Source organism: Anolis sagrei, chromosome 1, assembly GCF_037176765.1.
Source record: "Anolis sagrei isolate rAnoSag1 chromosome 1, rAnoSag1.mat, whole genome shotgun sequence".
Classification (NCBI taxonomy): domain Eukaryota; kingdom Metazoa; phylum Chordata; class Lepidosauria; order Squamata; family Dactyloidae; genus Anolis; species Anolis sagrei.
The window spans coordinates 107,387,986-107,440,873 of NC_090021.1; the positions used below are offsets into that span (position 1 = coordinate 107,387,986).

The window sequence follows — 52,888 nt, forward strand, 5'->3', positions numbered from 1 at the left end:
GATTTGCAGGTATGTGTGTGTTTTAAAGGCTCTTTTAAGTGTACTTACTATATTATAATCTTTTTTTTACCTCAGTCCACACCGTATTATTTAATTTAATTTATTTTTTGTATTCACTTTATTTTAAATTGTTCAAAGGATATGATTCTTAGCTGCCTTGAGCTCCGCCGGGGAGAAACGTGGGATAGAAATAGAGTAAATACATATGATTGACTTGGGAATGATCTAAGGCAGGCAATGCATAAGGAGTCAGGATATGCATTTTATTTTAATGCAACACTCTCTTGTTTTTTATGAGCATTATACAAAAAAGAAATTTTGCATATAAAATGGTTATTCCTTCTGCGATTTGGAAGAACACCCACACTTTTCATTTTCAATACTACAGCTTTATGACACCAGCAGGACTGTACTGAAAACAATCATATACCTGAGTTAACCATTAAATATAACATCATACTATATTGCTACAATAGGAAGACTTTTACAGTAATGAAGTTGTAATTTTTTAAAATGTCTCTGGTGCCTATGTAGCCAAAGTAATCAGTTGAATGAATGCTACTAAATCGGATCTGATGGAGGTCAGAATGGAAATCTATTCAACACACGTGAACTATGCTACCTTGTTTATATCTAAAATTTAAATTTTACATAGTAGCAAAAATAAATACAATTTCAAAGCAAAATATAAAATTATCTCCCTCAAAAGGTGGGAATTCAAGTAATTGAAAAGAATACAGTATTCATGCATAACACTTTCCTCCAAGAATTCCAATTTTAAAAAATACTATATTAGTGAAGTGAGCAAAATGGAGTCCTGATGTTGTAATTTTTTTAGGCTGTAAAACAATGTATTTCTTTACTGGCGTGTCCAAGATCTTGCAAAAACCTGAAATGAAAACAAATAACATGAATAGCTACTGGTTGAGAAGAAGAAAGTTATTATTATGCAGCAAGCTCTAAAATGGAATAGTTGGTTTGTGCCACAAAGCTATCAAGTATTAATTGTTAACATCACATTAGCCCCCAAATTAAACAGTATTGAACTAAGTCTCCCAGAGTCTCAGTCTTTAAAATGTATAAGAATAAATGCATTTTCCAAGTCTTTTTCTGTGCAGCTAGTTTGCCATATTCCACACATATAGCTGGAGTACTTTGTAAATATATATTTATAATAAACACAATTCAAACCACTTCATTCACACTTTATTCTAATTCAAACTTCATTTGCCCTGAGGGAGAGTTATAGACTAAAGTCAAAGTAAAGGTAAAGGTTTCCCCTCGAGATGAAGTCTAGTCGTTTCTGACTCCGGGGGGGGGGGGGGGGGGGGGTTGGTGCTCATCTCCATTTCTAAGCCAAAGAGCCTGCACTGTCCGTAGACACCTCCAAGGTCATGTGGATCAGCATGATTGGATGGAGTGCTGTTACCTTCCTGCCGGAACAATAATTATTGATCTACTCACATTTTCATGTTTTTGGACTGCTAGATTGGCAGAAGCTGGGGCTAACAATGGGAGCTCACTCCGCTCCCTGGATTTGAACTGCTGACCTTTCAGTCAGCAAGTTCAGCAGCTCAGCGGTTTAACCCACTGCACCACCGGGGACTGAAGTCTACATATATTCCCTTCTTGCTCATCTGTTCTCAGACACTGAAGCCTCTTGTTTTCCTAGCTTAGTGCACACCAGTCATTATTCATCACACTCAAGAGTATCAGGTCTGAATGTTAGTGTCTAGGTTGATACAGTCCAATAGAAATGTATATGCCACTTGCCCAACATTTTGATGACAGAAAAAATAAGCATGATAGTCTGCTTTCAACTTCAAAGGATATCATATGACAAGCCATTATTTCTCCCTTTCACTTACTGTATTCCTTGTTCCACGAAAGCTAATGGACCACAGATGCATATTAATATTTTAGAATCACATTTACTTCTTTTCACAAACTGGGAAAGGAGAGAGGAAGAAATTCTTCCTTGTTTGCCTAGCCAACTTTCCTTTGGCTCCGAAAGAACAAACTGAATGTCAAACCTGAGAGAAAGAGAGAGGTTAAGATGCAGATTGGCATTTCTCTTTTTGTCGTTTCTACCATCGTCTATTAGAATACATTTTTCTGAGTTTACTCAGTTGTAAATTAAAATAGTAGACACAAGTAGAAATAAGAAAATGGAAATAGCATCCTGATCTTTTAAGGATTTATGTACTAGTACATATATATTGATCTGCAGTGCTATTTGTCTGCATAACATGGCAACAACAGGTTGTACCAAGTTGCTCTCCTTTTCCGAAAGCATCTGAGTGCCAATGAAGACAAATTACTGGAGTAAGGTAGAGCATATTTTCATTGATTTCCCCCTTCCATTGTATACAACTTCCCACACCATGTTTCAAGGGGTCCTTCCATCCAGGTTCAAGCTTCTTAATGAAGAACTAGAACATTTCCCTCTTTGCTTAATGAGCAAGACCATTTTGTATCATGGAAGATCTGGATCCAAGCTAATAAGATTAATAATGTGTTTTTTTCCTCCTGGAAGCATGAAGAGCCTGATTTCTAACATGGTCTATTAGCATAGCTAGTCACTGATTTCAGGTGCCAATAGTATCACGCACAGCATCACACGAGGTGTTAATTGACCCCTCCCCAATGTAATATATGTCACCCTCTGCAGTCTACATGGAACACATTTCTGCTCAAGAGGATAAATGAATGCAAAATCCATCCACAGAAATGAAAATACACCCAAATTGGTTGCAGAGCATTTCAGACTTCCTGGACATCAGTCTCTGGAGCAATTTTCAACAGAAAATTGTAAAGAGAAACAGATGAACCATAAATTATACAAAAACAGCAGCCCATTTGCAGTATGAAAGAGACAACAGTTTATTTGCGCACTACATTTAAGGGTTTCCTTACACATCATGTATAAATATGTGATGAGAAGTCATAGGGAGGAGGGAGTAGGCTTGTTTTCTGCTGCCTTGGAGACTAGGATGTGGAATAATGGCTTTGAATTACAGGAAAGGAGATTCCACCTGAACACAAGGAAGAACTTCCTAACTGTGAGAGCTGTTTTGCAGTGGAACTCTCTGCCCAGAGTGTGGTGGAGGCTCCATCTTTGGAGGCTTTTAAACAGAGGCTGGGTGGCCATCTGTTGGGGGTGCTTTGAATGCGATTTTCCTGCTTCTTGGCAGGGGGTTGGACTGAATGGCCCATGAGGTCTCTTCCAACTCAATGATTCTATGATCTTGCTTCAAAGAAACTGACTTCTGGGTAAGCAGAACATTCTGTTTTTCATATCTCAAAGTTACTTTATAGAGTTACTGTATATCTTTGACTATTCATTACTAATGTCTTAATTTGCATCATTCTATTTCCCATTACACTCCGATCCCATTCCAACAACTGTGTAACCACTTGTGGTGTTAATACTATGCGCCATCAATACAGTTGAACGAATGGACTGAAATCCATGCAAATTCAGGCCAAAATAAATCAGTCTCAGAAGTGGTTCAAGATTCTCTTCCTATGCCATAACAGATCAATATTCCTGGCTCTTTTCAGTAGGAAATAACGCAGCATGTTATATTCCTGAACTCCAGAAAGAGTAACAACTGATGAGTAAACAATTCCTTTATTTTATTTTATTTTAAAAAACCCTACAATTCCCAAGCTCCGCTCTTGACCATCCAAGCAAACTGGGGCCTCACTTTGGTTGAGTGCGAGGGCTAGTTGGCATCTTACCTCAGGACAATCCACCACTTATTTCAAGGGAGTCCCAAAATGCCACAGGAGAAAAAGACAGGAAATCCTATCTTGCACAGTGTGTGCCTTCACTGAGTTTGGAAAGACTGAAACTTACAGTGCCTTCAGAGTTTTCCCTGTTTTTGATATCAGAAAAATAGTTCCAATATTATGAATTGTACAAATGCTCTGAACAAGGAAAGAGACACTGAGTTGAAAGGTAACTCAATTATAGGCAAAAGCATATATTTCTTGTCAAAGTCAATGAGAAAGATAAAATGGTTCCAGCCCACCTTACCTGTCCAAATGTACCTCCCTCTATGAACCAGCTAGGAGGTTAAGATCATCCAGGGAGGCCCTGCTCTTGGTCCCACCTCCTTAGCAGGTATGACTGGTAGGGAAGGGAAACAGGGCCTTCTCAGTGGTGTCACCTTGTCTATGGAACTCCCTCCCCAATGAAAATAGATCAGCCCCTTCTCTCCTGAACTTCCGGAAAAAACTTAAGACATGGCTTTGGGACCAAGCTTTTGACAAGTAATTGGAGCAGTGCAATAAGTGATCATGAATCAATGTGACTGACAAATGGAATGACCCTGGATTATGACTTTGATGGCGTGATTTTAACTGTTGTTTAATGATTGATGTTTTGTTTGGTTTTAATTGTAATTGTTTGTTTTAATATATGTGTGTATGGCATTAAATTGCTGCCTATTGTAAGGCCACTTTGAGCCTCCTCCAGGGTGAGAAGAGCGGGGTATAAATATGAATAAATAAATAAATAAATTTCCTTGTGGTTTGCCATTACTGACAGATAGGTAGTCACACTTGTCAGCTGCATCTAATTTTATAAATGCCTAAATACTAGAGTAGAAAAGCTTTTTACATAGTCCCCTCTGTATCCCAAAATTATCAAATGTCTCTTTATCAAACTGAAATGGGACACTGGTCAGAGCAGCAAATGTAACTTTAAGTCAGATTAATAATAAATAAACAAACAGCCACAGCCAAAAAAATATGACATTGACAATTCACTGAAATAGATTGAGAGGCTAAAAGGAAGATATTTTCTTGTAGTTTCAGAACTTAATAAAGTATGGGAGTAAAAATGGAAAGTGATGTAAATGGAGAGTGGGTGTTTGAGTTTAAAACTTCATTGGCAAATTCCTTAGGCTGTTTTAAAGCTGGCCAATATTGCCCAATAATACTTATTTGCAAAGGTTTCTATAGTATCTTGCACATGCAACAAGAACACACTCCTCTTTCATCATCTTTATAAAATCTGGGAGAAAGCTGACTCTTTCTTTGAAACATGTCACTGTTTCCCCCCAAATACCCAGCAATGCTATCCACCTGACGATGGAAAGTTAGAAGGCCAAATAGCTAAGTTATGTGTTATGTCAACTGTCACCTCAGGTTCATCATATAAGAACGACGCAAACCTTCATAGATCAATTTCTGAACATCATTACCTTGCATCATTAAGGGCTAATTGCTCCAGTTGACTTCTCCAAAGTATATCATTTTCCGTTTTGTTGAAGAACATCAACTTTGCTATCCTAAAAAAATAAATTACAGCTTCAATCTTTACATTCACTACTATTAGATATATGTTGCACAAGGTCATACTGACTAATGCAGCTCCTGACACTGCTTGGAATGCATTTTAGCTGTACCAAAACACGTGTGGGAAAGACTCATACAGATGCATGATCAAGAAAAGAGTTTCAGAGAAGACATGAAGGGACGGTTCCAACTACGTGGCTCTTCATATTTGCTTGTCGCTACTTTGTTTTCGACCACCTTCACACCCTCTTTTTCATTTCAAGCAGAACCATCACATGAACCTATCGACTATTGTTTATCTTCTCCCTTTCCTGAGAGAGAAAGAGAACATTTTAGGAGTGGGCAGACCCCACCAGCTTATTTTGTTTCCCTCCAAATGACAAGAGATGGAAAAGGCTGATTCACCAACTGCATGATTATGCACAGTGTGGTAACACAAGGGGACCCAAGACAGCATGAGTGCCTACCTTTTCCAAAAGGAGATCTCACCTCCAAATTCTTTGCCCAACTAGCTTTCTGTCTAATTTATTTTCTTTATTTAATTTATTTTTAAGATTCTGCCTTTCATGTGTATCTCAAAGCAGCAAACTATGGAGTCAACAATTTAAAATATAGTATTACCCTCATATCTGTGGTAGATATGTCCCTGAGCTACTGTGAATAACAGTTAAACCTCCTGAAATGAAATACTTCATCCAGAGGCTACCACTGAGTTGCCCTGGAGGACCTAGAAAAGTTCTAGAGCAGTGGTTCTCAACCGGTGGGTCCCCAGGTGTTTTGGCCTACAACTCCCAGAAATCCCCCCAGTTTATCAGCTGTTAGGATTTCTGGGAGTTGAAGGCCAAAACATCTGGGGACCCACAGGTTGAGAACCATTGCTCTAGAGGGATCCTCTCTAGGAGTTTGCTAGCTTCTCCAGGGTGACTCTATGGTAACTTCTGGCAGAAGTATACCATAGAATCACCTGGAGGATATAGAAAATTCCTAGAGAGGACATATTTTGTCAGATAAAGATAGGTGGAACCACAGGTACAACTTCCCGTGAGTACAGGGCTTGAAAACAGTGCTAACCCATGGGCATATATAAATTGGATAAAAGTCATTGTACTGCAAAGGTTTTAACAAAAATATATATTAAGCACAATAAGAATCAGCACTAATCAGATTCCCTCTCTTTTCTGTTCCCAAAGTGGCTTGCTCCCATTTTCCACAGACCCCAATCCTCAGTCAGGCTATTTATAAGGAACAGCATTTCTTCAAGGAGAGTTCCCAAGCTATTAAGGGAAATGTCATCATAAGCACCTTTGAAATGAAATTTATTGGCTGCTAGTACTATTCCTATGTGACACCTATACAATATTTTGATCAGTAATTCAGCAGCAGCATTTTGCACAAGCTGCACTTTCTGAGGCATCTTCCCTGCCTTCTGCATTTTATGATGCTACAGACTAATGCAGTTATCTCTTTGACACCAAACACTTTTCCAGCATATCTGGACAATTCCTTAAGTAATCAGGGAAAAACCTCTTACATAGGCCCTTAAAATTAAACCCATAAGCCAAAAATGTATTGTAAGTCCCAGCTAGAGCACATCCACTAACTAAGTAGAGTTTACGTAAGAGTTTTGAGTGGGCCTACTCTAACTGGATTTAACAACTGACTTTAGCCCATACATTATCAAGATACTGATCTGCCAGTGCACATGTGGTTTGAATGGGATAAACTACCAGTTTAAAGTAGAGCTAAAATGTTCACTTGGAGTAAGAGTAGAAAATTACCTGAGAGTATTGATACTAGTCAAGGCATAGTTCAGGAGTTTAATCATTGGTGTGAATCCCGTGCCTCCTGCCAATAAAAATAGTTCTTCTACCTCTTCAGTTTGCAATGTGGTGAAGTTACCTTCAGGGTTACTCATAGAAATATACTCCCCTGAGAAGAAAAACAAATAGTACAATAAAGGATAAAGAGAAGATAATGCCATTGTTATCTTCAAATGCTCATAATTCTTCAGGACAATACTAAAAAGAGAAACTTCTTGAATAATTTGAAGCCAGATTTCTGGTTGAGCCAAATTAAGATGCCAATTAGAATGCCAATTTTTGAGCTCCTGGTGGCACAATGGGTTAAACCTTTGTGCCGGCGGGACTGCTGATCAAAAGGTTGGCGGTTCGAATCTGGAGAGTGGGGTGAGCTCCCATCCATCAACTCCAGCTTCTCATATGGGGACAAGAGAGAGGCTTCCCACAAGAATGGTGAGACATCAAATATCTGGGCATCTCCTGGACAACGTCCTTGCAGACGGCCAATTCTCTCACACCAGAAGCAACTTGCAGTTTTTCAAGTTGCTCCTAACATGAAATAAAATGTTAATGTGTTTTGAGACCATTATAAAAATTAGAAAGAGGGAAATGCATAATAAGAAGTGGCATAATGTATACAGTCATAGGATACCCTGCTTGAGGGGCAGGGGGAGCGACACTTACCTATTTGCAAAGAGTCGAGCACTGGGGTGAACAGTCCACTGGGGTATATCTTGATCATGAAAAATATGTGTGTCTTATCACTGCAAGAAGGGCTTTTGAATGTCGATACCAAGGACGATGCCACTGGTGTATATGGCTTCACTATCTCAGCATCTAAGCAAACCAAGTGGATGAAAACTGCACATTAGATATTAAAAGAGCTTTAGAAACAACTGGCATGCTAGGAGAAACCCAAGTTGATTGGTATCACTGTAAGGACCAAATTAAGCAGGGCTCTTAAGAACAAACACAGGAAACAAGGCCCCTTTCTGGTTCACGCATAGATCTGCAAAAGAGGTTCAGTTTGTAGCAACAAAGATTGTCTTGACTACTTTTTTCCTTACTGTTTTAGACTTGGAATTTCTATGGACAAAATCTGATCACTTGGGCAGGCTCCATTTAGAAATGCAGGAGATTTGGGATAGCATGTTTATCCTCCGTGGATATTTTCATGTTATTTGTGGCGGTGTGACATATAAACAGTGCTCAGTCTGATAGCTTCTAGTCTGATAGAAATATACTCCCCTGAGGCATAGGCAAATTTTGGCCCTCCAGGTGTGTTTGGACTTTAACTACCATGATTCCTGACAGCCTACCAGCTGTTAGGAACTGTGGGAGTTGAAGTTCAAAACACACGGAGGGTTAAAGTTTGCCCAAAACTGTTTTATACTCTCACCAGTGTCATCATGGTTCCCCTTAGCAGAATCAAGCACCAGACAGCAATCAGTTACCAGATCCACCCTTACCATTTTACCCATAAACCTGTCATTGGGTGATGACCACCTCCCTTCTCTTAGTAACAAACTCTTTTCATTTTGTCTGTGGTTCTGCAGCATAAAGACATCTCAAGTTAAAAAGTAAGTGGAAATTAGACATAGAAACTACTCCTACACTCTGCCTAGATCACTTCAAAAATGTAGTTTTTGAGTTTGAGAAAAGGCACAGGAGTCCACGACAATAACATGTTGGTTTCCCTATGATAAAGAATATTTTGAATCTGGTTGCCATTTCTTTGGCAAATGTATAATAATGTTAATTTTCAAACAGAAATAAATGAATTCTAGAAATTAAACATTTGAAGACTGTGAATCCTGATTGTAGGAAACATTTTGCAAAGAATTGTATTGTTGAAGGTTTTCATGGACGGAATCACTGGGTTGTTGTAGGTTTTTCTGGGTTATGTGGACATGTTCTAGAGGCATTTTCTCCTGACATTTCGCCTGCATCTATGGCAAGCATCCTCAGAGTTAGTGAGGATGATATGGCAAGCATCCTACCTCTGAGGATGCTTGCCATAGATGCAGGCGAAACGTCAGGAGAAAATGCCTCTAGAACATGGCCATATAGCCCGGAAAAACCTACAACAACCCATTTTGCAAAGAGATCATCAACTTATTTGAAATCTCTGTGTGCATGTGTGTAAACCAGAAATAAGTTTTAAAATACTTTATTTTTGAATAAACTAAACTAACTCATTGATTTAATGCACTTTTTAGAGGAATTAGAGCAGTGTTATTACCTGAAATAGTTTGTTTGAGGTAAACATGGTGTCCAACAGGGACCTGGAGATGAGTTCCTGGTGGCAATGTTAAACAGAATAGCCTGGTGTCGTGAGTGACATTTTCCTTTGACAGCAATTTGCATTTTCTGTAGCACAGACCTTAGAATACAGAAACAATATAATTAATTCAATTTTCACCCTATTCATTGATTTAAAAATGGAGAGGAACAGGTTACTTGCAGGTGCAGAAATAATCCAGGTATGAATTGAACACAAAATATTTTGTTCTGCTTCTGGTAGAAATTATTATTCCATTGCAAGAACCCACTTTTTGTGAGTGGAAAGAAAGCTTTGGATCCAAACCAATGTTGTGTAAAATCTATGTACCCATACACTGCTTTAACACTTTATCACACAAGCATTTTACTTACTTCTGACTTTGAGAAAAAACACCCTGAAATTTATATAGTCCAGGGGAAGACAAAAATGGTTCTACTCATGTCTCCCGGTGCTACTAAAAGCAGTGGTAAATATTATTATTATTATTATTATTATAAATTTCAAAAGAGGAAAGTAACAACTATATCCAAAGAGCACAAATTTAGTGCTAATCCCTGTCACACAAGAAATCAGTAACTGTTGGTTTCTCATATCCGATAGCCTGAGAAGAACTGCCCTAGAGGCTATGAGGAAAAAAAAAGAAATACAGGCAGTCCCTGAGTTACAAACATCTGACTCATAATTAAGAACAGGGGTGAGACAACAGGAAGTGAGAGAAATCTACCCCTCGGACAGGAAATTAACTTCTGGAAGAGTTATTATCAAACAAACACCACAGGGATCTTAACCCTTCCCTATGCTATCCAAAGCCTGCCTGCCTGCCTGCCTGCCTGCCTCCCCCCCTCCCCCTCTCTCTCTATATATATGGAGTTACACTTTAAAAATGTAACTCTTCAAAACTGAACTTAAGAACAAACCTACAAAAACTATCTTGTTCATAACTTGGAGACGGCTTGTAATTTTTTATAGAAAGCCTAGAAGACAGAACATCTTTGTGGCCTGCAAAAAGAAAGCTGTGGAGGTCTCCATGTGGCCCAAAAGTCATTCCCCCTCCTCCCCGAAGACCCTGTCCTTTCATGTGCTCTAGAGGCTCAAGGCATCAAAAACAGGTGTGTGTAGAAATTAACAAGACTAATTACCTCTGTCTGTGCGCTTTACAAAAGAGTTGTGACTCTCTAGCGGCTGCCCAAGGGTCTTCCAAGGCAGCGGTTCTCTCTTCGTCAGGACAAATTCGACCTTTCCCACTTTTTCAGAGACCTGTACTAAAAATATACATAGTGTTGTTCTATGCTAATAGGAGCACCATGGCCTAAAGCTAATGTAGAGCCAGGGCACTGGCAAATTCCTTCTTTCTCTTATGCTCCTGCAGCTCTTGCTGACATTCAGATACCAATGCCATACATTTCCAAAGCTCTCTAAAGCATGTTTTCAGGATACACTGGGAGGCCAGCAGTGAGGACAGGAGATTGCTCCTTCTTGATCCTAGTGATGGAGGCAATTCCATCAGCAGAAGTATCCTGTTGGATCCTGGCCAATATTTTCCTATGGTAAACACTACTGTAGAGTTCACAATCCACTGCTGAACAGCTCAGTTTATTAAAGTGTGTGGGTGGAAAATCACTAAAATGGACTCTACATGCTAATCTTCTATAATAATAGCACTCTGTGTGTGTCTGTGTGCTATAGCTCCAAATTGATTTTAATGAATAAAAATATATTTGCATCTTGCAGCAGCATTTTCATTCATTAGGTACCACCAAAATCCTCCCTGAGTCCCTCCGGGGAGATAGAGCAGAATATAAATAAAGTTCTATTATTATTATTATTATTATTATTATTATTATTATTATTACCACCAACTCAAAAGTACTAAGAGGGGACTTTGAAAGTAGGAGAAATTATTATCAACTACTGAATTTATTAACTGGGTGGAATCTTTAAAATGACATTTTGACCCTGGGAAAACAGATGTACTTACCTATGATATCCTCATGCACTTCAAAACTCAGTTCTGAAACAGAATACATTCTGATTTTATATACAGTAAAGGTAAAAACAAAACTCAAGGTTCAACCAATATTATTATTAGAACGTTTTTAAATAAACGGTGTTATTAAATGTGAAGGTGACTAAGTAATACAAAGCCATTTGAATATGGCATTTGGGGGCATCTGATAAGCCGAGTTATAAAACCATAAAGATCACAGCTATACTGCAATGTTTCCTTACAGTAATATATAGGCCTGCAATTACGTAAAAGTCTTGGCAACATAATGATTTCACCCTCTGGGAACAAAAGAGCGGGCCTTCCTTCTCGGTGGCTGCCTCTCGACTCTGGAATTCCCTCTCTGCTGTCCTTCCAGAGGCAGACTAAAACCTTTCTATTCAAACTGGCTTTTAAAGATGATGGTGCTGAAGATCTAGTCAGGGGGTACTCTGTTTTTTTTAAAAAAATTGAATGTTTTGATGGATATTAACTTAATTTTTTACAGCTGTTTGTGTTTAATTCTGTTATAATTTTTGAATAGCTGTATATTTTAAATTCTGTGCTAATCAAGCTGCTCTGAGTCCCCTTTGGGAAGATAAAATGGGGAATAAATATAATAATAATAATAATAATAATAATAATAATAATAATAATAATTGATTTTGTCTATACATCCTCTTAAGATCTTGGAATTCAATACAGCTTTTTAAATAGATGAATAAATAAATGAACTTTATATTTGTGAATTTTTGAATACCAGCTTTAAATATAAATGCCATGTGCATATGTCTAGTATATCAGAAACAACATTTAACAAACACAGATATAATTAACACTTTACAGGTATCATTGAGAGAACTGGTAGAATTAAAACAGCCTGTGTCATCATGGTTCCCCTTAGCAGAATCAAGCACCAGACAGGGTGCATTAATATTTTAAAAGAAATAATATTTTGCTAGTAAAGCACTCACCAATGTGTAAAAGGTATGAGTAGTCCTTCACTATGACTTCCCCTCTCAGTTTACCTTCGTGAAGATCAGCTATCACCAATTCAGGATTCATATTCTTTAAAAAGGAAGAAAACTGTCATTACAAGGGAGTTGTTAAAACTAATAAGTGGTTCTTCATTATTAACAGCACACACTCAATAGCCATGGTGCTTCAAAGTAACACACAATCCCCTGCTGTGGAGAGACTATTCTAGATGAGGGGTTGGTTCACGATTTGGGATTAACCCAGTCCTCCTGGAGCATCAACCACAATGCCATGCCTTCTCTCCTTATTGTTTATTTATTTCTATCCTGCTTTTCTCCTGGAATGGGATTCAAAGTGGCTTACAGCATATAAAATTAGCAAGTTACATAACATAAAAATACAATCATAAGCCATGAAATATATAAACCTTATTTTTAAAAACCCTGCACCCCTAAAACCCCAAATTACTAATACAAAACATAACTTAAAATCTTCAATAATATTCACTCCTGGTGTCCCCCATTCAAAAAGAGTAAAAAAAAATATTAATGACAGATAGTATTATAAGATAAAATGTGCTGGAATTAGTCGCCTATCCTCTTGTCTTGGGTCATGCCAAAAATGGATATACAACCCTGAGAACTTCTCAGAAATTGAATCTGGTCCTTGGCTTCCTGTAAACCAAAGTTGGGGATAGTCTTCCAGATGTTGTTAAGAATACAATCCTACTATTTCTGGCTATTGGTCATCAGTAGTCTGAAAGAGTTGGAATTATCATAATCTAGGAAAGCCACAGGTGTGAAAAGCCTATCCCGCACTGATACAGAAAAGGAAACAAATAGATGATAAGATGGTGCAGGTATGATTAAATAGGCAAACAATGTGCATTCATTCAGTTCCATGTGCTTAGTGTTAACAGGATTGAAGACTTGGGGCCAATGTCAAAGACTTGGCGGGCAAGATTTTACAAAGAGATTTAAGAAGAGGAATAGGGCGCTACACTGATTTCTTAGGTGGTAATTCTATGCATATAGGACAACAACAAAGAACTGCTGGATTTGTTCAATGAAGAACAAAACCATGGATAGGAGATATGATGAAGCTGAAGGACAAAAATCATTACCCATTTTTATTTTTAAACAATAATCCAGAAATATACCACTGCAATCCTTTACAACCAAATACAATTCTTTACCTTTTGCTTAGTGTATATGACCACAGTGACGGAATCATCTTTCTGGAACCAATCGTAACTGAAATAGATTAAGAAGAGTATAAATCTTTTTGAAACAAACAGTTCTATATGTTTTCATACAAAATTATCTTCAATGTCCTCTGTTGTCATTGGATTTGTGCTAATTGCTTATGTCTCATTCTCAGTTTTCCTCATCTGTAAAATCAGACTACTAATTGGTTGCTTTTGACCATGTTTTTGTTCAGCTCTACAAGCCAGTTTTAGAGTTAGTGTTATTATCCCTGATGTCTATTATTTTTATGTAATGTGCAAATATATTTGCATACATCCTGAAGAGCAGCATGCAATTTACCAGTATTTGTCCTGAGTCACCATTTCATGTTTGCCTTTGGTTGGTAGGCCTCAATGTTCTAATAAAAAAAAAATAGATGCCACAACCTGAGGTCTAACCATTTCAATCTAGAGTCATAGAGTCATAGAATCGTAGAATTGGAAGAGACCTCATGGGCCATCCAGTCCAACCCCCTGCCAAGAAGCAGGAAAATCACATTCAAAGCACCCCCAACAGATGGTCATCCAGCCTCTGCAGTCTATGAAGTTATTCCAAAGTGTGGGTGACTGTATTATAGCACTGACTTTAGCCAAACTATAAATATAAATATTATAAATAATAATTATATAGCAGCAAAGATTTTCCTAATACATTTATGTTCGGTCCTTAAAAATCTGGAAGCCTACAGATCAAAGCAACTTAGAAAGGCAATATATTATACCTGGGAACTATGTCTTTTGAACTGCTATCCAAATTTTCACTTTTTGGAAAAGTACCTACAAAGAAAAGGAAAGTACATACAGTTTAACACATAAACGAAACTAATGAAAACCAGATACCTCATTATAGAAACTGTAAAGAGATACATTAGTTTCATTTAATTATACTGATAGCAGAGATCAAGTGACCCAACCTACGTCTCAGGGATGTTGTGAGGGTAAAGGGGAGAGAGCAAAAGGAAGGATCAGTTGTTAATTTAAATAATATGCTGGGTTCACAATATGCTGGGTTCAAAATGTATTATCTTTTGGGAAAGTAAAAGCCCACTCTAAATAGTTCAGAACTTTTAGTTTAGCTTCCTTGGGTGTTTGAAATATTTGCTTACACTTTGACAGTCTAAGAACAAGAAAAGGCAAAAACAAGTCTCTGAACAACCTAAACATATCAGAAATAGATTATGCTTTTCCAACTACAATTAGTGGCACAGAAAATGCTTCCAGACTAATTCAGATAATTATGGAAAGGAAAGCAATTATAATGTCAACCCAAGAAAGGTATTAAAGGAGAAAGTGAAAATAAGAATGCAAGACACTTTAGCTGAACTCACATTTTTAGAACAAGATACAAATACAGAAAGGGGCAGTGGCAGAATAAATGTGGTTGGAAGCTTTCAGGGTTTTGACATTCCTGTCCTATTGCCCAGCAGGCAAAATGCTACAAAAGCCTTGGTGCAGATCTACAGGAAATTTCACTTCCCCAGACCTTTTCTGGTGGCACCATCTGAGGAGTCCATTATGGTAAGAACTGTTTGACAGCGAAATACACTGCCTCAGAGCAGGATAGGCTCTTCTTCTTTGCAAAATTAAAACAGAGGCTGGATGTATTATTTACTTACTTGCTTCATTTCTACCCCGCCTTTCCCACCCTGCCAGGGACTCAAGGTGGTTTACAAACTTTGGCAAAATTCAATGCCACATGGACATAACAATAGAACACACCCCATCAAATTATAACAACAGTTAAAACATATGAACAATTAAAACACATAAAAAATACAACAGATCAAAACCATATAAACTGCTGAGTCTTGATCTGATATTTATCCATAGTCATTTTCCAAAATCCATAGTCATTATGCAGGCTGTTAAAGTCTAATTCCATAATATCCTATTTGCCAAATGCCTGAGCGCATAACTGAGTTTTTTTTTTCTAAAAACCAGGAGGGAGTGGCCAGTCTGATCTTGCTGGGGCGGGAGCTGCCACTGAGAAGGCCCAGTCTCTTGTTACCACCAATCACGCTTGTGAAGAGGGCAGGACTGAGAGCAGCGCCTCCCCAGCTGATCTTAAAGCTCTTGTCGGCTTTGGACAGGTGCATTTGGGCAGGTAAGTTGGGCCAGAACCATTTAGGGCTTTACAGGCCAAAGCCAGCACTCTGAATTGTTCCCATTCAAATTCAGCACAACTGAATTGGATGGTCATCTGTTGGGAGTGTTTTGATTGTGTCATCCTATGTGGCTGGCCCTGATTGTGTACTCCAAATCAATTCTATAGCATGAGACTTGCAGCTCTGACTCAAATGACCTTATTTTCTATTATTTAGATGCTTTCCTGTAGTATATCTTCTCTTACGCAGTGCTTTGTTTAAGCTGTGTGTTTCTATTAAATTTCCAATTTTTGGGATGGTGGGGAAAGAGAGACAAGTGCCAGAACAGAAGCAGATAGTCCTACATTTAATCCAGAAATTTAGAAATGTGAGCTAATCCCTAACTGCCCATCTCCACTTGTGTGTTGCATATTTTGTTTAAAAAATGGTGGGATCCTGGGAGCATGAAGACTTACCATTCAAGAGCTCATTCGCTTCAGGAACTCTGGGGCAAATGTCTGCAAATATACAAAAAGAATGTAGTGAACATTAACAGCAGAAAACTTTGCAATGATGAGAACAATATCCAGACACAACACACAAATGAAGCTTTATTCATGATCTGCTAAGCTAAAGAAACAAAAGACGATGCAAAACTTCAGTTCTATAGTAATGAAACAGAGGAAGACAGACTTCACTGTATATAAGTATATTTATTGGGTGCCCCACTAGTATTGTCATTTGGAAAAAATATTATAAAGGTGAGCATTTAGAAATATGGTGTAAACAATTTTAGTATCTGAAGTGGCAAATGTCAACTGACAGTACTGATCCATCTCAATGACATTAAGAAAGTACTGTCCCATGTTCCTCCTTTTGAAAACACTTCCTTTTTTTACCAAGCCTAGGAACATAAAATCAAGTTGCATGTAGCAGAAGTTACTTGGGACTGGATGGGAAGACTTTCAGTGAATCACTTCCAGTAGGAAGTCACAAAGTCAAAGTGCCGCCCTAGAGCAAAAACAGATGCCCAGAAAGCAATAAAGTGGCTAGACAACAAGAGGTTAGCTGAGGGGGAATCAATGTGACACCTACAATCTGGGAGTGGTTTAGGATGCCCTCTCCTAATTGTATCAAAGTGATAAACCTGAACCAAGGTTGCTCTGTTTTAAATCTATTTTGTTGTACTTAAAGATCACTAAGCCAATTTAGCTTGAAGACCTCCCATGTGACGAGAAGAAAACCACATCATAACACTGCAGCTGCCAAGCACGCCAAGAGCATCAGCCTCCTAGCAACGGCAAAATCCTATCTCCTGGATTCTCCACTGCTGAGCTGAAGAGACAGACAAATGGATTAAGAGAGGCGCCGAGAATAAACTGAGTCATGTTTAGTGACGTTGGCAAGCGTTTCAAAAATGAACAATTAGAAGCCAAAAGCTTGTGTGTTACACCATGTATTTGTGTGGAAAACCACTGGTTTCAGAGATGACACTAGTTAGTTTTATACATCAAAAATGTAAGACATTAAGCAGTGCTTCCCACCCCCCAAAAAATCTGAATGAAATATGTATGATGAAAGGTCTACACCACTGCTTTTTAAACTGTGGGTCACAGTCCCAAATAGGGTTATGCCTCATCTTAATGTTGGAGTTATGAAAAAATTGGCAGCAGTAATAGGTTTCTGGATACCATCCATTTACACCAGTGGTTCTCAACCTGGTTGTCCCAGATGCTTTAGCCCTCGACTCCCAGAAATCCTAACAGCTGGTAAACTGGCTGGGATTTCTCCAAAACACCTGGATACCGACTGGTTAAGAACCACTGATTTACACAAATGTGTTAGTAAGAACATGCAAGTGTGGTTTAAAAACCATCTTTGGAGATTTTTAAACAGAGGTTGGATGGCTATTAGTTGAGGGTACTCTGAATGTTATTTTCCTACATGGCATGAACTGGATGGACCATGTAGTCCATCCAACACTGATTCTATGAATGTTTACAGTAGACTGTGCTGAAAATGCTTCAGCTGGACTCCACAAAAAAGGAAAATGGGTCTGTTTAGCAATCCTTGCAAATGCTGATTTATTATCAGTAAATGTTTGATTTTTATACCTGTTTTATATGCCTACAGTATGTACCTGGGATCACACTAAAATTTCTTGGGAGTAAAGAGGAAAGCTTATTTATTTTGTATCAAAAACATTGCATACATTAGTATAAAACGGATACAAATAGAAGGAGCACAAGCGGCTAAATATCTTTTGAACAAAAACGGGCAACAGCAATGGCACTGTCTGTAGTCTCCAACAATTATTCCTCTGTACATGAGGCAGGGCAGGGTGGACAAGCATACAGATGTGGAGTTGTCTGTCCTGCTCCACAGTCACACAAAGTGGAGGATACTTTTAGGTTGTGCCATTTTGCCAGGTTGGAAAGAGGAAATTTTTAAACAGATGAGGAGAGTGAATGCGTTGAAATGGCCCTTCATGCTCATTGTTAGGAGCACAATTAGCAATTCTGGGGCCATTTTGCCTTAAGATATGAGGAGGGAATGAGCAAGGAGTGTAAAGGCTGCATTTTGCCCATCCCTACCACGCACCTACCAGCCAAGCTGGAGCCACGGTGGCGCAATGGCTTAAACCCTTGTGCCAGCTGAACTGCTGACCTGAAGATCGGTGGTCTGAATCTGCAAGATGGGGTGAGCTCCCATCTGTCAGCTCCAGCTTCCCATGCAGGAACATGAGAGAAGCCTCCCACAGGAGGGTTAAACATCTGGGCGTCCCCTGGGCAACTTCTTGCATCAAGCCGATTCTCTTACACCAGAAGCAACTTTCAATTTCTCAAGTTGCTTCTGACACTATTTTAAAAAAAAAGCCAAGCTGGAAGAACACCCACCAGCTAACATGAACATTCAAACCTGTTTATGCTGTCTTTAAAGAAAGCACATTTAATCATGCTACCTGTAACAATAATACAGCAAGGTTTCTTTCAGAATATGATGTTCACCTTTCAAAGGAGCAGCAAAGGCCTTGAGTGCCATTCTTCCAACCAGGCACTCTTTCAACATTGACTCATAATTGACCCAGCGATGAACCTGCACAAGAGAAAAGAGTAGTACTTGCCTGAAGTTTACTAAGGACAGGAATACCTGAAAAAAACGAATTCTGCTTTTTCTCCCAATGTGAACTCTAAGTGTATGGCTCTTTGTTTTTAAACAGATCATGTATACCAAACAAAGGAAGCACTGGGTTGCTGTGAGTTTTCCAGGCTGTATGGCCATGTTCCAGAAGCATTCTCTCCTGACATTTTGCCCACATCTATAGTATACATCCTCAGAGATGTGAGCGAAACATCAGAAGAGAATGCTTCTGAAACATACAGCCCGGAACATACAGCCCAGAAAACTCACAGCAACCCAGTGATTTTGGCCATGAAAGCCTTTGACAACACAAAGAAAGCACTGTTTTGTGCTCTGAGATGTTTTTAGGTTTCCTTTGGTTCCCAAAGTACCAAGGAACTCTGTTGCATAAGTTATGCAGGCGGATTCCCCAATGAAAACAAGTGCAGGAAATTTAAAAGATTATAAAAGTAAAAAAAAAACCCCGATGTCTTCAAAATATATAGGTTTCCACAAATATATCAGTGCAATCAAAAGATTAAAATGTAGCTTCATGAGCTAGTATTTAAATTTCTTATTCCACGATTCAAAAGTGTGCTTTGCTGAATCTGAATGCATTTTCTCAATACTAATATACAGTATATGGACTGCATTATTTTCATAGTAGTGAAATAGCTTCATCTTGAACTCATGAAACAACTCACGTCTTTCCTTGTAATTTTACATCACATTAATTATGCAAAAAAGAACTCAGTGGTATTTTAGAACTTGAATTACTCTGGCACAAGCATTCATGATTTCCAGGCCTCTTCATCAGAAGCCAAGACACTTCTAGCTTTGCTATCTGTAGCAGTCCATGTAATTCCAGGAGGGACCCAGGAGCTAGAAAGAAGTCTATAAGTCTGCTGCAGTTGCCACCTCTGTTTTGGAAAGCAAAATAGCTTATTTCTCTTCTTACTACAAAACCCCTTAGTATCTGGATTGTGATTTAATGAACCTTTGAAAGGATGCCACATAGAGCAGGGGCCAAGCTTTTTTCTGCTGCTCTGGAGTCTAGGACACAGAACAATGGATTCAAATTGCAGGAAAAGAGATCCCATCTAAAAATTAGGAAGAACTTCCTGACAGTAAGAGCTGTTCGGCAGTGGAATATGCTGCCTCTCAGGATGGTGGAGTCTCCTTTTCTATAGGATTTTAAAAAGGCTGGATAGCCAACTGTCAGGGGTGCTTTGATTGTGTATTCCTGCATGGCAGGGGATTGGGCTGGGTGGCCCTTGTGGTCTCTTCCAGTTCTATGATTGCAAGCTGTGCTCTTGTTACCTGATCAAACAGATCTGTCCCATCAGATCCTGCTGCTTTCATTAACTCATCTTCACCGCCAGGGTGATACTCCATATATGGTGTGACATCATAAACAAGACCTGGAAAGTCAAATTAAAAGATTTTAAAATGTTTCAAGCTGGGGGAAAGTGGGCACAGGAAAAAGCTACTCATATGGATCCTAGCTGACCAAGAGCAAAATGTCAGACACTGTGTGAAGCAGAAAAACTATGCAATTCTAGGCTACATCAACAGAAGTGTACAGTCTAGATCAGTGGTTCCACAACCTTTTTTTGGCCAGGGACCATTTTGACCAGGGGCCATTCTCCAACATTAGTACCAAAAGGGTTACGAATCAGTTTTTGGTTAACTTTAGATACAGTTTGGTTATTTGGGGTGCTGATTTAGAAAACTGCATTGGATAGACCACATGTGCTCTAGTTTCTGATACAGAACATATGCCATCCAGTAGACAACATCTGTTCGCCCACAGAAAACCATATTTAATAATCTAGAGCTGATGTGGGCTATCCAATGTCATTTTCTGAATCAGCACCCCAAAACAGGCCTAAAAACGAAGACACCAAGGCGCTGCTGCTTCCAGGTGTCCCGTGGAAAGGCTCCACTCAACGGGAAGGAGGAGGAGGAGAAGCAACAGTCAAGAGGCTTGTTATCACACTTTTCATGGGTAGTCAGCCTCTCCCCTCCCAACATCCCCATTGCCTTGGCACTATAAGAGGATTTTGCAAGACCAGTTGCTCTCGTTGCAGCAGTGTAGTAACAGCGAGGCCATGGACCATATTTTAGTTCTTGGGGACCACTGGTAGTCCACAGACCACAGATTGGGAACTACTGGTCTAGATCAAGGAAACAGTTCCCCCTTATGACACCTGGAATACTATGTCCAATTCTGGGCACCCCATTTCAAGTAGGATATTGACAAGCTGAAATATATCAAAAGGAGGGCAGCCAAGACTGGCTGGGAAAGCAAGTTATTATCTGTTCATCATAAATTGGAACTGTTGTCTTCTTTCCTGCCAAGGGTAATAAGATAGCAAAGCTATAAGGATTAACAACTAATTTGGAGAGCTGGTTCTGTTTTTTATACTTTATATATAGCATTTTAACAATTTGTTTACAAGTTGCTTGTTGTTGATTTACTTCGTAATATTCCTTCATTGTGAGCTGGTTTCTAAGGTAAAAACATTTAGGTTTTCCTCATAGTCGGAGTACAGCTGCTGATGATCTCTGAACCAGAGGTGAGGAGATGCAAGCCTGGGTCAAACTAGCTTCCTTATTCTTTGTTACTTGTCCTTTCGTTCCACTCATGGCTTTTCTTACGGGGCTATTTTCGGGAACAAGAACTGTCACATTACCAGCAGCTCATTCTTGTCCCTTCTTTTTGGTAGCTATCACTTCTAACATGTCAGGTAGGCCAGATCTACTGTGATGACACCTGTTCTCTCCATATGAATCAAAAACGCCTACATGTTCATCAATAAAAGTGCTAAAGCTTTAAGGAGGCACATAAAACCATTAAGAAGCATAACATATAGCAGTGTGTCTGTGCATACATACGCTTGAATCACCTGTCAACTTATTTATGGCAACCCTGAACTTCAAAGGGTTTTCTTGGGCAAAGAATATTTTAAAAAATGTTTTTGTCAGTTTCTTTCTCTGGAGCATTAGTTCTCCAGAAAGTATGGGTCATTTCTCAATGTATACTTACTGTTTACAGAACACTGATATAAGGCATTAGAGCAAGACTAATCTGACAGCTTTGCTTCTTGACACATTCAATTTTTTTAAAAAAAAAATCTCAATAGATTTGTGTCTTAAATATAAACAGATAATACAAATTTTGCTAAATTTTAATGCTGACCCAACCTTATTTTGGAAAGCTCTTTTATCCTGAATGCATTAACAGTGCCATCTAGTGTAAAGTATTGGAAGCTGTGTAGGTTAAGCAAATCTCTAACCTTCTAGGCAATTTCATGCACCTTTTAAAAATCTATGTGCAAAACATCTTGAGCTAACATGGGACTTTACAGCCTTCTCAGTGAAAAGCAAAAACTGGACTAATAATTGTACTCTGCCTTTCTGCACAGTAGAAGAAAACGCTAATTACAAAAATGTGTAATTGGTTAATTTACTTGTCAATAAAGGTAAAAACACTGTATAAAAGTAGCAACTGATTAGATACATTACATTGTAAGAATCATTGCAAGGAATGGAACCAGAAATCTCAATTGCATATGAACTTACTGGTTCACCCACTATAATTACTTGTACTAATGTTTTCTGTATTCAAATGGCTGCTTTTAATGTTATACATGCACCAGTGTGGATTTACAGCAAGTGGTTTTGCCTCTTCCTCATTTGTGAAGCAATTACAGCTGCCATTGCCATAACCTCTATGTACTGGGAGAAGAGACATAATATATTTTGGCTAATTGGTTCTCACTCTTGAATGGCATTTGAGCTACTGCTGGAATCTGACCTAAACCACTGTTTGGTTGACTAGTTCAGGAGCTACAAGAGAAATAACAGATACAAGATTCTGTATCTAGAAAGTAGTCTTCCAAAAGAAAGCTAAAATCACATTGCTCACATTCACAAAGAGACTGTAGATCAGTGGTGGGAACTGAATAACTCCTCTGACGTTATTAAATTGCAAGTCTTATTTAATTATGTTATATCTCACTTTTTTCCTTGTATGGAACTCAAGGAGATTTACAAAAATGCTAAAGCAAGAAAAATTAAAACAAAGTCACTAGAACAAGGATTTACAGTTACAGCTTCCAGCTACTTTCAAAGGCAGAAAAACATCTCAGCCCTTGGTTTGTTCCAGCAAAGCAATTCTGTTGTAACTCTAACATTGCAGTGATACTCTGTAAACAAGAATTTTTACACAACAATGCAAAGTATGAAGTAATGTGTGACATAACTGGAAAGACAGTAAGTGTTGCATTTTGGTAGAAGAGGGAGGGAGGGAAAAACATAGAAATATTTGGAAGGTTAATGTTAAAGAAAAGGAAGTACTATTGTTATGATTATGATTACAATATTCAATTAAAATATGATTATAATATTTAATTGAAATATTTTTTAAATTAAAAAGGCATTTTGGAAAAAAGGAAGCAATGGGGGAGCTTTTGTAGAAAGCTAACAATTCAATGAGCACAACACAAACCTTTATACCACCTCTAATTCAGCACTGTGGAAACCAACTAAAGCAAACCTAGTGTTTCCTAGTAGTTTTTTTGGTTTCCCATTCAAGCAGATCTCCATCTAAAGTTTCAATTAGGATTTCTGGCACTACTTTTCTTCAGAGAAAGAGAGCCATGCTGATTAAGGATGAGAGAGAAATGATGTACTGGACTTAGTGCTCCATCCAAAAGTGCAGTCAAAAATTTAGCAAGTCATTTGTTACTATGTAAGAGGCAAATGATACCATTCCTGAACCTCAATTTGAGACAGGTATGTGAAATTAAGTTCTTGCTTTCCAAATATTCAGTTTAAAATATCTGATTTTAAAAACAAGGAATCTTGATTATATTTTAGTACTTATATATTAGTGATCTTTTGCTTGCTGAAGGACTAAAATATGCATGTTCGCTTGTAAGTGGATTTTTGTATATGCATTCATTTCTATCATTTCTATTCTAATTTTATCAGTACAGTTTATCAGTACCGTACCCCAGCAAGCGAGAGTCCAAAAGTGGCAGGCTCAAACCCAGAACCTCAATCAATGGCTGATACCAAATGAGAGACTCCCCACTGGGCAACACCAGAGGCACTCCAAGTGGCCAGATACTGGTCAAAGGACATTTAATCAACTACCAAACTTGCAAACTTTGTGTTTTGTCTGTCTGTCTGTTTGTTTGTTTGTTTTGTTAAAAATGTAATACAAATGTCTGGTTGCTCCTGACACGATAAATAAATAAATAGTACAGTTTCTAAAATTAAAATATTTAAACTTTTTTCGTAGCTATAATTCTTTTTCCCCTCTGTAAGTAGCATAAATAGAAAATGCCAAAGGACAGCAAAAGCACCAATATGCTCATTTAAATATTAAATGTGGTAAGACATCACATTCTTACAGGGCTAAGAGACTTACCAGCACAATGTCGTTATTAAACTACCACTAAAAAGCAAACAATACATAATCAGATGTGTCAATACAATTTACCTCTTATGCATATCCAGCAATCCTCCTTCTTATTATGTTTGGCAAGCTCTTCTTCAGTCACTTCTATTAACCTTCCTTTTAGACCCGTCAGATCCTTCCCACTTTTAGTTAGCCGGATCCAGTCCATTAGACTTCGGCCTGGTTTCAAAGGGACCTATAAAGATATACGGATAGGCATAACTAAACAAGTAAATAAGATTAAAGTCTTGGTATTCTAGATGGTGAGTTAGCAAAGATACATTATGTGTGCATGCATGCTATTGCTGTTTTGCCATCAAATCAACTTCAACTTGTGACAACACTATGAATGAATAACCCCCAAAAGGCCTACAGTGCATCTTACAATTAACATAGGTCTATACTACTTTAACTGGCATGGCTCAATGCGATGGAATCATGGCAGTTGTGGTTTTACAAGGCTTTTCGTCTTCTTAGCCAAAGACTGCTAATGCCTTGCAAAACAATTTCCAGCATTCCATAGTTCTGCAGCATGGCAGTTCAAGTGGTGTCAAACTGCATTAATTCTAAGGTGTAGATGTCCTCCCGGTTATTAACAGCTTTGTTCTAGTTTCACAAATCAATCTATCTTTATGGTGGCTTTCTTGTTGACTTCTAATTTTCTCAGCATTATTGTCTCTTCCAGTGAGACATGTTGTCTTAACACAATGTTCCATTGAAACAGTCACAACGTAAGTTTTATTCACCTATAATCAATTTATCTTTACAGGCAAATATATTTTAGAGACATAACATAAATAAAATAATATTTATTGTTTTTAATATTATTAAATATTATTTTATTTATGTTATGTCTTACATACAACAACAGACCTGTCTCTGTCATATTTTAAATTATATAGAGCCATTTCCATTCATGATTCTCCACTTATTGTTTTGTCTTCTTTTGACTCATGATGCCTCAATTATAGCAAATAGTCTCAAAGCCACTATTTTTGTAACTTGCTGGGTTTTATAGTATCTTTTAAATCAGGGTTTTATTGCTGTTTTTTGTATAATTGGGTCAATGTTACTGTTACTGATTTTAAATTTTTTGTATATTGGTGTATTTGTATTTTGTTGAACTATTGAGTATTTTCTGTGAGATGCCCTGAACCCCTTCGGTGGCAGGATACAAATAAAGGATTATTGTTGTTGTTGTTTATTATTATTATTCTAATAATATAATATAATATATATTGTATATAAATATAATATTTATAATATTATAATGTAATGCAATGTAATAGTGATAATAATATGGTATTATAATTATATATTTATATTACATGTAATATTACTAATAATATTACAGTATAATTGATATAGTACAATACAGCAATACTTAAAATTGATATTGTGCTATGCTAATAATATATTGTATGTATATATACCTTGTAAGCCGCTCAGAGTCCCCTTCAGGGTGAGAAGGGCGGCATATAAATGTCGCAAATAAATAAATAAATAAATTTTACTGACACAAAAACACAGTATGACACAGCAAAGAAGATATATATGCTGGATTTTGTATCACAAAATCACAAGTCGAACACTTCTGAAGCGTTTATGACTGTATGATATATTTTCGAATGATGTGTGCAGATCCAAGTAAGGTGGCCTTTTGCAGTTGACAGATTGTGATTTTGTCAATGTTTATTGTTTCCAAATGCCGGTTGAGATCTTTTGGCATTATTATTATTATTATTATTATTAGGACTTGATCAGAATGAATATTTTTCAAATATAGCTTACATAAGCACCCCTTATCTAGAATTCTAAAAATATCAGACACTTCAAAATCTGAAATGGTCGAGACGGCTGGCAGAGATAGTAACACTTTTGCTTACAGATGGTTCAATGCACACAAACCTTATTTCGTGCAGAAAATTGTTTAAAATATTGTCTAAAATCAACTTTTCGTGTATAAGTTATATTTGAAACACAAATGAATTTCATGTATAGATTTGAGTCCCATCTCCAAGATAGCATACTTGCCAATACAGGTAATCCAACATCTGAAATAATCCAAAACACTTCTGCACTCAAGCATGTTAGATAAGAGATACTCAGGCTGAACAGGCTTACACCCCTGCAATTACTTCTAGTTTAGACATTAGTTGAGATGACTCAAGGCCCTTCCACTCAGTCCTAGAAGCTTCAAATGGCCAACGAATGGCAGCCAGATTGCTAACAGGAGCGGAGCTCAGGGAGCGTACAACTCCTCTGTTGCACCAGTTCCATTGGCTGCCAGTTTGCTACCGGGCACAATTCAAAGTGCTGGCTTTAGCCTATAAAGCCCTAAACCAGGGGTCCTCAAACTAAGGCCCGAGGGCCAGATACGACCCTCCAAGGTCATTTACCCGGCCCTCGCTCAGTGTTAACCTAAGTCTGAAACGACTTGAAAGCACACAACAGTAACAATCCTATCTCATCAGCCAAAAGCAGGCCCACACTTCCCATTGAAATACTAATGAGTTTATATTTGTTAAAATTGTTCTTCATTTTAATTATTGTATTGTTTTAAAGTGTTTTTTGCACTACAAATATGATGTGCAGTGAGCATAGGAATTCATTCATGCTTTTTTCAAATTATAATCCGGCCCTCCAACAGTTTGAGGGACTGTTGGAGGGCCGGATTATAACAGTTTGTGACCTGGCCCTCTGTTTAAAAAGTTTGAGAATCCCTGCCCTAAACGGTTCTGGCCCAACTTACACATCCAAATGCATCTCCGAACAATCTAAGACCTTAAGATCATCTGGGGAAGCTCTGCTCTCATTACCGCCTTCGTCACAAGTACGTTTGGTGGAGATGAGAGACAGGGCCTTCTCGGTGGTGGCCCCTTAGCTGTGGAACGCCCTTCCTATAGATATTAAATCAGCCACCTCCCTTTTAACATTCTGGAAAAAAGTCAAAACGTGGCTTTTTAAACAAGCATTTGCAAATGCAGAGTAACTGACACAGGAAAATGGACAACGTTTTTAACAAGGAGATACAATGAATGTATATTTTATTGATTTGTTTAGTTTTTATTATATGTTATGTTTTTAATTGTATTTATGACATTGTAGCATTTAATTTTGCCCTGTTAACCACCTTGAGTCACCTACGGGCTGAGAAAGGCGGTATACAAATACCATAAATAAGCATATATATATATATCCCAGAATATTAAGACAGAAAATCCCACATTATCTGTGTGTGGACTCAGATAACCCAGTTCAAAGCAGATATTGTGGGATTTTCTGCCTTGATATTCTGGGATATAGGGCAGAAAAAGAAAATAGCCATGAGATATCTAAATGCAGGCTTTCTACGTCCACAGATTCAACTTCCATGGGCCCACAGCATGGGGTGCCAAACTGCAGCAATTCTACAGTGTAGATGCAGCCTCCAAAGTGCTACAGGATTCCCTGGCATACTGATGCTCCAAGCTAAAGCAGCCATGGCTTTGAATCCCACTTCTGCACCTGACTCCTAGCAGGGATTCCCAAACTGTGGTACACCTTTTGTTTTGGACTCCAGCTCCCAGAATCCCCCGCCATTGGCCACAGTGGCAGAGGATGCTGGGAGTTGAAGTACAAAAGCCCCCCTTCGCCCCACCCGGCCTCAGCGGGGACCCTGCTCACCTTGCTCCGCCCTGCCAGGGCCACCCTCTGCTGGGACCCGGGGGCAGGGAAGGCCTGGGAAGGGGCGTTCAGCATCCTGCGGCATCCAAGGCGGAAGAGAAGGAGAAGGCGGCGCCACTTCCGGGTTCACCCACTGGAAACACCGGCGGCGGCACTACAGAATAGGGAACAGGGGAGGCATACTGCGCAGGCGCAGAAACCGGACCCGGTCGCGCTATTTTCCCTTTGACAAGAAAGAAGACAAGGGCTTGAACGCCGCGCGCATGCGCAGGGACAATCTCTCTCTCTCTCTCTCTCTCTCTCTCTCTCTCTCTCTGGTACCGCCCCCTGGGGTTGATTGACAGTGACTCCATCAACACAGCTGTGAAATGGCCACAAAAGACATGCGGGGGGTGGGGGAGGATTTCTCTCAGGCCCTTTCCACACAGCTCTATAAAATCCACATTGAACTGGATTATATGTCAGTGTGGACTCAGATAATCCAGTTCTCAGCAGATATTGTGGATTATCTGCCTTAGCTGTGTGGAAGGACCCTCAGATAATTTCCTCAAACTGTCTTATATAAGCCCTTCCACACAGCCATATAACCCAGAATATCAAGGCAGATAATCCGCAATATCTTTCAACTGGGGCTGCTTCCACACAGCTGAATTAAATCTCACATTATTATTATAACTTTATTTGTACCCTGCTAGCATCTCCCAAGGGATTCGATGCGGCTTACAACAGGCCGGAGCCCAACACAATACAACAATACAATACATAGCAAATAAAAACAGTTAAAGCAGAAAACAATAACAATAGCAATACAAATACAACAGGACATTATTAAAAACTGAGCCGGCCGGAGTAGGGTACAGGATTAAAAAGTGCTGAAGTGTCGGAGGGATATGGGATTAAAATATAAGTGCAGTGTGCGGTGAGGGTGATCTTGACTCTACTAAAGTGCTTCTGGGCTTTGGTAGTGTGGTTCCTAATCTGAGAAGGCACGTTGGAACAGACAGGTTTTCAGGTTCTTTCTGAAAACCGCCAAGGTAGGGGCCTGTCTGAGATCTTTCGGGAGGGCATTCCAGAGGCGGGGGGCCACCACAGAGAAGGCCCTGTCTTATATAAGCCCTTCCACACAGCCATATAACCCAGAATATCAAGGCAGATAATCCGCAATATCTTTCAACTGGGGCTGCTTCCACACAGCTGAATTAAATCTCAGCTGTGTGGAATAGATGGCAGTGTGGACTCAGATAACCCAGTTCAAAGCAAATATTGTGAGATCATCTGCCTTGATATTCTGTGTTATATGGATGTGTGGAAGGGCCCTGGGTTATCTGTGTCCGCAATGTCATTGGCCCCAGACCTTGCATGGTCTGGGGCCAATGTATCTGAGGGATCGTCTCACCCCCTACCAACCCCAGAGATCCCTCCGTTCTGAGGACCAAAATCTATTGGAGGTCCCCAGTGTCAAGACCTTGCATCTAGCGGCAACCAGACGCAGAGCCTTCACAGCAGTGGCGCCATCAGTCTGGAATGCTCTGCCACCTGAGGTTCGTGCCCTGCGGGATTTACCAGCTTTCCGCAGGGCATGTAAGACATACCTGTTCCGACAGGCTTTTAATGTTTGATACTGTTGTTTTTAAATTGTTTTAAATTGCTTTTAAACTTTGTTAGATTTTAGCTATTCTTGTAAGCCGCTCCGAGCCCCAGGGGAGTGGCAGCATATAAGTTTAAATAATAAATAAATAAATAAATAATCCAGTTTAATGTGGATTTTATACAGCTGTGTGGAAGGGGTCTATGTCTCTCTTCATATGAACCTATTTTAAATCAATCAATTTCAGAGCAGTTTGCAACTATGGGCGCGGGGCATGGCAATGCATTAGGGTGTATCCCCACACTGTAGAAATTATTGCAGTTCAATGCTGCTTTAGCTCAATGCTATGGAATGATGGGATTTGTAGTCTGGTGAGGTTCCAGCACTCTTTGGCAGAGAAGGCTGGATACTTTGGAAAACTACAACTCACAGGATTCCATAGCACTGAGCCATAGCAGTTAAAGTGGTTTCAGACTGAATTAATTCTACAGTGTTGATGCACCCTGAGTTAATCAAAGCATGTTTTCCCCTCAGTCAACTCATTCATCATTTTTGCCATCTTGCTCACACTCTGGTGACATCTGGCTCCACAATCTTTCTGGTTAAGATATGGCAAATGTTGGAGGGTATGTGTTTATGACAACTAGTCCTTTCAAAGTTAACACTTTGATATATTTCTGCAGGTTTCTGTGCCCTAGACTTCTTGGACTACTCCTCTCTCTAGATTCAGAGAATTGGAAGAGATCCCAAGGGTCTTCTAGTCCAACCTCCATCTATGCAGGAAAGCAGAATGGAAGCATTTGAAAGCGAGAGAGGTGCCCCTCCAACTTCTACAAGGTGTGTTTTAAAATGACGGACCCAATTTCAAAACACTATATTACACAATGGCAACATGTTGCCGTCACACAAAAAGTTGCAAACAGTTTACTTAATGTATTGTCAAGTTTTACAATTTAGAGCCAGAAACAAAGCCAGATACCCCGCCCCACCTGACCTACTTTGGTTTGGTGGGCAATGACAGAGGATGATGGAAATTATAGTTCACCCACCATAAAAGAACACTGTGAACCCCACCCGCCATGGATCTGGACCTAACTTGGTCCAAATATTCAAATAATCTTCACCGAATCATTCAAAACTATATGGCCCACCCTTTCATGTGGTAAGAGTTTCATTTGTGGCTGTATCTTTTGTAATTTTAATGCTCTGTGTTCTAGTCTCTGGAATAGAAAGAGTCACCCATCTCTGGACACCTTCCAGCTTCTCAATATCTTCCTTAAGTTACACAATATAACATATTTTTTGTTCCTGGGTTATAAATGTCACTTACTAATTGGTTCTTTCATAAAAACATGGAAAAAGTTCAATAAACTGCAAAAACTTTGTTCTTGCAGGACATCCTGCAGCACATTGCTATAGTTTTTCAATGAATATCTCATTGAGTTTCAACCAATTCAACGGGTTGTTCCAGCCACAAAAACGAAGTTTCTGGAGTAGAACAATTACTTTCAAAGTAAACACTACACAATTAAAAAGGAAATAACACTTTCAAACCAGGAACAGATTTTTTTTTCCAAATTTTGTTACATAGTGCAATGGGGCCCAGAAGTGAATCATTTTTTATTTGACCAAAACAAATCAAACAACTGACCTTGGATATGCCTAATTTTCAAATTGTGGTGGCACAGTGAGTTAAACCCTTGTGCCTGCAGGACTGAAGACTGACAGGTCAGAGGTTCGAATCTGGAGAGAGTGCAGATGAGCTCCCTCTGTCAACTCCAGCTCCCATGCGGTGACATGAGAGAAGCCTCCCATAAAGATGGTAAAACATTAAAACATCCGGGCGTCCCCTGGGCAATGTCCTTCCAGACTGCCAATTCTCTCACATTAGAAGCAACTTGAAGTTTCTCAAGTCACTCCTGACACACACACACAAAAACCAGAGAAATATATTGTTGCAACACTGACCAAATTAGTTCTCTGCAGATTTGCTTTTAAAAAAATAATACCTCATGGAACTAGTTAGTCAGTAACACAGCAGAGGGCACGCCATGCTAATTTTGTACATTTCAGCAGGACTTTCAGATATCAGGAATTTAATTGATGACTTAAAGGTAATTAAACTGCACTCCTGCTGTTCATGGGAATCCCAGGTTCTTTTCTTTTTTAAAAAAAACCTTTCCCTTGGAGGGTAGGAGGATAAGGCCACTCTGAGAGAGTGAAACTCAAGTCCTTCCCAAATCCCACAGAGAAACTGATTTAGATCATTTCCCCCCTGCTGATTTCAATGGGAGGTTTGTTTGTTTGTTTTCAAAGCAGTTTGTTGGTTTTAAAGGCAGGGGAACAAAAATGTGGTTTCTCTTTAGGACTGGCAGGACAGCGGAAGCTCTGATAATGTTGTACTGAAACACAGGAAAACTTTCTGCTGAGCAAACAGATTTTATGTAACACTCCAGATTTCTCTGTATGACGGAACCATCTACCAGAACTTCCTGACAATAAGAACTGTTCAAATGTGGGGTTTGCTGCCTGGGAGTGTGATAGAATCTCATTCCCTGGAGGATTTTAAATAGAGGTTAGATGGCCATCTATCGGGAGTTCTTTGGTTATGTATTTCTCCAAGGCCAAAGACAATTGGAATGGACACCCCTTGGAGTCTCTTATAACGCTGTGAGTCATGCTTTGCCATTCAACCCACAGAATTATCTTCAAACTCAATGAGATACAATCCCCACATGCAGAAAAAAGTGATTGGGTTTCATTATTGATCTCTGTTAATCATATATTCTGAATAACAGTTTAGGATTGCTCCTTATTTCACACATTTCCATTATTAAAAGATGGGGAGGTGGGAAGAAAGGAGTCTTGGTATTTATTTTTTGTGTCAGAAGCAAATTGAGAATACAGTTATAATGCATACAAAAACCCACAAGCAACGTTGAAAACTTAGCATTTTATTAAATTTCCTTTGACCAGAAGCTGGCCACTTGGAGTGCCTCTGGTGTCACTGTAAGAAGGTTCTCCATTGTGCATGTGTTAGGGCTCAGACTGCAATATAGTAAGTGGCCTGTGGGTTGCTCTTCTCCATACTTGCATGTTGTGGACTCCACTTTGTAGTCCTATTTCTTAAGATTGGTTTTGTATCTTGTGGTGCCAGTGTGCCGTCTGATTAGTGCTTCCAAGTCACCTAAGTCTTCTGTGTGCCCAGGAGGGTGTTTCTCATCGGTTATCAGCCACTGATTGAGGTTACAGGTTTTTGCCTGCCACTTTTGGACTCTTGCTTGCTGAGGTGTTCCTGCGAGTATCACTGTAGATCTTAGAAAGCTATTTCTTGATTTAAGGTGTTGGTGTGCTGGCTGGTATCCAAACAAGGGATGGGCCAGAGATATTATTGCCTTGGTCTTTTTATTATTGGCTGCTACTTCACAGCAGATATCAGGGGATGCAATGCCAGCTAGACAATATCATTCCTCTAGTGATGTAGGGCATAGACATCCTGTGTCTCATTAAGAGCCATATCCACTGTTTTAACGTAGCGGGATGTATTCCACATTGGGCATATTCAGCAGCAGAGTAGCAAAGCGCAAGGTCAGATGTCTTCACTGTGTCTGATAGTGATCCCCAGGTTGTGGCAATTGGATTTCGTATATTATTTCTAGCACCCGCTTTTTGCTTGATATTCAAGCAGTGCTTCTTGTAAGTCAGAACACGGTCTTGGTGCACCTCTAAAACGGATTTATCCCATACATTAATCTAGTTTATCAAATTAAATCATTTATATTTTGAACTTTGTCCAGCTCTAAGAGAATTTCAATAGTATGCAAGGCAACCACAAACTTGAACATTAGTTTCACTATGGGACTATTACAGCTTTGCTGTTCTTTCTGACAATTACAGCTTTACCATTACTTCTTTACTTATCAAATCACGACTAAAGGAAATGGATATATGATTACATATATGTTAACTGGGGGAAAGGGTACTTTTATACTCCATTTTCTAAAGGCAGTTTTGAGAATGTGACTGTATTTTTCACTTTAATGTAATGTTGACAATATAAACATTTTCCTTAATCCTATGTGTAAACTCTCATATCTTATCATTTCAAGTCTTGAAAAAAAATCAGAATACCAAAATCCAAAAAAGATCTACATGAGGGTCAGTTCTGTTGTAAGCACTAGTAAAGGTTTCACATAAATCAGGATATAAGAAGGTACAAAAAAAAAAAAACCTCGTATTTCCTTAGATGGAAGAACAACTGAATATATAATCAGTCCATCCCACCCTTCTCCTGCTCATTCATCTATCCACCTCTACAACTATTTTTCTGTTTCAATGAGTTACTAGCAAAACAATATTATTAGTTTCAAAAGTATATAGGTGAGATACAAGATGCACAAATGACTCAAGGACAGGTATTATGAAAATAAAAATGATAAGAATTTTAATTGCAAATAACTTACATATAAATTAGCTTAAAATATTATTATAGAAAACTGAGCTTGATATTAAATTAATGAATATAAACAGTAACAGTAGTCCTTGTGCAATCAACAATCCACTGCTGCTTCAAAACCATGGTCCAACTCATCATTCTCTTCCTCGCTCTCTGAATCTTCATAAAAGGAAAGTGTGGCTTGGACAGGAAAGTTCCTCAGAAGTGTTTCTGCTTCGTGGTACAAGTAATCAAAGCACCTTGATTTGGGCCAGAATAATCTAAGACAAACAAATGAAATGTCTGGTTCATTTAAATTACAAAAAGATTGGAAACACTTGCTCTGGTTCAAGTTATGAGTTCAAGTTAACTCATTCAATTGAAGTAGGAAGGTGTGGGACCAATTACCCTCAGATATTTTGGAAAATGCCATAATGACTTGAGAATGGACTCACTTTGATGAGGTTCAAGTACAAAACATCTGGAAGTCCAAAGCTTCCACTTCAACCTAGGGTCCATCTATACCAGTGGTTCTCAACCTCTGAGTCCCCAAATGTTTTGGCCTTCAACTCCCAGAAATCCTAACAACTGGTAAACTGGCTGAGATTTCTGGGAATTGTAGACCAAAACACCTGGAGACCCACAGGCTGAGAACCACTGATCTAAAACTGTTGAATTAATGCAGTTTGACCTCATTTTAACTGCCATGGCTCAATGCTATGGAATACTGGGAATTGTAGGTGAGGCACCAGCACTCTTGGGAGAGAATGCCAAAGACCTTATAAAACTGCAACTCACATGATTCATTAACACTGAGCCATGACAGTTAATGTAATGCCAAACGGTATTAATTCTGCAGTGTTGATGCACCACAGAGTTAAATGGAAATACAACTTCCCCTTTTTATATTTAAAAAAATGTTCAACAGAGAAGTAAAAACTGCACACATGTATGGTTATGCCTTTTTTATTACATGAGAAGCTCTGACACAAACAACAAAGAAATGCAGGTTATACTCTCTTTATTATAACAAAGTACCAGATAGTAAACCATACTTTTATCCAACTGTAATCAGAGCTGTTTGGTAACAAAGGATTCCGATGGTGAAACTGTATAGTGTGCTCTACAAATACAGAGTTACTTTATGTATCAACTAGTTTTAGTAACAGACCCAACTTTGGTAATTTAGAATTTCTGTAAGGCAAAAACATACAAGCAGACCTAGTAAAAATAGGGAAGATATTTTAATAGATACTATTTAACAAAACAACAACAACATAATATCTTACCTGACTGGGTGTGTATAGTGTGTGAGTTTTGCTGAGTCTTCCATAGTCTCAGAAGAATTGCCCAACTAAAGAATGTGAGGTAGAGATATGGATCAAAACCAGAATGATCAACGATATAGATTGAACAATGTTCAAATTCAATGCACATGATATCCATCACTTTGGAATTTACATATTTACAAATAACATTGAGCAAGATCTGATTTTATTTAGATCACTCCTAAATATCCTAAAGGAACCAGACCCTGTCAGATCTTGGAATCTATGCAGGGTCACACCTGGTTAGTACTTGAATGTGAGACCTCCAATGAAAGATAGGCTATATTTTGGGAACGGACAAAACCATTCTGAGTATTCCTTGCCTAAGAAAATCCTATGAAATTCATGATGTTGCCAAAGGCAGACATATGAGTGCACACAAATACAGAGAGAGCATTTTGCAGTCCGAGGCCCCTTCTGCACTGCTGTATAATACAGTTTCTAAATCTAGGTGATCTGCTTTGAACTGGATTATATAGCAGTGTAGGCTCATATAATCCAGTTCAAAAGCATATAATCTGGATTCAGAAACTGGATTATATGGCAATTTAGATCCAGCCTGAGACTCTCTGCTTGCAGCCAAGGTGCAGTGTGTCTGAAGCTGGTCAAGTTATTTTGGCACACAGAGAAAAAAATCCCACTAAGATCTCTCCTCTCGCCTAAATGTCAAAATATGATGACAACAATGACACTGGCTAGATAATGATTTACTACATTTTCATGACACCTCTCCAAAACGGGCTGCCTTCAGCTGTCATTTCACTCTACCTAAAGGAGGAATTGCCATGATGTTGACCCTAGATCTGAGGTTCAAATTTCACGACCTGCAAGAAATCCAAAGTGGTTTAGCCATCACTGACGAAGTCCATTTTGTCTTCATAAGATAATAAATATCTCAACTTTAATGAAGCTCAACCTGATGATAACTAATGTTCCTTCAAGTTATTTCTAATTTACAGTGCCACTAAAGCAACCCCTATTAAGGGCTTTTCCTGGCAAGATTTGTTCAGAGAAAGTTTCCCTTTGCCTTCCTCTGATGCTGAGAGAATGTGACTTGCCCAAGGTGACCTAGTGGATATCCTTGACTGAGAAGGGTCGAACCCTGGTCTCTAGAGTCATAGTCTAACATTTAAACCACTACACCATGCTGGCTATGATAGCGTGGACTATTACTATTGCTAGTATTTGCTTTGCTGATGATTTAGAGACATAGGAGTTGGAAGAGACTACAAGGGCCATCCAGTCCAACCCCATCCTGCCACACAGGAAGACCCAATCAAAGTTCTCCCAACAAATGGCCATTCAGGACTCTGTGATAAACATTCACAGAAGGAGACTACACCACCCTGCGTGGTGTCTCCACTGTCAAACAAAGCTCCTCTTCATATTTAGGTGGAATTCCTTTTCCTGCAATTTGAATCCATTATTATGTGTCTAAGGATGCATCTATACTGTAGAATTAATGCAGTTTGGCACCACTTCAACTCTCACATTTCAATGTTGTGGAAATCTGGGAGTTGCAGTTTGGTGTGGCACCAGTGGAAATGGGCAGAAAGCACTCAAAACTTTGTAAAACTAGAATAATAGAATCATACAAGTTGAAAGAGACCCTAAAGGCTATTCAGTCCAACCTGCTACCACACAATCAAAATGCACCAGACAGATGGCCATTCAGTCTCTGCTTAAACACCTCCACAGAAAAGGAGACTCCACCACACTCTGAGAGAGCAGCATACAGGTAAAGGTAAAGGTTTTCCCCTGACATTAAGTCTAGTCTTGTCTGTCTCTGGGTTGTGGTTCTCATCTCAATTTCTTAGCCGAAGAGCCGGCGTTGTCTGTAGACACCTCCAAGGTCATGTGGCCGGCATGATTGCATGGAGTGCCATTACCTTCCCACCAGAGCAGTACCAATTGATCTACCCACATTTGCATGTTTTCGAACTGCTAGGTTGGCAGAAGTTGGAGCTAACAGCGGGAGCTCACCCCGCTCCCCAGATTTGAACCTGCGACCTTTCGGTCAATAAGTTCAGCAGCTCAGCGGTTTAACCCACTGTGCTACACAATCAAAATGCTCCTGACAAATGGCCATTCAGTCTCTGCTTAAACACCTCCACAGAACAGGAGACTCTACCACGCTCTGAGAGAGCAGCATATTCCACTGCAAAACAGTTCTTACTGTCAAAAAGTTCTTCCAAATGTTTGGGTGGAATCCCCCCCCCCCTGCAATTTCAATCCATTGCTGCATTGTGTCCTAGTTTCCATAGAAGCAGATAACAAGCTCCCTCCTCAATTTGACATCCTTTCACATAAACATGGCTATTAATCTCCAGTGTCAACCTTCTCTTCTCCAAGCATGACATATCCCTAGCTCCCTAAAACACTCCTTTAATATAAAACGTCTATTGCATCCATTGCATAGAAGGAATTTGCCAGGGAGGGATGAGAGCAAAACAAACCCACATGGGATTCGTTCACCGCTGAATGGTTTGCCTGGAGCTGCCTTTCTGCCTCTTTCTGGGTTGGAATCCAAGGCCTCCAGAACCTTTCGGACCTGCAGAATAAAAGATGATGATGTATTTATTTTGCGTCAAAAGCATTGCATAAATATTCAAGTATAAAACTGATAAAGTAGAGGGAACAAACATGGCTAAATAATTTTAGACCTAAAACAGGCAATAGTGGCCGCATTGTCTGTAGCTTTAAAACAGGCACGGGCAAATTTCGGCCCTCCAGGTGTTTTGGTCTGCCACAATTCCTAACAGCCTACTGGCCCATGCCTGCTTTAAACAGTTCTTCCTCTGGGCATGAGGCAGGGCATTGTGGACAAGCATACAGATGCGGAATTGTCTGTTCTGCTCCACAGTCACACAAGGTGGAGGATGAGGATGGTTGTGGTGATGATGATAACAGCAGCAGGGGAGAGTGGTTATTGTTTTTCAACCTCATTAGTTAGTTGGGTGGATTAGGAAGGGAAGGAAACAACCCCCCAACCATCCTTAACCCTAACCCAGTGGTTCCCAACCTGTAGGTCCCCAAGTGTTTTGGCCTACAACTCCCAGAAGTCCCAACCAGTTTACAACATTCACACCTAGCTCCAGCAGGGAAGAGCTCCTTGCCCCACCCCAGCCATTCCACAGATATATAAACCCATTGTCCTAATTCCAACAGACCTCACTACCTCTGAGGATGCTTGCCATAGATGCAGGCGAAACGTCAGGAGAAATGCCTCTAGAACATGGCCCTATAGCCCAAAAAAACCCCACAAGAACCTAGTTTACCAGCTGTTAGAATTTCTGGGAGTTGAAGGCCAAAACATCTGGGGACCCACAGGTTGGGAACCACTGCCCTAACCCAAACCCAAGCTTTCCCTATGGCAGAGAGTGCATCTTCATGGCAGAGTTAAGTCGCTTTGACCCCACTTGAACTGCTATGGCTCAGTACTATGAAATCAGGAGACCTGTACAGGGTATCCATAGGCTATTTGCCATTCAGGTACGGGGAAACTTTGGCCCTCCAGGTGAAGTTAGGAATTGTGGGAGTTGAAGTCCAAAACACCTGGAGGGCCAAAGTTTCCCTATGCCCGATTTAAAGCCTCTTTACTATTTAAGAGACTTTTATGGGGACCCTATATTTTGACGAGGCAGTCACACTCTTTGGCAGAGGAGGCTTAAGATTTCACAAACCTGCCAGGGCAGTTCAAGCGGGACCCAACTGCGTTAAATATACAATGCAGATGCACCCAGGGGCTGGGTGTTGGGGGAGCAAAGCGAGAGGTTACCTGGGCGGCAGTTCTGTGTATGGGATCCGAGGCGTGCATGCTCCAAGATGGGGAGGATTGCGGGGGCAGAGTGGCGAGCTCTCCATGCTGTGCGTCAAGATCTCTCTCTCTCTGTTCTCTCTCTCTCTCCCTCCCGTGTGTGTGTGTGTCCTGGGTTTCCTTCGCGGCTTGTGCTGCTGGGCCTCCTCCTCCTCCTCCGCGGCTGCCTCTTCTTATAAGGAGGCTCTGCCGGCGTCCCTCCTTTGCCTGCCGGAGAGGTAAACAAAACGGTGGCGGCGCGTGAAAGGGTCAACAAGGAGCGTGGGCGCGTGGGGGGCGCGCTCCAAATGGCCCCAGGACAGGTTTGCCTCCAGGGTGCGAAGAGGAGCAAGGCCCCAGGCACAGGGCCCCCCGGCAGGAGGAGGAGAAGAAGACAAATGCTCTGCACAGGCAGGCCCTCCGTTACAAACACCCCTCTTACAAATGACTCAGGGCCCTTCCACACAGCCCTATATCCCAGAATAGCAAGGCAGGAAATCCTACAATATCTGCTTGGAACTGGGTTATCTGAGTCCACACTGCCATATAACCCAATTCAGAGCAGATATTGTGGGATTTTATTCAGTTGTGTAGAAGTGACCTCAGAGTTAAGAAAAAGGTGAGGAAACAGCGAAGGAGAGGAATCTATCCCTAAAAGGGAAATGCACCCTTGGAAGAGTTGTTCTCCTAGGGGAAAAGGTGTTTCCATTAAAACCAATCTTTGTTGCTACAAGCCATTTTTTTCAAAATCCAATTGTCAAAGGGATAGAAAATGAGGAGAAATCTTCTGAACAGGGGCACAGGCAGCAAAACAAGCTCCACAGGGGGGCTTACCCTTGCCTATGCCAGTGGTTCTCAATTTGTGGGTCCACAGGTGTTTTGCCCTACAACTCCCAGAAATCCCAGCCAGTTTACCAGCTGTGAGGACTTCTGGGAGTTGAAGTTCAAAACCCCTAGGGACCCACTGGTATGCAATCGATAGTTAAAAGATATACATTTTTGGCTGGAGTTACCCTTAACTCCAGCCTCAAGTGACTGGCTTGACCTTGAAGTATCTAGGGGTGGTTACGGCCAACAGGGAGCTCTGGTGTGGGCTCATCTATGAGACTATTAGGAATTGTGGGAGTTGAAGTCCAAAACACCTGGAAGGCTGAAGTTTGCCCTTGCCTGCTATAGAACCTATCTTGTTTGTGACTCGGAGACTGCCTGTATCAAGGGCTCCTTCTACACTGCCATATAATCCAGGTTATCAAAGCAGAATACTCACATCAGCTTTAAACTGGATTATTTATTTACAGTATTTATATTCCCTGCAGGGAACTCAGGGGGGATTACAATGCACAAACATTCAATGCCATTAGACATACAACATATATAGACAGACTCAGAGGCAATTTAACATTCCAGCTTTTCCGGCTTCATGAGGGTATGCTCAATTCCCTCATGAGCCACAGGGGGAGCTGCCGCTTCATTGTCTATTTGTGACAGGGAGTCCTTTGATGGAGTACTTCCTCATTCTTCTGCATCCTGCTGGAAGGATTTATAGCACCATAAATTAGTTAAAGTAGCCTCCTCACATAAAGCGGTACCTAAATTTCCTACTTGACAGATGCAACTGTCTTTCGGGCTGTATAAGTCAACAGCAAGCTAGACTATTAATGGTCGGGAGCTTACTCTGACCCCTTCCACACAGCTGAATAAAATCCCACATTATCTGCTTTGAACTGGGTTATATTGCAGTGTGGACTCAGATAACCCAGTTCAAAACAGATATTGTGGGATTTTCTGCCTTGATATGCCTTGATATGCCACACAGCCATATAGCACAGAATATCAAAACAGATGTTCCAGAAGCATTCTCTCCTGACGTTTCACCTGCATCTATGGCAGGCATCCTTGAGGACCTCAAGTCACTCCTAACACAGGGGGAAAAAGTCTACAATATCTGTTTTGAACTGTGTTTTCTGAGTCCACACTACCTTGTGTCATGGACTCCACTTTGTGGCCCCATTTCTTAAGGTTGGCTCTGCATGTCGTGGTGCCCGAGCGCTGTCTGCTCAGTGCCTTCCAAGTTGCCCAGTCTTCTATGTGCCCAGGAGGGAGTCTTTTATTTTCAAGATGTACCTAACTGTTGGGATAAAAGATAATGTTAGTTTGCCTCTGATACTGTCGAAGGCTTGTCTTCATTTTGATCTCTTTGGGAAAACGGCAGCACAAACATTCAGAGGAAAGGTCTATCCCATCCAAAACAGGATGGATTCCCTATCTTACATCTTTTAAACTTGTGTTTGTTTTTTAAAAAATTCTTTTCTACTGTTTTATATGGCTATAATTCCTTTAAATTATTTATTGTGCATATTCTGTAATTGATTGTTTTTGAAAGCTGACTTAGGTCTCACTCAAGGAGAATGACAATATACAAGTGCAACAAATAAATAGTATACTCTGGTATGGTGAAAAACACTTCTTTTGTATTACAATTCACTTTGGTAGCCTTGATCCAACCAAAAGGTGACAGCCACTCACTTGCTTTCTCTGACTTACATAACAGGGTGAAATAGAACTTCATGAAATAATTCTACCAACACAGTGATATAACTTAACGCCAATTCCCCAAGCAAACTTGGCCAGTGGTTTCATTTTAAATATATATATAGGGGACAAATGTGACAAAGCTAATAATATCAAGGAGCTAAGCTAAATCATACCAGTAGGATTTATGGAAGCTCCTTGGTTGGCACTATGCTGCTTAAATCAAGAGTTGATCTCCCTACAGATATTTTTTTTTTCATCCTAGACTTCTTCAAATTCATCGGGCCATCCTTTTTCTGACCTACAAAAGGTAGTGTGAAAGTGTTCCAGAGCAGTAAATGCTTCTGGGTTTCCCATCAATTTCAGGCAACTCCGTGGATTTATGGGGTTTTCTAGAGTCACAGTGGTGCAGTGGGTTAAACCCTTGTGCTGGCTAAACTGCTGACCTGAAGACCTGAAGGTCAAAGGTCCAAATCTGTGAGACAGGGTGAGCTCCCATATGTCAGCCCCACCCTCCCATGTGGGGACATGAGAGAAGCCTCCCACATGATGGTAACAGACATCCGAGCATCCCCTGGGCAACATACTTGCAGACAGCCAATTCTCTCACACCAGAAACGACTTGCAGTATATTCTCAATTGGCTTCTGACATGATAAAAAAGGGGTTTTTTTTATTAAATAAAGAATACTAAGTGATGGTTTCACCTTTAAATATAGCCTACTTCACTTTTAAAATAGGTTGCATTGTGTCACAAAACTGTATAGGGCATATATACACTTTGTATATATGCACATTGTAATATCAAAAATGTATTTTCTTTTTCAAAATCTTAAGTGGAATGTTGGCCATTTGTAGTTTTGTTTGTGTTTTATGGCAACCTGCGTGACCACTGGAAAACTGGTCTCGCAATACAGATAATTGCCACCCTTTAGTTGGAGAAATCATTCCTCACTCATTCAGGGACATGAGAGAAGCCTCCCACAGGATGGCAAAACATCCAGGTGTCCCCTGGGCAATGTCCTTGCAGACAGCCAGTTCTCTCACATCAGAAGTGATTCACAGTTTCTCAAGTCGTTCCTGACACATACACACAAAAAAACTTTTTCAGTGCAGGTGGTTAATCTGAATGACCAAGGCCAAGAACAATGAAGATCATGAGTTTTCTCCACAATAGCCACTTAGAAATTGGAGGTCTTGGGAGTATTTGTGTGTTGCTATTTGTGATGTCAGATCTGCCTCCATTTGTTCTTTTCTGCAGATCAATGCTTCCTAAACTATCTAATGTGGGAAACAGGGATTTTCTTTTACTGGGTTCAGCACCATATTTGTTCCCATTGGCTGTAATTGTATCTAAGGGTGGCAGGAATTCATCATGGAGCAACAGCTGATGGCTCATGGACTGGCCTCAATCCATGGACCACCAATTTGAGTGTCACTGCTATAAACTCTTCTGGATGGCACATAGCATAGAAAGGAAATACTGCTGGCAAGATATGGGAGCCACATAATTCCTGCCCCAGTTCTAATGTGATATAACTGGGGCAGGAATTGTGTGGCTCCCTAGTTGATGTTAGACTACAACTCCTAGCTCCCCAACCTACAAAGATGGTGGTGAGGAATTCTGGGAGTCCAGCAACATTTGTAGGTTCAAATAGCTTCTAAGCCCGCATCAAAAAAATGAGCAAATGAATGAGCCTCCACATTCTAAGTGACATAGTTAAGTCTTATTATGTGGAGGACGGTTAACATCTGAATTTGTAGTGGTGTCTTGCATCCATGTTGCGTGTATTCCTGTTGGTTATGAGTTGTCTGAGATTAGGAAGTGGTTTGTAAGTGAGCAGTGTCTTCTTAAAGTGCCTGAAGTTGAATTATTGGCATTTGAATTGACAACTTTTCTGACAAGTAGAGGATTCAGGATAGCTCCCACTCTTAAGGATACTGTGACATCTTGAGTCTCACAGGTTGATGTGTCATGAATCTACCAAGAACAGCAAGAACCAACAAATTCATGGTTTTACCTCCAACCGACATTTGAGTACACTGTCCACATCCTCAAGTGTAGTAAATTGAAACTCATTCAGACAATAGCAGTGGTCAGAAACTTTGCTAGCATTTTGTATTTGCACTATAGCAACGTTGAAATCATGCTATGATTCTGTCTGCAAAATGCTTGAGAATAAATCACAGCAGGCTGCCCAAATAGCCAATCCATTTGTCATTAGAACTGGCACACTGCAGGTTTTTTCAACACCCGAAACAAGTTGTGCAAACTCCATGAGGGCAAGTAATTATCTGTGAAGCACAGCCAAGAATGAGGGCTGGCTTCTTGTGTTTGACCCCCAAACATTCTCAGCTCCCAAGTCTTGCTTGTGGGATTTGGATGCAACACTGCAATCAAAAGCTCACACATTTCCAACACTGACGATCCCAGAAGAATCAAGTGTTTTCCGTCTGCGTTCCAGTTATATGGATGTAACTTGTGTTCTTTATGATGCATTTGGCTCCAATTTCCCACATTTATTGGGTCACTAGGAATATTTCACAAATTGGAGGTGGTTCTCACTACCTTTGAATTGGAACTGTTGATTAGAGGCAGAAGAGTTTATGAGCTAAGTCAAGCAAAATATCACCCAAGGGAGAATGGAGGAGGGGATCCATAGGAATGAAGAAGAAAGGGCATTTTAAATGAAAAATTGGCCTTCCATAATAATGTATGGCACAACCTTATCATGTATAATCAAAGAATTGAGAAGCAGCGCAGATTTCAAGTGACAGTCAAAGCTGCAGCTATTTCAAGGGACTGAACAGCGCATGCAAGAAATGCAAACTTAGTGCAGCCAGCCCTGTCATTTGGCAATGAGGCAACTGACTCAGGTAATAGATGGTAGGGGTAGGGAGCATCACAAATCTTTTCTTTTGAGGTCTCTAGTAACTTTCCCATGTTGACCCAGTAATCCCAGATTCTCTGCAAATGCACAATTGCCAGTCTTCACAACATTGAGGCTGGATCTACACTGCCATATAATCCAGATTTTCCAAGCCAATAATCCAGATTTTCCGTTTTGAACTGGATCATCTGAGTCTACACTGCCATATAATCCAATTCAAAGCAGATAATTTGGATTTTATATGGCAGTGTAAATGGGGCCACAGTGGCCTCTTCCACACAGCTGTATAAAGTCCCACATTATCTGCTTTGAACTGGATTATATGAAAGTGTGGACTCAGAAAACCCAGTTCAAAGCAGATATTGTGGATTATCTGCCTTGATATTCTGAGTTATATAGCTGTATGGACACACCCAGTGACGTCTGATACATATCCTGGTCTTTTCACTTTAATCTGATTTTGCCCATTTTTGGGAAAGTTGGGGGATACTCTGGAGTTTACTGGATTGGGTCTGATTCAGACGGATCCCCTGTCCGGAAGGACACCCCTGCCATCACCCTTTCTATGCCCTGAACAGGGTGCCTTCATGACCAGAAAGAAGGAGAGGGCAGATTTCCCCTCCTTTGTACCAATCATGCAGACATCCATTCTGACATCAACAAATGTGACAGGTGACTGACAGGTGTTTGGATAAAGCTCTGTGGCTGGTGGGGAGTAGTGGCAGCACCACCGAAGATGAGGTGCTACCAGGGTTGATGGGATCCCAGTCCGTCTGACCCCAAATTCAGGACCTATATGCTAAATCCAGAGCTTCTTTGGGCTAGAGCAGGGGTCCTCAAACTTTTTAAACAGAGGGCCAGGTCACAGTCCCTCAAACTGTTGAAGGGCCAGATTATAATTTGAAGAAAACACGAATGAATTCCCATGCACACTGCACATGTCTTATCTGTAGTGCAAAAAACACTTAAAAACAATATGATAATTAAAATGAAGAACAATTTTAACAAATAGAAAATAGAAAATTATTAGTATTTCAATGGGAAGTGTGGGTCTACTTTTGGGTGATGAGATAGGATTGTTGTTGTTGTTGTTGTGTGCTTTCAAGTTGTTTCAGACTTAAGCTGACCCTGAGCGAGGGCCGGGTAAATGACCTTGGAGGGCCGCATCCGGCCCCCGGGCCTTAGTTTAAGGACCCCTGGGCTAGAGAGTAGTCTATCTAATGTAGATATGAGCATGTTATGCTCAGCATAAAATGAAAAAGAGCATGTAGAGTCAACATTAATGCCAAGAGTATGTTAGGAACTACAGGATGCCAATGGTGCAACTGAAGAAGTGAATTGAAATCAATGAAAGTTTATACTAAAATAAATCAGTCTTAAAATCTTGTTCTCTCTCCCACTCACATTTCATTTTGAGGCTGAAGCAGACTAACACTGAAATCTCTTGGACAACTGCTACCATAAAAAGCTGGATGGAATGAAAATCCAGCACTCTCTCCAAGATACTTATCCCGGTACAGGCATAAATCATATTTCTAAGCAAACAGTGAAAGCTTGGATATAAGTTGCACCCTTCTGTATCCCAATGCACTGTCACCCATCATACAACCATCTATCTGCTGATATAGCTGTGCTTTTAAAGTGACTTGCTGACTGCATCAAAAGAGGTGGACAGAAATCTACAAAAGTATATTGTAAAAAACTTTTAAATCCAGTCAGGCTTAAAAATATTATTCTTTCCCTTCCCACTTTTTAAAATCTCATCTCAACTGGCAATCAAGTCAGCTTTGTATGAAACCTAAGAGGGACATCCTTCTTATCTTTCCGTTCAGGCTTCAAAATGCCCTGTCTGTTCCCAACTCCACAAACCCTTTAATGTTGAAAGACAAAGTAAGGTCGAAGAGTAAAAAGTACCTGGACATTATAGATAAAGCTCAGTTGGGAGCACACATACCACACACTTTCTCTTAGTAGAGACTTAACCAGCCATTATAAATGCTGGGGGGGAAAACCCTGATTTTTGCTCAAGGGTTGTTTTACACAAGCAGTATTTCATTTGTTCATTAAGAAAGAAGGGGGGACATGCACTTGGAATGATTCTGGAATATCAAACAGAAAAAAATGATGTAATCTTAATCTAGGGCATGGATTCTAATCCTCAAACTGTGTTAATCAGTGGAAGTTCCCTGATCCTATATTTTCTAATACATTTTGATGCTACTTTAAGTGCCATAGCACTGTCCTATGGAATACCGGGATTTATAGTTTCCATAGGTATTTAAAATTCTCAACTAGAGAGCTGTAGTGTTTTATGATACTAAAGCCCCAGGATTCTGTAGGATATATCCATGGCAGTTAAAATGGAATTGTAGAGCTGTAATTGTGAGAGGAGACCAGCGCTGAGTCAAAGAAAGGTTCTGGTTTTCCAAAGGAACTTCCCCATTAATTCTTGTTTTTCTCCCTCTAGAAGAGTGGTTCCCAATCTGTAGTCCGTGGACCACCAGTGGTCTGTAAGAACTAAAATATGATCCGTGGCCTCACTGTTACTACACCACTGCAACAAGAGTGACTGGTCTCTCGAAACCCTCTTATAGTGCTGAAGCTGATTAAATATGGATTCTGTGGGTGAGCAAATGGCAACTACTGGGTGGCATATGTTCTGCATCAGAAACTAGAGCTGATGTGGTCCATCCAATGCAATTTCCTGAATCAGCACTCCAAATAATCGAACCAAATCTAAAATTGACCAAAAAATGATTCGTAACTCTTTTGGTAGTAATGTTGGAGAGTGGTCCCTAGTCAAATGGTTCCTGCTCAAAAAAAGGTTGGGTATCGCTGCTCTAAAAATACAGAGGTAGTTGGACAATATAGAGTAAGAGTGGTTGGGGACGAGATTATTAGGAGATGGAAAACCATCAGACAAGAAAGGGCTAAGATCCATTGACTCTTATTGACACTTGTAATGGTTGTTTCAGCTAAAGGGGGGAAAGGACCAAATAGGGAGGGCTACCTGTGAGAGAACCTTAGGAATTGGGCATTATCAGCTTGGAAAAAAATATCCCAAAAACACATTTTAATTTGAATTTTTTTGTAAGGCACATCATTTTACTATGCCATTGTCTATAATGGGCATTTGAGCATTCATGGATTAGGTTGTCCATGGGTGCTCCTGAAGCAAATCCCCAGTCCAGGACTAGCTCTTAAATCCTGTTTTATTTTATGTAATTATATTTCTGTCCTTCACAAGGATCCCTGGGCAGGTAACAACAATATTAAAACAACTGTAAACAATCAAATCAATAAACAGATGATGAGCCAATAAAACTGACAAAGTGTTTGCCTGTCTGTGTTCCTAATAATTCTGTAAAAATTCATACACAGAATCACAAAGACTCTAAGGTTGATGTGTTATGTAACAGAACACCATGTTTTTGCATTTTTGTTCTAGAATGTACAACTAAATTTGATTTTAAATATATGTGGTATCCCAAACATTTAATAGCAGTTCAAGATAATTTGGAAGATGTATGTATTTTCCCTTTAATCATGTATCTGCTAGTTTGGATCCTTTTGCTTGGTTAGAAACCAATTTTAAGATGCTACCAATCAGTAAGTAAAATTAACAATTCAACTTGTGCAATGTCGTGAACATTTCCCACAAATACTTAACAACTTTTTAAACTTATGTATATAAAAATACTTCTGCATATGAGTATATTGCAGAGAGTATCAACTGTCCAATGAACGTTCACATTGAAAAATAGCCCGTGATTGCACATTTTTTTAGAAATGTGATGGAGTATGTTTATATCTTATACATTCCCACTATAAACTCATAAGCATTGAGCACTGCATTGAGCAAACTTAGTATTCACTAATGGTTTGGATATTTAGACAAGCTAACTACAATTCACAAATTTAAGGAAATATATAGAAAGAGATTTTTGGATAGTAATAAATTTGGTTTGAATTCATTTATAGAAACTTTAGGACTGCCACTTCTATTGCAATCCTGGAAAGTGTATGGACACACATGAGTAGGCACTGAGAGCTGGGCTGCCTGCAGTGTGTTATTCCAAGCCAGACGTGTGCTCACAGATGGCTCGGGGTGCGATTTGGCAGGATGGTGCTAATGGCACTTTTACATGGGAATATCTGGACGGAAAACATTCCACTCCGTTCATATTTACTTGGGCAAGGTTTGAGCACAGCTCTTGCTATCCTCACATCATGCACAGTGTGTGCTTTCCATTTGGGGATAATAAACAGAAAAATCTGTGCCCGTTTACATGCACAGTTTTAGGACTCTGCTTGTGAGAACTCATCTTACTTTTGTCATCTGGAGCTGGCTTGGCTTCATTAAGGCTTGTAGAAAAACAATGGAGGTAATTAGTTTGTCACCTCTTAATCTCTAATGACCTTCTGAGATTGAGAACCTCTTATTACAGGAGGTTCCACGGTCTTGATAAACTGGTCATTTTCAACTCAGGACAGGACTGAGTTTTCTCTCTTTCTGGCTCTCTCTCTCTCCCCCCCTTCTTCTATCTCCCTCACAGATTTAACATGGGAGAAGTGAATGTGAGTTGACTTGTCTACTGAATCAAGCTTTCTCAAACCTGGTGCCACTGCCAACCCATGTTTTAGCCACCGGGATCCATCCTTTATCATAACTGGCCATGTCCATTCAAACTGATGTAATTTGTAGTCTACAACATATGAAGAATCCAGCCTATTGAATAATGCATCATGAACTGAAGGTTCATATATACCAGTGGTTCCCAACTTGTGGTTCATGGACCACCAGTAGTCCACAAGAACGAAATTACGGTCCACAGCCTCACCATTACTACACTGTTGCCTCAAAACCACGTGACAACAAATGTGACTGGCCTTGCAAAACTCTCTTATAGTTCCGAGTCAATGGAGATGAGAGGCAGACTACCCACAAAAGATTACTACTACCACCACATCAGCTCTAGATTATTAAATATGGTTTTCTGTGGATGGCATATGTTCTTTATCAGAAAATAGAGCTGATGTGGTCTATCCAATGCAATTATCTGAATCGGCACCCCAAATAACCAAACCGAATCTAAAGTTGACCAAAATCTGATTTATAACCCTTTAGGTACTAATGTTGGAGAGTGGTCCCTGGTCAAAATGTTCCCTGGTCAAAAAAAGGTTGGGAACCACTGATATACACAGTAAAATTAACACAGTTTGACACCACTTTTCACTGCCATGGCTCAATGCTATGGAATCTTGGGGATGGTGTTTTTAAAGGCCATTAGCCTACTCTGCCCAAGAGTGCTGGTGTGTCACCAAACTACAACTCCCAGGACTCCAGAACACTGAGCTATGGCAGTTAAGGGGCCCTTCCACACAACTTTATATTCCAGAATATCAAGGCTGAAAATCCCATAATATCTGCTTTGAACTGGGATATCTGAGTCCACACTCAGATAGCGTGGGATTTTCTGCCTTGATATTCTGGGATATAGAGCTGAGTGGAAGGGCCCAAAATGGTGTCAAACTTCATTAATTCTCCAATATAGATGCACCCAGAATTGGTCTTCTTGATATTTTGGTCTTTATGCACTTCATTTTAGATGCGCATTCCAGTTCACTGTAGATTCCAACACAAAGAGGTCTTGCATGTAACGTTGATGGACTTACTGATTTTAATTGTTACATTGTTTCATTTGTGTTTAATTCAATGTGTTACATTTGTTTAAATGTGATTTTCATGGCTGTATCCTCTATGTTGTTTTGGTGCTGTCATCCACTACCTGGAGAATATATATATATATATATATATATATATATATATATATAGAGAGAGAGAGAGAGAGAGAGAGAGAGAGAGAATAAAAAGTATTTTAAAAAAGAAGTCTGACTCCATAGATGACTCATTACAAAGGAAAAAAAATTCTACTGGAATGACTGTGATTTTAGGTAGATATAAGGATGATCTCATGTCATTCCCCTACAATGATAAGTATAGTGGCTCTCTAAATTGAACATCAGTCAGGCATATAATTTGCTCATCTGAAATCATGTAACACCAGTGACCTGAAAAATAGGGGGTGTAACTGTTCACAGTCCTTTAGAAATGACGGCCTGGCTTTGACAATAGAGTTATGGGATAATGAGCAATGTAATGGCCCACCGTGCAGTTAGTTCTCATTGCATTAGCAATGCCACCAAATGTTAAAGAGAAAGCAAGCTGTAAAGAAGAGGCAGTTCAACTATGGACAATTTAGTAGTGATCTCAATGGCAGTTATTTGCAGAAGGCTGTACTGCAAGTCAAGCTTTCAGTCAGAAGTAATCTCAATGGCAGTTAGATGGCAAGGAAGGTGTAGATGACATCCTCCTAGATGCTAATCTGTCAGATTTGGCTCCATCAAGCACAACAAAAGGAGCAGAACATTCTCTCCTAATAAGAATGTGCTCCCTCCCTCAAAAAACATTTCCTTCTGTCTCTAATTTCTATCATTGCAAAGTGCTAGACACTGACGATTGTTCAGATCTGGAATTCTTATATTTGATATGTTTTACATTCCATTGATAACATTGCCTGTCCCTTTTCTTTAGGTGATAAAATTCTGTTTATAAAAGTTCAATATTTTAAGCTGCCACAATGCTTGAAATCTGGAGAGGGAAGGAAAATTTCACCGAAGCAAGAACAATTCTTATTTGTGGGTAGCAATGCCCACATTTTGCCCATAACTATTTATTTATTTAAAACATTTATATTCTGCCCTTCTCACTCTGCAGTGGAGCACAACATATATACAGCAAACATTCAATGCCGGGACATAAAACCATAAATATATACAAACATTAAAATCACTTATATCCACTTTAACATCAGTTGCTTAAAAGACATCTCAGGACACCATTCTATTATTCCCTCATTGCACTGCCCCAAAGGCTTGGTCTCACAGCCAGGTTTTCACCATCCTTCTGAAGGACAGGAGGGAGGGGGCTGATCTAATATTGCCAGGAAGGGGGTTCCATAGCTGGGGGAGCAATCCCTGAGAAGGCCCTGTCTCTCGTCCCCAACCAAACGTGCCTGCGATGGTGGCAGGATCTAATATTGCCAGGGGAAGGGAGTTCCATAGCCTGCGAGCAGTCATTTGAGAAGGCCCTGTCTCTTGTCCCCACCAAACGTGCCTGTGATGGGGTGGCGGGATCTAATATTGCCAGGAAGGGGAGTTCCATAGCCAGGGAGCAATCACTGAGAAAGCCCTGTCTCCCCGCCAAATGTGACTGTGATGGTGGCAGGAACAGGAAGAGAGCAGGGCCTCCCCAGAGGATATTAGTCTTCACAGTGGTTTCCTAAAGGAAGATGCATTTCGACGGGGAAAACTGGATTATATGGCAGTGTAGAATAATATAATCCAGTTCAAATGTGGATTATTTACTTTTGATAATCTGGATTACATGACAGTGTAGAAGGAGATTTAGGCAAGGAATGTTCAAGCTGGATCTACACTGCCATATAATCCAAATTATCAAATCAAATAATTCAGATTATCTTTTTTGAATGATTATATGCAGGCTACACTGCCATATAATCCAGTTCAAAGTAGATTTTATATGACAGTGCACAATGGGTGGTTTTGCTAGTTCCTTCTTCTGAAATACAGTTTAGTGCATTTCTTAGTTGTCTCCCCATCTAAAGATGGACCAGACTGGCCCTGGTTGAAGGCTCTGGTCAGGCATGTAGCCGGGGGGGGGGGGGGGGGGGGGGGGGGGGGGTGGGCTTGAGGGGCTTCAGCCTCCCCCCACCCCCGAAATTTTCATGGTGGTTCGTGAAAAGGCCTTATTGGTGCATTATTTAAACTGTTATGTTTATTCATATCATGATCTGATCACCATACTCAATATATCCCCATATGCATGGGGGTATTGGGGTAATGATACAAAAGGTTTACTAGGCTAGACCCTCTTTCACTCAGACTCAGCCCCCCCCCCCCCCGAAACTCAGCCCCCCCCCCAAAACCCCCCCCCCTGAAAAAAAAAATCAGCCCCCCCCCCCCCAAAACAAAATCCTGGCTACGGGCCTGATGATTACCATACTCAATATATCCCATATGCATGGGGGTATTGGGGTAATGATACAAAAGGTTTGCTAGGGTAGACCCCTCTTTCAACTCAGACTCAGTCCCCCCAAAACTCAGCCCCCCCCCCAAAAAAAACTCTGAAAAAAACTCACCCCCCCCCCCCCCCAATCGAAATCCTGGCTACGGGCCTGGCTCTGGTGCCTTTGTATTTAAATCTGTTGGATTTCTGCTCCTGTACAAATACATTTCTTTGCCAGAAGGCTGTCCAGCTGTTATCATCCTCCACATTTGTTAACTGAAGTATTTTATCA

The 52,888-nt window shown here is 40.0% G+C and overlaps 2 protein-coding genes across 2 annotated transcripts; both read right to left on the minus strand.

Moving 5' to 3' along the window:
• Window positions 1-242: 242 nt before the first annotated feature.
• Window positions 243-28,132, minus strand: CYB5R4 (cytochrome b5 reductase 4). The gene is made up of 16 exons (XM_060752979.2): window positions 27,939-28,132; window positions 24,315-24,468; window positions 20,123-20,223; window positions 18,691-18,778; window positions 16,159-16,200; window positions 14,321-14,375; window positions 13,548-13,605; window positions 12,349-12,442; window positions 11,369-11,401; window positions 10,530-10,652; window positions 9,349-9,489; window positions 7,791-7,943; window positions 7,086-7,236; window positions 5,214-5,300; window positions 1,869-2,033; window positions 243-889 (listed from the first exon to the last, which is right to left on the minus strand). The coding sequence occupies exons 1-16, from the start codon at window positions 28,011-28,013 to the stop codon at window positions 835-837; spliced, it is 1,575 nt and encodes a 524-aa protein (XP_060608962.2). The 5' UTR covers window positions 28,014-28,132; the 3' UTR covers window positions 243-834.
• Window positions 28,133-33,944: 5,812 nt separating this feature from the next.
• Window positions 33,945-39,174, minus strand: RIPPLY2 (ripply transcriptional repressor 2). The gene is made up of 4 exons (XM_060755042.2): window positions 39,068-39,174; window positions 37,750-37,840; window positions 35,251-35,315; window positions 33,945-34,242 (listed from the first exon to the last, which is right to left on the minus strand). Exons 1-4 carry the CDS (start codon window positions 39,151-39,153, stop codon window positions 34,077-34,079), a joined length of 408 nt encoding a protein of 135 aa, XP_060611025.2. The 5' UTR covers window positions 39,154-39,174; the 3' UTR covers window positions 33,945-34,076.
• Between the last annotated feature and the right edge of the window lie 13,714 nt (window positions 39,175-52,888).

Excerpts from the sequence above, each read along its gene's own strand:
- CYB5R4 (XM_060752979.2), bottom strand. The coding sequence starts at position 28,013 with ATGCTGAACGCCCCTTCCCAGGCCTTCCCTGCCCCCGGGTCCCAGCAG. Across the intron at positions 5,301-7,085 it reads ACTAGTATCAATACTCTCAG|GATAGCAAAGTTGATGTTCT; the intron begins GTAATTTTCTAC and ends TTATTTTTTTAG. Across the intron at positions 2,034-5,213 it reads TTAGCCCTTAATGATGCAAG|GTTTGACATTCAGTTTGTTC; the intron begins GTAATGATGTTC and ends TCTTTCTCTCAG.
- RIPPLY2 (XM_060755042.2), bottom strand. The coding sequence starts at position 39,153 with ATGGAGAGCTCGCCACTCTGCCCCCGCAATCCTCCCCATCTTGGAGCA. Across the intron at positions 35,316-37,749 it reads CAGCGGTGAACGAATCCCAT|TTGGGCAATTCTTCTGAGAC; the intron begins GTGGGTTTGTTT and ends CACATTCTTTAG. Across the intron at positions 34,243-35,250 it reads CACTATACACACCCAGTCAG|ATTATTCTGGCCCAAATCAA; the intron begins GTAAGATATTAT and ends TGTTTGTCTTAG.